This window comes from Xenopus laevis, chromosome 1S, assembly GCF_017654675.1.
Source record: "Xenopus laevis strain J_2021 chromosome 1S, Xenopus_laevis_v10.1, whole genome shotgun sequence".
NCBI lineage: Eukaryota > Metazoa > Chordata > Amphibia > Anura > Pipidae > Xenopus > Xenopus laevis.
In genome coordinates, this window is record NC_054372.1 from 47,694,248 (window position 1) to 47,749,781 (window position 55,534).

Below are 55,534 nucleotides of genomic sequence, written 5' to 3' on the forward strand. Positions count from 1 at the left end.
GTAGTCCATGCAATCATAGTTCATACAGTATAATTGTACAGAGTATGTTAAAGCCTTCTGGAGGTCATATATGAAGGGGCTACAGCTTTACATACTAGTATTTCCTCTTTGCATACTGCATTCTCTTTACATTCCCTCTCTTGGTGACCTCATCACATCCTTTAGTTTCTCCCATCACCTTTAAGCACAGATCTGTCTTCCTGCCCCTATCTCAGCCCTGCTATACAGGCAAAGACTGAACTGCTAATATTCCCACCTTAACCCTGCCCCCTCCTTCCACTTAACATTACAGTCCACAACATCACCCTACATCCAGTCTCCCAAGGAGGTGTCTGGATGTCACTTTACACCTGTCTCTTACTTTCTCAGCCCACACTGTATCCCTCACCAGAAAAGTGACTTCTTTACATGTAACAGTGGTGTATCTATAGAGGAAGCAGACCCAGTGGTCATGGGGGGGGGGGGCTGCAAGGGCATTCCTCTTTGGTATAAGGCAACATGACCTCTTCAAGTATGTTGATGTATTGAAACGGTTCCATGATCCCTGGTATTCAATAAATAATATAGTATGAGAAACATCCCCATATCATGATGCTTACACCACCAGCTTCACTGTCTTCACACTGTACTGTGACTTGAATTCAGTGTTTCGGGATTGTGTGGCCCATAGACCCAAAAAGAACAATCTTGCTTTCATCAGTCCACAAAATGTTGCACCATTTCTCTTTAGGTCAATGTGTTGTTTGGCAAATTGTAACCTCTTCGGCATGTCTTCTTTTTTCAACAATGGGTCTTTGCGGGGGCTTTTTGCCAATAGCTTGGCTTCACATAGGCGTCTTCTAATTCTAACAGTATCACAGGTAACTTTACATCTTCTTTTATTTTCCTGGAGCTGAACATTGGCTGAGTCTTTGCCATTTTGGTTATTCTTCTATCCATCCGAGTGATCGTTTTCCATTTTCTTCCACATCTTTCAGGTTTTGGTTGCCATTTTAAATCATTTGAGATCATTTTAGCTCAGCAGCCTTTCCTTTTCTGCACTTCTTTATATGTTTTCCCCTCTCCAATTAACTTTTTAATCAAAGTACGTTGTTCTTCTGAACAATGTCTGGAACTACCCAATTTCCTCAGATTTTCAGAGAGAAATGCACTATAATCAGCATGCACAACATTTGCTGCCTTCCTTCCTTAAATTAGGGCCATAATTGACACTGTTTTTCACAGAATGAATTCCCTCACACGCGGAGAATAGTCACCAGCGACAAATCTTCTCTACTGTAGGTGACTAATCTCCCCCCGAAATGGCATATGTATCGCTTCGGTTTTCCGAAGTTGCCCGAAGTTTCCTCACGATTCGTATTCTTGACGGCGGAAGGCATTTGGGGAAATTAGTTGCTGGGCAACTAATCTCCCCATGTGCCACCACCCTTAAAATGGAGAAAAGGCACAAGATACACAGCAGACAACAGATAAGCTCTGTAGAACAGAATGGTGGTTATCTGTTATCTGATTCCAGTGTGGAGTTCGATTAGTGAGGTAATTCACCCTAAAGGAACAGTTTAATGTAAATATAAAAACTGGGTAAATAGGCTTTGTAAAATAAAAAATGTTTCTAATATAGTTAGTTAGCCAAAAATGTAATGTATAAAGGCTGGAGTGACTGGATGTGTAACAGAACAGAACAGAATCCAACTTCCTGCTTTTCAGCTCTATAACTCTGAGTTAGTCAGCGACTATAAGGGGGGCCACATGGGACATAACTGTTCGGTGAGTTTGCAATTGATCCTCAGCATTCAGCTCAGATTCAAAAGCAACAGTTATGACCCATGTGCCCCCCTCAAGTTACTGCCTGGTAACCAATCAGTGGAATCCAAGAGAGCTGCAAAAGAGGAAGCTGTTAGACATCCAGTCACTCCAGCCTTTATACATTACATTTTTGTCTAACTATATTGAAAACATTTCTTCTATTTAACCAGATTTTATTTTTATACTGAGCAATTTCTTTAACTGGCTGTTCTCATGGCTACACAACAGCTCATTTATATAAAATATAGTAGTATTTTTGAAGCAAACACAGAACTTTTTACCATTTGCATCTTATTCGCTTGGAGCAAGTCTGGTGTGCCTATTAGTACAAGCCACTGAGAGAACCCTAGAGCTTCCACTAGATCCAGGTTGGCCCTTAAAGGCCCAGGGAAGCCATATTGAAAAATAAAACTTTCGTTAACTAGATTAGCTGTTGATCTTTGGCAGGTTGACTCAATATATTTTCAGAACCCACAAAGTTAGGACAGGCTAATAAACTAACATTTTGATCAGTAGCATTGCTGATTTTTCCTTTCTGCTAGTAAAAGATTCAGCAGATGTTTCCACATTTTCAAAACAACATTTAAACCACTGCAAATAATTAAATATTAAAATACTCACTGGCTATTGTTTCTGGCATGAGAAACGAGGGGCTCTACATTTTCCTTAAATGTATTATGCATCTGTTTTACCATTTTAACTGCAGATTGTGTGTACAACTAAGGCGATTTGTTTAGAGAGGTTGGGAATATAATTCTCGGTTACCTTAAAATGAAAAATAGAATTAAATAATTATGCATAGAGCAGATTTATAATCTTGGTGCACCCTTCTTGGATCAAATGTTCTCCAACTCAGATTTCACAACTCCCCAACACTTGGTTTAATATGATCCCCAACTTAGTACAAATGGTTTAATATTTCTCTAGCACTGATTGATCTGCCTGGGTGCATTTTATCATATACTTAAAACAGAGTTCTTGAACACTGCAATCTTTCCAAGCATCACAGGCAAGCTTTCCCCTTTATTAAAGACAATCCTTTTCCTTCCCACGCTACCAAAAACCGCCCAATTTAAAACTAGCTTACACGTCCTTCACTTGTGCTATTTCTGTATCATTTTCTGTAGCTATAGAACTAGTCAGTCTACAAAGTGAGGTTTTTTTTGTTCTGCAGCTCACAGGTTGGGAATTTAGACATGGTTGCTAGAGTTTATTAGCCCTAGTAACCAGACAGCAGCTTGGAAATCAGAATGAAAGACGAATAGGGCCCAAACAGGAAGTTAAGTAATAAACATGATAATATAGTTGAAGCCTCTCTGTCATTTGTTTATTGTCCCTGGGGGTCAGTGACCTTGACTAGCAAAATGGTCATCCTCTCATTTGAAAAGTAGGTCTCTCTTTTACATACTTAATTTAAAGGCCAACTCACCCTTTTTCTCCTCCTTCTCCGTAAATGACAGTTGATGATAACAAGCAGAATTCAAGTTCTTCTTCCTGGTTTTCCATTATTATGAAATATCATATAAGACGTTCATCAGAAATGTCAGAGATTATACCATGTGGCAAGCATTGATCACATCTCACCTATATAACGGTTACAGTTATGTTTTTTGGTCTGTATATGTGTGTACACATATACAGCACTGTATAGTAACAGAACAGGCTTTAATACAATATTACAATATAAATATATACAACAATTTTAATTTAACATTATATGTTAAAGGAACAGTTCAGTGTAAAAATAAAAACTGGGTAAATAGATAGTATGTACAACATAAAAAATGTTTCTAATATAGTTAGTTAGCCAAAAGTTTAATGTATAAAGGCAGAGTGACTGGATGTGTAACAGAACAGAACACAACTTCCTGCTTTTCAGCTCTCTAACTCTGAGTTAGTCAAAGACTTGAAGGAGGGGGGGCACATGGGACATAACTGTTCAGTGAGTTTGTAGTTGATCCTCAGCATTCAGCTCAGATTCAAAAGCAAATAGTTATGACCCATGTGCCCCCCCCCCCTCACTGATTGGTTACTGCCTGGTAAACAACCTGTGGAAACCAAGAGAGCTGCAAAGCAAGAAGTAGTGTTCTGGCTATTATGTTACTAATCAGCCTTATATTGTGACATTTATATTCTATGTGTACTGTATATTGTGAGTGGGTCCCTAAGCTCAGTAAGTGAATCAGCAGAAAAGAAGATGGGGAGCTACTGGGGCATCTTTGGAGACACAGATCTTTACTACTAAAGGGCCTTGTTGTCTTGGGCTGGTACAGAAGCCCAAAACATAATGTACAACATTTCTACCCCACTTCTTTAGTTGAGCTGTAGTTCTCCTTTAAGATCTAAGTGGTGGGTGACTTTCATACAAGTATAGCTATGTGACCGGTTATCCAAAATGCATGGGAACTGGGGTTTTCCAGATAACTGATCGTTCCGTTATTTGGATCTTCATACCTTATGTCTACTAGAAAATCATGTAAACATAAAACCCAAATAGGCTGGTTTTGCTTCCAATAAGGATTAATTGTATCTTAGTTTGGATCAAGTACAAGGTACTGACTTATTATAACAGAGAAAAGGGAAATCATTTGCAAACATTTGTATTATTTCGTTATAATGGGAGATGGCCATTTCGTAACTCAGAGCTTTCTGAATAACGGGTTGCCGGATCCCATACCTGTAGAACGATAACAAGTGCTTCACTTTACAGTGTTTGAGGTATTGCTGCCTAAGTGGCAAAATACTTTGTGGATGGCACTAAACATGTGAGGCGTAGCAAGAGAGAACGGGTAAAAGCAGGATTCAGGAGTGTTAGTGGGTGGGGGGATCAGGCAGTGGCTCTGAAAGGAACGGAGGAGGATGTATAGAGACGTATTGAGGTGCAAAATAATTAAAAGCTTGGACAGCAACGAGGCTGGGGTTCTATTTTTAGAGGTTTCAGTGTAGTAGATGGTTTCTGATCAATATATGCAATCAGCAGTCAAAGGAAGGCTTTAGCTGAGAAGTTGAATTTGTACTGCAAAGACCAGTTTTCAGGGAGAAATGTGTATTAACTGCCATTAGTGAGTGAGGACTCTGTATGCTTCCCTCCATGGGCCTCCTAAAAAACCCTGGAAATGTGGACTATAGTGATGCAGACAGATCCATATCTTTTGATGTATGATTAATAATTATCACTGAATAAACTTGCTTCTACAACTAGAGTAGCACTCTTAACTTTGTTTTAGTTTTCAAGGTATAAATCAGTCCATTTTTATTATAACTGGAGCTACAAACATTGCATAGAGCAGACTCTTTTAATCACTCATATTCCAACACACAAAACATGTTGATTATAATGCATTTGTGGTAATTACGGTATGGGGATCTCAATACAATGTTTCCTGGCTTTTAGTATGAAGTAGAGAGTGATATTCTGAATTTGAAATTAGTGTTCATTTAACTTTTTATTCAGCAGCTCTCCAGTTTGCCAGTTCAGTTGCTAAGGTCCAAATTACCCTAGCAACCATGCATTGATTTGAATAAGAGACAGGAATATGAAAGGCCTGAATAGAATGATGAGTAATAAAAAGTAGCAATAACTATATAATTGTAGCCGTACAGAGCATTTATTTTTAGATGGGGTCAGTGACCCTCATTTGAAAGCTGGAAAGATTTAGAAGAAGGCAAATAACATGAAAACTATAAAAAACGAAGACCGATTGAAAAGTTGCTAAGAACTGGCCATTCTATAACATACTAAAAGTTAACAGAAAAGTGAACCACCCCTTTAAAGAAAAACCCCTGAAACTGAAACATTGTTCTTAAATCCCAATAAATAACACAGATAAAAACACACTGCTCTTGTGTCCCATCGGTATTAATAGAAAAATGAATATTGCAAGATCAAAGCCTTCTTTAAAGACACCAGGAAATATCAGATAAATCCATCAGAGTAAAGGCAATAAATTCATAAATTGTGAAATGGAACAAACTTCAATAGGAAGAGAAATGCTTGTGATGGAACTACACATCTTTGAAAATTTAAATATTTAACTTTTATTTAAAAAAATATGTTAAAACATTTATGAAACATGAACATAACATTAAAGTGTGGGCTGAGATAAAATACACATAATTATCACATTCACCATTAATATTTCTTAACAGGTAACTGTGAAGTTAAGCATTAAAAATAACAGCTAATAACAAATTAAAATATTTCTTAAATAAAAAAACAAAAACCTAAAAGTGTTCACATTTGAACAAATGATACAGAAGCCTTTTATTGATCCTGATAAGGCTTCAATCACCTGATGAAGCGATGCATCATAAAATCAATGGTTGTACATCGGGGAAACCGGCCAATTGAGCTTTCTTCTACTGGTGTAAACACTTTGATTTGCCTCATGTGAGTGTCTCTCCCATTCTGATGGTTGGCCAAAACAGCAATCTGAATCATAAAGGTCCGAATTGGTTTTTTATGGGCATCAGTTAAAGGAACATGTAGCCATCCACTAGGTTCCACCAGTTCAAGTTGCTGGAGAGTAAAAGAGGGTAAATAAATTAAGAAGAAAAATATACAAATAAAATATAGATTATTGCACAGAGGTGGCTTCGTTTTGGACGAAAGTCTGCGAGAAACTTTCCCATATAATTGAAATACATATACCTGTGAACCCAAAAGTGTGCCTGCTAGGAGTTATTACATATCTCTCTAAGTCCCCCTATGTGTTAGTATCCCTGAGAGAATCGCTCTTCCTGGCACGCAAATGTATAGCTCTTAAGTGGTTATCGGGTGACTCCCCCACTATACGGATGTGGAAAAACCTTTTGCAGGAACATATTACGCTGGCACGGTTAGTCTACATCCAAAGAGGCACACCAAATAAGTTTGACTTGGTCTGGACGGGACGGGATGGGTGGAAGCTTTGCGGCCTGGGGCTGATCCTACCTGAGTCATTGTACCTGTAAGATTTGTCTCCGTATCATTATTATGATGTATGTGATGTACTGCGTAATTGTGTACCAGGTCATGTGTACGGATATGCATATGTACTGCACTGAATGTCAAGTACTGTGACTTGTTTCTCCACCAACCTTTCTTTTTTTGTCTTTTTTTTTTTATTATTTGTATTTTGTTTTGAAAAGCAATAAAAATGATTATAAAAAAAAAATAGATTATTATCTTAAAAGACGTCAGCTCAAAAAATAGTTATGTGCCTAATAAAAGAAAACACAATTAATAGCTTATTTACATTATTAATTTATTAAAAATGATTAGTGCTTCAAAAGTTATTTGTAAATGTAATTACTACTGAAAGTTGTTGCAAAAGTCTTCGTTCCCCAACAAAGACATGTCTGTTAATCAGCGGTTACATTGGATCAACAGTCTGAGCCACCAGTGCAGAAAATAGAAAAGGACAAACACTGCTTTCATTAGCAATACATCGACAAATATCTTAAAATCCATAGAACATTTGTAATGAATGTATACTGTTATGTTTTCTTTTTAGTCAAAAAAAAATTATTTTTTTTTGGGTTGACAGGTCCTTTATGTTCAAACATGCAAAAATCAGAATGAGACCTTTTCACTGAAGAAGGGGATTCTAGTCTGTGACTTCCCCTTCTACATTAACCCATACACCATAATAGTTGCTGTATCATAGAACTTAACTAGAGCTACATATATAGATTTTATTTTAGTTGGGCACCAGTTGTGTAAATGCATTGTCAGATTTATCAAAATGGGTAATCCTGAAAGAATCATAACCATTCAATGGGTTGATCAAATTGGCCTACATATTTGATCAAAGTCATTATTTGTCATTGTCCAAGCCTTAATGGAAACATACTGTCAAATACAAGAATGTGCCCCTGCATTCTAGTCTTTTGTATACAGTCATATGAAAAAGTTTGGGAACACCTCTTAATTCTTTGGAGTTTTGTTTATCAAAAGTAGCATCTTCCTTAAATTACCTTATGGAAACAGTAGTATTTCAGCAGTGACTTAAATCTATTGGATTAACAGAAAATATGCAATATGGATCATAACAAAATTAGACAGGTGCATACATTTGGGCACACCAACAGAGATATTACATGAATACTTAGTTGAGCCTCCTTTTGCAAATGTAACAGCCTCTAGATGCCTCCTATAACCTTTGATGGATTCTGGATGTCGGTATTTACATACAAAATCTCTCCAGTTCAGTTAAATTTGATGGCTGCCGAGCATGGACAGCCTGCTTCAAATCATCCCTTAAGTTTTCCATGATATTCAAGTCGGGGGACTGTGACTGTGAATATTGTACTTCTCGCTCTGCATAAATGCCTTTGTAGATTTCGAAATGTAGGGTCATTGTCTTGTTGGAATATCCAACCCCTGCGTAACTTCAACTTTGTGACTGATGCTTGAACATTATCCTGAATAATTTGTTGATATTGGGTTGAATTCATCCGACCCTCAACTTTAACAAGGGCCCCAGTACCTGAACTAGCCACACAGTCCCACAGCATGATGGAACATGCACCAAATTTGACATTAGGTAGCAGGTGTTTTTCTTGGAATGCGGTGTTGTTCTTCTTCCGACCATGCAAATCGCTTTTTGTTATGACCAAATAACTCATGATGTCTCATCAGTCCAAAGCACTTTGTTTCAAAATGACCGTGGCTGGTCTAAATGATCTTTTGCATACAACAAGCAACTCTGTTTGTGGCGTGAGTGCTGAAAGGGCTTCTTTCTCATCACCCTGCCATACAGATGTTCTTTGTGCAAATTGTGCTGAATTGTAGAACGATGTACAGATACACCATCTGCAGCAAGATGTCCTTGAAGGTCTTTGGAGGTGATCTTTGGGTTGTCTGTAACAATCCAATTCTCACAATCCTCTGCATTTGCCGTTCCTGTATTTTTCTTGGCCTGCCAGACCTGGGTTTCACAGCAACTGTGCCTATGGCCTTCCATTTCCTGATTATATTCCTTACAGTTGAAACTGACAGTTTAAACCTATGAGATAGCTTTTTGTAGCCTTCCCCTAAACCATTATGCTGAACAATCTTTGTTGTCAGATCTTTTGAGAGTTGCTTTGAGGATCCCATGCTGTCACTCTTCAGAGGAGAGTCAAACAGAAGCACAACTTGCAATTGGTAACCTTAAATACCTTTTCCTCATGATTGTACACACCTGCCTATGAAGCTCAAGCCTTAACAAGCTAATCCAACCAATTTGGTGTTGCCAGTAATCAGTATAGAGCAGTTACATGCATTCAACTTAGCAAAATTACAAGGGTGCCCAAATATTTGCACAGCCAGTTTTTCACATTTGATTTAATTTCATACAACTGAATACTGCTTCACTAATAATCTTTGTTCAGAAAACACCCCAGTACTCAGATGTTCCTGGGAAATGAAAGATATACCACTGTTGTCTTTTTTGTTGAAAGTGGAGTAAATTATTATGCAGGCTGAGAGGGGTTCCCAAACGTTTTCATATGACTGTATATAAGGAAAGTTGTGAAAAAAAGTAGTGTTTTGGGTTGTTTTATTGGAAATTTCTTCAAAAACCCTAATTGTTCCACCCATCTATTTCACATCCTGTTGCCTCGTTTCCCAACCTTTGCAGCTGAGACGGTGGTACTCAGCACACTGCGCTGTATGATAGGATCCACCTGATAGGGAACTTAATTCTGTTAAATGTGTAACTGCAGGGCTATGATTGGCTATCACCCTCCTACTTTGCTTCTGGCAGGGACTGTTCAGTTACGTCAACCCTTGATTTAAACCCTGTCAGAGATTGTAGCAGATTAATAGGGAGCTCTAATAAAGGAATAATATTTATTTTTAGCCAAAGTAAAACCAATACCATATATAATACATTGTTGCCTCCAATATGGGGGGGGGGTCACTTATCCTATATGTTTCCTTTAAGGGATTAATTATCTCAGGCCTCCAGAACACTGAGTGGTCTGTGGTTCAGAATTTTATAGAAAGCTATGGTCAATGTAAATGTTTCAAGGGGGCTAATTAATATCAATACTGATTGAATCTGATTTTCTAGATGTGCTTTTCTAGAGAATGATAATGAATAAAACGAGACTCATTCTGAGGGTCATTCTGAAACAACATTTAGGATGATAAATTTCAACTTTTGTTATGGACTGATCAAATTTGATCATTTATAAATGTGGCCCATGGTAAAATATTAATGGCGGAAAAAATGTTTATTAAAACAACAATTTAAAAATGATTAGCTATAGTTATTAATTGCACATAAAGCTTTGCAAATGAGCATCAATACCATTCCAAAATCTACTGTACCCTTGAAAAGAAAAGTATAAAATCAGTGGTGTCATTTGCAGCATAGGAGAAGCTATTTTAACAAAGTATATCTTAGCTTGGATCAAGTATAAAGTACTGTTTTATTATTACAGAGAAGAAGGAAATGTGGATTATTTGGATAGAATGGAGTCTATGGGAGACGGGCTTTCTGTAATTTGGAGCTTTCTGGATAATAGATACCATACCTGTAGCCATGTACCGATTGACAAGTGTATGTATTAAAATATGACCTCCTCAATAAGTACATTAATTTAATGGGTTATACAAGAGGTGATTATCAATAATCATATGCAAACACTAAGGGATTCTAAGCTATAAGCACTATAATGTGACAGTGCTTGAAGGCAAAATAACAGGTTTTTCCCATCCACTAAAGTGAACAATGTGATACTACATTATAACCCAATAAGAGCAAAAACCTGAATTTGCTGCTGGGAAAGCCGAAAGAAACTTTTATTTCACTTTTAGGGAATGTCATTTTATTGGCAAAGATTCAAAAAATCTAATTTCACATTGGTTTTAGTCAAATGGAAAAGTAACAGTTTATATCAGTTAAAACCATTAAAATCTGCAAATGAAAAAGTACCTTTATGTGGAAAAATCGGAGAGAAAAGGTTAGTTTAGGAAAAACCGAATCACCATGCCAGAAGATCTACATGTACGTTTTCCTGTCTGGAAGCTGCTCAGTCTAACAAGTGTCTAAGACACACAAACGCATGAAAAATAAAGTGAAACAAACATCACAGGTTAAATCTAGTGACTTGTCCTTTAACAGATAAAGTGGCGGAGTCATCGAACTATACCTGTCAACACTTAAAGTGTTACAGTCTGGCCAGCAGCCATTTTTTTATGTAGGAGAAGACAAACTTGCAGAAGTGAGGCAGCAGTTCTAAAAAAAGGGAGATGATATTTGATCCAAAAGAAACTTCCAAAGTTCCAGGCAAGTTAAAAGGAGAGCCCCTACAAGAGACGCTTTAAGGAAAAACCCAAACAAAAACAAGCAGAATGGGTTCTACTGAAAGAGTCAATTGTAGGAAGAAAGCGCTCAAACAGTTATGAGGCATTAAGACCACCAAGTAAGAAGATGACTTGTGCATCTTTGGTAGTTTCCTGTAACAGATCAAAGCTTTGATTCTCACTTGAAATAGCTGTAGAAGGTAAAGTGAAGAAGGATGTGTAACACTGACTTAAGCTTGGTGGCAGACGTGAGGTAAACAAGAGCTCCATGAAAAGCAAGTGATATAATAAAACTTGAAGGTAGAGGCACAGAAAGCTTTTGAATAAATGGTATTTTGGGTCTCCTATATTGACCTATTGTCTAGATTATTTGTGGAATAAATTGAAAAGTAAGTAGAGATGGTACTACTTCCATATTTCTAAGCTTGTGTGTATTATATTTGGTATTATGAAATCACCATCAGTTGTTTACCAAGAAGGGGCAGCAAGATGCAAAGTGCAACAAGCAGTTAAAGGGCAGTGTTTTTACACACAATTCACTCTGGAACCCCCAAGCTGCCCTCTACACACCCAGAATGGAGCACAATCCCAGAGTGGAGTGCAAAATAAAGCTACATATTGGAGAGGGAAAGGCCTGGGCATTGCCTACGTTGCCTATTGGGACAAAAAGGCAGGGAAACCAGTACTTAAAGGGGAACTATTGCGAAAATGAAAATTGATTTAAAGCATCATCATGCTGTAATAAGAAACTTTCTAAATACAATCAATTAAATATTCTGCATAGTTTCTGAAAAAAATCAAGTTTATCTTCACTATTCCTCTCCCAGCATCTGCTTCTTTTATTCTTTCTTAATGCAGCAGTTGGGTATCAGATGAATGATCCAATATATCTTATAGGGGGCTCCCTTTCCTAGCAGATGAATTAGAGCTCAAATAACTGATTCCAGTACTAACAAAATCTAACAAAATAACTGCCTTTTGCACAAATCCTGCATAGAGAGAAACATGATGTTTGGTGATTTTAAAAGAGCTAAAATACATCTTCTAGGCAAAAGGGGCCCCCCTATAAGATATATTGGATTATTCATCTGACACCCAACTCCTGCATGAAGACAGGAATGAAGAGAAACAGATGCCGAGAGAGGAATAGTGAAGATGAACTTGATTATTTCAGAAACAGCACAGAATTTTAAATTGATTGTATTTAGTTTCTTATTTCAGTGTGCTGAAGCTAATATTATACTTTCATTTTCCCCTTTAAAGAAGGAAAGCTACCGAGGCAGATTATTGGCAATAGATTAGCCGCTATAGTGCAAGCTAGAACCCTATATTTATTCTGTAGAATGCTTTACCATAACGGAGTAATCAGCTCTTGAAGCTCTATCTGGTTGTGACATCACTTCCTGCTTGAGTCTCTCCCTGCTCACTCACAGCTCTGGGCTCAGATTACATCAGGGAGGAGAGGAGCAAACTGAGCATGCTCAAGCCCTACCCTGGAGGTTTAAGATGAAAGAAGGAAGTCTGATACAGAAGCCCATGTGTTCACAATAGAAGGAAAGAAATGTGGAATTTCTTTTGACAGAAGACTCAAAACAGCATCACCTTGAGCAGCTGTTCACAACCTGTGGGTCTTGACCCTTTCACAGGGGTCGCCAGAGTAGGCGCCCGCCTAGGGCGCACTTTTAAAGGGAAATAATTTTTTTCCTGTTTTTGTTAAATTTATTTATGTTTGAAGGTTCTCGCATGCTCCAGCAGAGTTCTGCTCTGCTCCCCACTTCCCTCTTACTTTCCAACTGCAAAGTGTTTGATATGCCAGTTACTGGTGACCTAGGAGCAGTCAGGTCAAAATCAGAGACCACTGTATTCTGGTTAATCTGATTAGGTCTTCTGAATGACCCACCCACACACTTTCCTGCTAACCTTTAATCGAATTATGATTTCAAGACACAGATGAGAGATTTCACGACAAAGATAAACATTTGCAAATGTAAATTGTGCAATTATGGTTGGTAAAATTAAACAATAGTTTGGGACATACTTGCTATTCTGTATGAGTTCATATAAAATGATGGAAGTATAAAGGATAAAAAGGAAAGGCCAATTTATTGGGTGTTGACCATGCCTTTAAATGGATTGTTCCGTATAAAAATAAAAACTGGGTAAATAGTGCAAAATAAAAAACTCTCTAATATAGTTAGCCAAAAATGTAATGTATAAAGGCTGGAATGACTAGATGTCTAACTTAATAGCCAGAACACTACTTCTTTTCAACTCTCTTGGTTTCCACTAATTGGTTACCAGGCAGTAACCAATCTGACTTTTGATTTTGAGCTGAATGCTAAGAATCAATTGCAAACTCACTGAACAGTTATGTCCCATGTGGTCCCCCTTTAAGTCGCTGACTAACACAGAGTTAGAGAGCTGAAAAGCAGGAAGTAGTGTTCTGGCTATTTAGTTGGACATCCAGTCAATCCAGCCTTTATACATTACATTTTTGCCTAACTAACTATATATGAAACATTTTTTATTTTGCACAGCCTATTTACCCAGTTTTTATTTTTAAACTAACCGTTCCTTTAATATCATGCCATGCTTCTTTGAAAGTTAGGCTTGTTTTAATGGGATTCTAAACCGTTGCCTTGTGTTGCCAGCCTGACTCCCCTGCCTGTTTAGGCAGAACTAAAACTGCAAATATTACTGCAGAAATTCTTCAAAAATAAAGCAAATAGAAAATAAATACACACCCAGCATTTAATCCGTAAAAATAAATGTAGCTATACCCCTTTAAAATATAAAGTAGGTGACTGTGGAAGACATTGCAGCATTCTGTACTTACTGTACAAATTACGGATTCATTTCACTCAATAATTTAGATCTATAACAGATTCCTTCTAACACCTTCCTTTTACATTTATTAGAAACTGTAGAGAAAAATGGAACACCAAAGCAGACTAGACATCAACCTAGAATTGCAAATCATTATGTTGACATTTTCCTTCTAAGCTGGTCCTAGCCTCTGTCTTACATGAAAAACACGACTTTCCAAAGTAATATAGCAGTTGATTCATAAGACATCACTGATGTCAACATAAGAAGTAATTAAGGAAACTGCCCTTTTGGCTGTATTGCAAGTACCACACACAATGATACATGAAGTGTCTGTGTCTGCAGACACATTAAACTTATCTTCATGGTAGACTGTAAAATGCATATGGGAAGACTGTCAGGCAATAGTGCTCGCATTTTCTTTTACGGCTGTTGGCATATTGTCTTTATACTTGGCTGTGAACAACAAGCTTAATTGACAAGTACTGGTGTCATGCTTGGACTTCATGGTCCATTTACTTGATTTCTACTACAGCAAAGTTACTGCTAAGAAAAAAAGCAACACAAAAATTAGAGGTGTAAAAAAATAAAATTATGAAACTTTTAGCGCACTTGTCAAAACTGCATAGTGATTTATGGGATACGCAAATGATTGTCCTTGATTTTATTGCAGTTGCTTTTTCCTACTATGAGGGACATATGCACTAATATATATATACTATATATACACATACATACGGGGAGAAAATAAATAATGAACACGTCAACGTTTTTCTCACGGGGCTATTGACTTGAAATTTATTCCAAGTGTCGATAACAACCCAAGTAGTGATCCACACATACAAAGAACTCAAAACAAATAAATCCATGAATTAAGTTATGTATAATAAAGTGGAATGACACAGGGAATACGTATTGAACAAATGAAGAAAGGAGGTGCAAAAAGGCATGGAAAGCCAAGAAACCTGCTGAAATCTGTCAGTATTTAGAAAACAATCCTGCCCCTATCAGTGCATGAATAGCAGATGGTTTAATCCTAATTGATGGCCTATAAAAAGGTTTCTCATTACCATGCTATCATACAGAAAGCATCTTGTGATGGGTAAAAGCAAAGAGCTCTCTCAACACCTTCACAACCTTATTGTTGAAGAAATATATTTACCGAGAAAAAGGTTGACGTGTTAATTTTTTCCGAATTGTATATAAAACGTGAATACATGGTAGGTTGGATTCACTAGGGTTCTTTGGTTTGGTGCTTGTTCGGCTGATTTCATATTATCATGTCAAACGCTGAAAGAACATATATAAGATTAATTGCCCATAGCAAACAAAGAGCATTTAGCATTAATGAACACCTGTTAAAAGCAAACAGCCTATTGGTTGCGATGGATTACTGCACTTGGCTTAAAGATACAAACAGGCACACCAGGCCTCTCCTCTGTAGCTAACCCCATTGCTTCAGAGTTTAGGAGGATGGCGCCTCCACCGTGTATAGATTACAAAGAAAACTCCAGCAAATGGGTAGAACGCTTAACAGGGATTTACCCTGTGTTTAACCATGCCAAGCCAACAACAAAGTTTCAGAGGGCGGGCCCAATTGTAAGGTGACAAATGACGTTGTAGTTGTTGGTTTGGCACGACTGAACACAGGGTAAATCCAGGCTAAGCAGTCTACCCATGTGAGTTTTCTTTGTTCTCTATACATGGTGGAGGTGTCATCTATTTACTGCACCTGCCCAAACATTGGCCTTTCATTATATATGGGGGGAAAAGGAGGGGGTTTGAGTGTTGATTAAAAGGATTTCCAGCAGTTTGATCTATTGTACAAATTTGCAAAACATGCCTGACTGTCAGGAACATTTCTCTTACAGACTAGATTTAGTCTGATAAATATGTTTGTTTTAATAAATTATAAAATTAAATAAAAATGTTACCTGTGCTAATTTATCAGAATGGGTTGTTTGACAGCTTGAACACCAATTAAATGTAGAATGGTAGTACTCAGCAGCAGTGCTGTAAATATTTGTTTCGAAATTGGCATAAGCAAAGCCAAACTCATGACCTGTAGTATATAGTGTTCTTTAAGCTTTAGCTAACACATATCCATGACCTTCTCCCAAAACTACTGCAGAAAGCAACTACTCATAGTTTTAAATACAAATTTAATTTGTTTTCTATAAATCTTCAAAGTGTATCCAAAATGATTATTATCATCATCATCATCATCATCAATGCAAAAGCTGCATTCACTGACCATCAGGGGATAAATTCATAATTGCATGATGTGCCTTATATTAGCACATGAAGGGTGGAAGCTGCATCAACATCCCAAAATAAGCAACTGGAGGGCACTTCTGGTTAAGGTTTATTGCAGCAGACAGCTGGTACTTCATTCTGTCTCCATGCAGCAGTTGGGTGTCAGATGAATGATCCATTATATCTTTATAAGGGGCTTCCTTTCCAAGCAGATGAATTAGAGCTCACTCAAATAACTGATTCCAGTACAAACAAAATCTAACAAAATAACTGCCTTTTGCACACATTCTGCATGTAGAGAGACAGGATTTCTGGTGATTTTAATAGAGTGAACTCTAATACATCTTCTAGGCAAAATGACCCCCCTATAAAATATATTGGATCTAACTGGCAATGAATATCTGACACCCAACTGCTGCATGAAGACAGAATGAAGAGAAACAGATGCTGAGAGAGGAATAGTGAACATAAACTTGATTATTTCAGAAATGATGCAGAATGTTTAATTGATTGTTTCTTTTTTCTGTATGCTGAAGCTTATTTTAAATTGTCAATTTTGCAAAAGTTCCCTTTAAGGTAGCCACCCTAATAGTCTCCTTCCTGACACAAAAATTTGAAAAAAACGTTGATCAGTTGCTACTGAGTAGCATCTAATACCCAGTAACTCTGTATACCCCTTGTACTTCAGCACAGACCTATTATAACGTATGAGACATATGCACAGTGTACCAATAACCTCATAATGTTCAGTTATTTTCAATAAATTATGATTTCAGAAACAGTACAGAATTTTTAATTTAATTTCTAGAAAGTTTCTTATTTGAGTTTGCTAAAGCTTATATTAAATTCTCATTTTCGCAATAGTTCCCCTTTAAATATATGGGTTTAGCAAAGGCTTTAAGGGGTTTTTCAACCTCACTAAGTATTAGGATGGGCAGTGCGGGACATCCTAAGGGGGCTGGGTGTGCAATTGTGCCACATAGAGCACATTTACCTCATTATTAATAAAGGTGGAAGGGACCTGGTGTACCCAGGCCTGTAGGGCTATTGTTATGTTACTGGCAACAATGCAGTTTGATTCATTAAAAAAAAATCTATACAAACCAGTAATATTGCTCCTTGCTTCCTATACACCGCCATAATACACCAAAGCAAGCTATGGACAGGTTCACAATGAAGGGCCATCATGGAAGAGAATTTCCCATGTTTTGGAATTTTTTGATTCATGACTAAAACGTTGAACAGAAAATCATCTTTAAAAAAATCTTAATTCATTGTAAACTTTGAAATAAAAATGTGTAAGAACAAAACAAAACCTGACTTTTCTTTAAAAATTGTATATTGACACACAAGCAGTGGATTTAGGTAGGGTTCCTAAACTAGAGGCCAACAGTGAAGGCAAGATTTCAGCTAATAAGAAGCAATTACAATGAAAAGTGAAATGTAGAAAAAAAAAAAATGAAACCGCTGCCTTCACAATCACAGAACAACAAGTGTCCCACTGCCCTTCAGTAACACAGAGCCTTTATTCCAAGAGGAACATTCTGTGAAAAATTGTGTGAACAGCAAGTACCGATGTTCACACAAGCGTTCAGCATACAGCCCAGCAGGCAAGATTTTTGGACTGTGCCCTTGAGATGCTGGCACAATGGAATTTAAATACTATAATTGCTCGTTTCTGTGGATGCCAGTCTCTGAAATAGCAGGTTAAAAAATGATGACCATGGCAAAATAAAATGCATTCAGCTGTTCCGTTCAGAAGATGTAATTTTTAATCACAACACATCAAGGACAGAAATAAAATAAAGAAGGGCAGAGAAACACAACCTTCCAGAGGTTCATTTTACAAGGACCTCACACAAAGTGTTTTTTTTCCCCTTCTTCTTCGTCTTACACAACTCTTACTAGAAACAGCATTATTTGCTAAAAATGTTATTGCTGCCAAAAACTAAAATCCATCAAAAGAAAAAAGCACTTTTGAGATGAAAACAGAATGAGAAATTGAGAATTATATGCCCCCCCCCAAATGTAAGTACTGAATTAAAGCACTTTCTATAGTCCTCCCTTTACAGTGGCCTTACTAGTATCTGGTATGTGGGCATTTTTTGAATTGTTGAGAAAATGTACTATATTTTCAAGTTATTTTAATACTTTCTAATTAAACTCTTCTCATGGGGTTTTGCAGCACCTTAAAAAAAAAAAGACTTTGGTTCACATAGAACAATGGGAAAATGTTAGGAATGGCTACACACTAACTCTGACAAGTGTGCAGAGCCAACTACAATACATTATATAGTAGCAGGAGCAGCCACCCAAGTTGCTGAGAGAACAGCTTTCGAGGACATGCACTGAGCTGTAAAACCACACAATCCCTTGTTACACATTGTATTTTTCAGTTTAGGTAAAGTGCACCATTTTTTTCCCATTGGCAAATTGATGTTCATTTTTAGTTTGCATAATTTCAGGGTTAATTCAAAAAAGGAAAGCAATTTGCCATTTTAGCCTTTATTTTAGACAGGTTTTTTTTCCAAACAAAGAAAACAATATGTTTCTGCAAGGAGAGAGACACTATTGTGGTTTGACATCTGCTTCCTCTCTCTTCTGATTTACTGTTACTCTCTGTCACTTGCTCCATTTCTTACCAGTCAGTATAAACAGGTAACATTTCACTCAATCAATGCTCTGTTCATTTTGAACTAAAGCTTCACATTGCTAGACAACAAATGCAGAAAAAGCTTTCTGTATATGTATCCTTTGCACTACAAACACCAAGTGCAGGAAATAGGCAAGAGAAATATTGCATTTTGGACAAAGTTTAACCATAGCACAAGCATGGACTCTATGGGACAAACTCCCTAACCGCGAAAATTCGCTAGTGATGGCTTCGCAGCCATCGCAATACTTCGCGTAATTTCGCTAAGACACTTAAGTGCAAAGTTGGCTAACTTTCACTAGTGTTACTACGGCAATTTACGTTACATGGACGTAAATGTTGCAGCAAATACATTACATTACACAAGTCCAGGAAATCTTAATAAAGAAAATAGAGTTGTTATATTGCCCTACACATGAGCCCACTGTATAGTTAATGTTCCATATGTTAGAAAATGGAGCGGGGAACCCGGTTACCCCAAAAAAACTATTACCAACCGTTGCAGGCTATCACTTGGGAAAAAGGAAAAGACGCCAGCATTTTTTGGGACTTAGAAAATTTTGCACTAAAGTCCTTGAGGAAGTCCTATGCACGCCATTGCACTTTGCCTGGTCTGAGCTGGCGAAGGCAAGTATGGCGAATCAGGTAACGTTCAGTAAAATCCAAATCTTAGTGAATTTGCGGTGTCACGTCCATTCAACAGAGCGAGAATTCGCCTGGCACTAGAGTGCGAAGCAACGCTAGCATCTATCTGCTTCGCTAGCGAAGTGATGACTGTGCCCGTTAGGAAATCGACTAAGTTCAGAAATAATGTTGCGCTGGTGAATTTTCGCTAGCTTTAGTCACTTCGCCCTTTAGGGAATCTGCCCCTATGTCTGTTGCATGTAAATATCTACACAGAACATGCTGTTTTGCAAGGATGAAAAGGTGCTTTTATTTTGGTCAAAGATCAGGTGGCATTTGGGCCCTCTCAAGCCAGGCTTGAGAAAGTGCAAGAAAGGGCCCAAAATGTCACATAATCGGTTACCAAAATATAAGCATGTTTTTATCTTTGCCAATGGAAGTGCCCCACTACCCCCACCACTGAGTACATTATTAATTACCCCTGGCAAGGGTTTAAGCTGCTTGAGCATCCATCCAATGAGGATTGATGCTCTCCTGACTTATAAAAGACTCCAAAAATCTCCTGTAACACATATAAGGACAGAAGCTGCAGATTTTGATCAATTCAGTGTTTCCTCTTTGCCTGTGGTCGAGCAGAAGTGTGTTCCCAGCATTCATTTAAGCCCTATATTCTTCACACAAAATGTGGTGTACACACTGTGTAAATGTACCTCACCTTGGGTGGGATCTAAAAAAAACCCATAACATACAACCCCTAAATTATATTAATATAATTTGATTTTGAATCAACACACATTTCACTACAGAATTCTATACACAAGAAAAATGAAAACTTAAAGGAGAACTAAACCCCTTTAGCCAAAAGTCCCCATTGGCCCCCATCCCTGTCTCCCCCTGAACCTTCTTACCCCTAAATTGTGTCCCCTCTAGAAATACTGACCGCACATGCAGTGTCAGAGCAGTGGAGCTCACTGAGGGCGCCATCTTCCGTCGCTTGGGTATTCTTCGGGTCCTTTTGGCAGTTTCCGTTACTTTCGGCGCATGCGAAGTTGTCGCAAACTGGAAGATTGCTCCAACCGTGCATACGCCAATATGGCGCTCAAATTACGAAGAATACTGAAATGCCGAAGATGGCCCCCATGAGCTCTGCTGCGCTGACTCTGCATGTGAGGTCAATATATCTAGAGGGGACACAATTCAAGGGTAACACTGTGCAGGGGGAGGCAGGGAGGGGGCCAGTGGGGACTTTTGGCTAACGGGGGTTAATTCTCCTTTAAAGGGGCGGTCAACCTGTATTACAGTTTTTAAAATAAAAAAAATAATGTAATTTTTACATGATATGTCATTTGGTTTAATTAAAAAACAAACAAACACCTGCAGTGGTAGTGCATAAAGTATCTTTGCTCTGCAAGCCAGGGGACTCACATCATAGGGAGGTGCCCAGAGCACTCACTTCTGTGATCCAATTGACTGTATAATGTCAGCCAATCAGATCATAAATATGCAAATGAAGGGCACATGTGCAGTAGAGATCAATGCCTGCGCTTCCTTCAGGCTGCTGGGAACATCAGAATGATGTAGACAAGACCTTAGTCAGCCCACTGGCTTGACCAGAGAGGAAAGTCCTAAGCATCTGTGCAGCACTACTTTTATATGATAAGATAGATATGAAAATGACCAAAAAAATTACACAAAACTGCTAATATCATATAAATGACTACATATCCTTATTTTTTAAAACTGTAATAAAGGTGAATCGTCCTTTATGTGTGTCTACATACTGTGCATTAGATATTCTTACCCAGCCAACAGAAAACACTTAACGGGATACTGTCACGGGAAAACATATTTCTCAAAACTCATTAGTAAACAGTGCTGATCCATTCGAATTCTGCACTGAAATCCATTTTTCAAAAGAGCAAACAGATTTATATTTAATTTTGAAATCTGACATGGAGCTAGACATATTGTCAGTTTCCCAGGTGCCCCCTGTCATGTGTATTCTGATAAACTTCAGTCACTCTTTACTGCAAGTTGGAGTGATATCACCCCCTTCTTTCTGTACCCAGCAGCCTAACAACAGGACAATGGGAAGGTAACCAGTAAACAGCTCCCTGACACACGATTACAGCTCCTAGGTAGATACTACTCAGTAGTAAAAATCCAAGTCCTACTGCAACTGAGTAAAGCTGGCCATAGATGTTGAGATTTTTAAAAGATCAGATCCTGATCGTGAGACCACGATCTTCTCAGAACGATCGTACGATCGTACGAATCTACCATCAACTAAAAAGACCAATTTGGCAGGAAAACAAAGGGGAGCTGCCTGCTTGGCCCTGCAAACATAGAGAGATTGCACTGGGACCGACAAAGATTTTTTGACCTGGCCGATCAATTTCCCGACAGATGTCGGCCGAAAAATCGTAAGATGTACTATCGTTCGAATACCACTAACCGCACGATAATTTCGAAGGATTGGTCGGGCTTCCCTAAAATCGGTCGTTCGGCAAGAAGAATCGTCGCGTCTATGGGGACCTTAAGAGAAACAATGGCCTGCTTGAAAGCCGTTCCACCATGAAGTGCTGGACTCTTTCTAAAGCACAGGATCAGGCAAGATTATTTAAGATGGCTGCCTACACACCAATAATAACAAGTACAAAAAATACACTTGTTTTTTCAGGAATAAAATTGTATATGGTAGAGTGAATTATTTGCAATGTAAATTTAAAATAAAAACTACACCATAAAAATCATGACAGTATCCCTATTAGTGTGATACGTACTACACATACCACAATTTATCCAGAGACTGGCTGTTGTGGAGAAGGATCAGCCATCATCTTTATTTACCAAGTACAGGTATGGAACCTGTTATCCAGAATTCCCGGGACCTGGGGTTTTCCAGATAATGGATCTTTCCGTATTTTGGATCTTCATACCTTATGTCTTCTAGAAAATCATGTAAACATTAAATAAACCCAATATGCTAGATTTGCTTCCAATAAGGATTAATTATATCTTAGTTTGGATCAAGTACAAGCTACTGTTTTATTATTACAGAGAAAAAGGAAATCATTTTTAAATATTTAAAATTATTTGTATAAAATTGAGACTATGGGAGACTTTCTGGATAACGGATCCTATACTTGTACTTAACTTTATATAAGCAGAACACATCCCCAGTGCCCACTACTAGACATCATAAACAATTAAAGCAATAATATATCTTTATATATATCTGTTCAGGCACTGATAAAACAATATACTTACCGAAGACCAGTGGTTTTCAAACAAAACTACATCTAGTATGCAGCCAGTTAATCAAATTACCTTACCTAGATAGATACATTGGCCACTTAACTTATGTAGCCAGTTATTAAGCTATATATAGGGTATTCCCACGTCATTTATTTTAAAGATCTACAATTTCTTTAAAGACAATCTTGCTAAGGAAATTAAACAGTGTGTATGTCAGAAGACACTGTGCTCCTCCCACAATATACCATATGGATAATCAGCTGTGCTATCTTGGACATCTAAAAAGGTAACTTGAGAATGTGAAAATGATGTAAAATTTGGATAAGTATGTATATATAAATAATGATAAAATATGTTTCAAGTTCACCAACTGTATATATACACTAAATTCTAACTAAATAAACAGATATGGGGGTAAATGTATTAGCCAATTCATAAACCTATAACTTAATATCATATAGCTTAACAAATGGTTCAGTAATTGGCTTGTTTTTATACATTTGTCACCATGCAGATTTAACAGTTCAAGTATCAAAACATAGATCAAACGTCTATGTCTTGCAAACAAGATACTTGTTTTGTGCATAGAAAACTGCTGTGCTGAGCAATACTGGTTATGGAGCTGTGTTGGAACTAAAATAAATGTTCTAGATGCATCCCAAATGACTCTGTGATGGCATGGGGCAAAGAAGCACCAAAAAGGACAATGAGCTGATGATATTGAGATGTAAAGATTTACATTTGCTTGAAAATGGAACTGAATGTGTTTTCCATGAAGATAAGCCTCTAGTGGTAAAGTCTCCTTGAAAACAAAATTATATCTGTATTAAAAAAAAGTAATAGAAGAAAAGTTTAAAAAAAAAAAAGTTTATGTTTTCCAAGAAATGGCTGATGAAAATGAGTTTTCCCACAAATGTTATCACAAGACAGAACAACTCTTCCTGTAAAAAGGAAACAAAGAATTCTTTTGCGGTCTTAAAAAACCCCCAACATGGCCAGACATATTTTGCACGGTCTACATTTGTATTATGCTTTCTGGGGCAATTTGCTTACTCTTCAGACTGACACAATAATAAACTTTAAAAGCTTTATGGCCAATTTCTGAATGTACATCTGGAAGTTAATATTTATATATCAGCTTCTCATTTCTTACACATTGCACTCAAACAAAATTAATAAAAGCAGGCCAGCCATAAATATATGTAAGGTTTTATTTTTTTAAACCATAAACATTTTATTCCAAAAATGGGGACCTCTCCTATTTAAAGTTTGGTTTTTTTCATGCAACATATTCCGATTTGTGGAATTATTAAACCCCAGAATGAGATTTACTCTCTAGATTCATTTCGGAGAACATGGTACATTCGCATTACAAACTTACTGTAAATGTCCTGAGATAAAACATGCATTTAAGAGGAATACATTGCTTTTGGAAAAAAAGAATAGAATGACTACTACTTTATGTCAGACAGACTAGGGCAACCCAAAGCAATCCTGACATCTAGTGGAACTATCAGGACAGGTCACTGTTTCGCAGAACACAAGCTGTTGTTGGAAACCGGTTACCATTATGGATCATTTCATCTGCAGTAATATGTAAACATTAAATATAATATCAACACAACAGAATCTTTGTTCCATTAGAATAGCCAATTCCATAACTTCTATGAGCGTCATACAATATAGGCATTGCATACCAGTGAAATAGCCCTGAGCCTTGACAAGCACACACAACTAAAATAATAAAACTTCCCACACATAAATTCTGAATTCTGTGCTCTTGTAAAGGTTGGTGACGCACACACACACAAAATCATGAATGTATGGATCTACCCAAGGCCATTTACAATCCACAGAGTCAGTTGTTACAGATGCCTTTCCCAGGCACCAGCACACAGACCACTGGACATACAATTGCAAAAGAGGTGGTTCATATGCTTGTAAACTGTATTTCAGTCCATTTTAGTGGCAATATCCATCCCATTGCAAAATACGTATGAATATTAAAAGAAATTAACATTAACAAGCTGGACCTTGTTTATGTGTAGAGACACAGCTGTGTGTACCAAGCTTCAGCTTTACAATTTATTTTCCTATTCAACTTACTCAGTAAAAGTCCATGCCACCAAAGGAAACTTGATAAATAAATGCTTAGTGATAAAAAACAAAATCACAGAGAATTAAGCAGCTGATATGTCTGCAAACCAAAAAGCAATTCCTTTGCTAACCTTAAGCAAATTTTAGTCAAAAAAAAAAAAAATCAAAGCTTCTTAATTTTAGTAAGCTGAATGCAAAATATTCCATGCCCCTTTGACATAATATATCAGCAGGGCTAATTTTACACTTTTCAGGGCACCAGAAAAAAAATTATGTTAAATCCGGGAAAATATAAAATCAGGGAAATGTGTGCAAGTAACTTTTTCTTCAAGTACTGAAAGGATATAAGCACAGGAGTCCGGTTTACTTTGAGATACAATATTTACTGTGTTGATAAGGGTTAAGCATTGAAGCATTAATGTTACACTATGGGGGGCATGTGCAAGGTCTCTCTGTCAGTCACATACACAACCTAAAGCAATAAGTGATTGTACAGTACTGTATAAGGGACAGACTAATTGGAAATGACCATTTACAGATAGAACCATGGCAAAATATACATCTGGTTAGCATTTTACCTCTTTATTTCACAAATAATAACATTCATAGAGGAAAAAATTAGGGATGCACTGAATCCACTATTTTGGATTTTTGCCATAACCCCTGAATCCTTCGCGAACGATTCGGCTGAATACCGAACCAAATCTGAATTTGCCTATGCAAATTAGGGGTGGGAATGGGAATTAGGATTCGGATTGGCCAGATAGAAGGATTTGCCCGAATCCTGTTGAAAAAGGCTGAATCCCGAACCGGATCCTGGGTTCGGTGCATCCCTAGAAAAAAAAGCACTTTTTGGGTACATCAGGACAACACTTTTATGTAAAATCTGGGAAATGCATCCATTGAAATGCATTATAAATTGGTGGAACCACATGTGCCTTTGGCGGACTGTGTATTTTTGCACTGATGGCAATGACACTAACAATAATAGAACTGGAGGCTATGCCAATGCAAAATGGCTAATGTACTCATTGGCTGAATATTGGCAAGCCATCCATTAATGAAAAGCTAGACAGTGAATATCCCAGCAAGTGGGACTACATCATTGTATCTACTGGCTGAACTCAGTCTGTAACACTGCTCGTAAACTAAATTTCTCTTAAGGCCCCCATACACGGGCCGATAAAAGCTGCCGACAGACCGAGTCGGCAGCTTATAGGCCTGTGTTTAGAGCCCTCTGGATTTCCTGATCGATATCTGCCCAAAAGTCGGCCAGATGCCGATCAGCAGGGTAAAAAACCACGTCGGATCGCAGCCACATCTTTTCGTTGATGCGGTCCCGTGATCCGACTGCCCGTTTGGCCTCCATTCTGATCCGATCGTTGGGCCCTAGATCATATCAGCCCGATACTACCCATTTCAATGTGGGCATATCGGGGAGAGATCCGCTCATTTGATGATTTCCCCATGTATGGCCACCTTTAGTTGGTTATTTATCAAAATCCCAAATTTTCTCACTATTTTCTGAAAACCACTACGAACAAATCTGCACGGACTGTTTCCCATATTTATTCATAAATTTTTACAAATTTTTCTTGTGCGGAAAAAGGAACGATAAAGTTGTAAAAAAATATCTGAATCCTACGATTTTTTTCAGATTCTGCGCCCTAAAGCTATGATTGTTTTAGGAAACCAGAGCAACTCAATAAATCTTTCACTTGTTAACTGTACATTTGCCATTGACTTTTACATGTTCTTGGCAGGTCTGAGTTGGAGTACTTTTTTCAGACTTTTAAGACCCCGAATCCAGAAGGGTTTTTTGTTTTCACCGAAAAAAAGTATTATCCCCTTTAAAAGTCCGACTAGAAAAATTTGGAGTTTAATATATAATTCCCTTAGTGTCCATCCTCAGTATGGACTCCTTAAGTATCACTACATTAAAGTTTTACTTTTTACATAATTTATATAGTCAATGTCAGCCTTCAGTCAGGTGTGCTGGTTTTAAAGGCGTTTTTCATAAACATTTCAGTGGTGATTAGCTGAGCAGTGATAATGGAGATTTATCCTTTGGCCTACACTGTAACTTATATTATTATAAATTAGGCAGTTCACTAGGACTACTTGGAATAATACAACCCTGCTCAGCATTGGATAGATGGGGGTTAAAATCGATACAAAGAAAGATTGTGACTTCAAACAGACCATGCTTCTCTTTTAATTAGAACTTTAATTAGAACAGGTAAAAATCAACCTACCCGAATCTCTTGGAGGTTGTGAAAGTTGTTTCCCACTCTAACGGATATTTTACTTGGAGTATAACTCTCATCTGATTTGTAATCAGCATAAATGCACAAAGCCTTAACAGTTGTCTTCCTTCTACAAGACAAACAATATAAAAAAGCATAACTAACAGCTTTTATTGCATATTTCGCACAGTTTAGCTAATCACTATTTATCAGTAGAGAAGATCATTGATAGGAATGTGCCAGTAATATAGTATAATTATTAAGCTAAGACATCCACAACAAACTAAAGCTAAACTGTATCTTTTTATAATACACAAATGCCACAAATATCCTGTAAATGATATCCTTATAAATGGCTCTTAATGATGTCATCAGTTATAAACTTAGCTTAGTGATGTCATTTTTGTCACATGACTCAATAAAACTTGTGTATTATAATCTATATGGTCATGGAACTCATTGGTAACATAATATCCTTATATTTTACCATAAGGGCTACTTTATTCACTATATAAAGCAAAATAACACACAAAAAAAAAGTGGTGCATTGTCCCAAAACCTAAACCCTCTAAAGGCTCATTCATATTCAAAAGTGCAGTTGTGTTCTCACACTTTTTCCCACATTGAGTTGCATGTTAAACAACTTTTATTAAAGGTACTTGTGTCTAAACGCACTCCTTGCACTTCTAAATAGTTGCACTCTGTGCAGCTCAGTCCCTCCTGATCTGAGCACTGCTGTACTTATTGATGCAGGGGAATCCTGGAGCTATCAAGGTCAAATATGGCATTTTTAATATATTAATTTTTAGAGTTTAATTGTCCTTTAAGAGATGCACAATTTACTGTTGTTAATCCAGCTGGTGGCCATCAAAGGATTTCTGCAGGTATCTTTGAGAGCAATAGGAAATGAGCTGCAAAAGATTGGCTTATTTTGGGTGGAGACCAGGAAAAAGGATCATTATAATTTGCCTTCACAACCCCTTTAAGGGTTTGCACAGAAACATATCCAGAAACTTGCTATCAAGAAAGTTCTGTACTTGTATAACAACCTTATATCATGCATTTACCGAAACTGTATGTTGACTAAATGAGGCTGCGATCCATCTGACTGCCAGTAGGTTTCTAAATTGTCATCTCGCAGCTGATCAACTCCAAACCCTTGAAAAATTAAAAGAATAAGAATTTAAATAAATGGATTGCAATATACTCTTTAACAGTTAAATATTAATGACACCTTACAAGCTCTTTAATGTACATCAATGTAGCTTCACATCCAATAATATCTATAAGCACCTAACCAAACACAAAATGTAACTGTAGAAGAGTCTTTGTCTAGATCCATGGAAGCTTAAGTGCTAACAATTACCATAACCAAATTATGTGGTTTACCATCTTTAAACCCCTTACTTTTTAGTTTAAAAATATTTGTTCTGATGTGAACAACTTCCCTTAGTCTATTAAACCTGAAAATCAATAGGCAGATGACTAACTGACTGGACCCTTGCTAAGGGCATATTGAATTGACAAATTATTGGTCATTGATTATCAATGCTGAACAAAGGTGCACTACTTTGGAATCTGAAAGAAAAAGAGAAACATGCTGCAGATGTTGGTCTGTTGGGCAATTAAATGTGTTTTCAATAGTTATTACTTTTCTGCCTCGTGAAAACCCTGAAAAATCATAGATAGAGGCACCTGGTTTACAGGATGACAAAGACCAAACCGCTTGTGATCCTATTTCTCGAACCGTGCCAGTCCTTTTCAGCTGGTTAGGATCAGCGCCTGGGGGAGTTTTGTTGGGTGTTGTCATTTCCTGCAAGCAGAAAAAAGAGAGGCATGAGCAGAAGGAAACAATTTTACCAGAATTGGATAACGTGGCATAGAATGCATAACTATACATCTATGGACTGCTTCTAAAATATTTAAGACTAGCTGAATACAGAATATCAACTAAATTCATCCAAATATTGCAGTAATACTGAAACAAAATGTCCATATTCAAATCTGAGCAAAGTCAACAAATCTGCATCACCTGCAACCATCACCTTAAGTTGCCTATAACTTTATATGGTATGACATTCAGTTGAACTGAAGAAGCTGCTCGGATGAGTAGTGAAACATCTTCAATGATCACTCAGCAAGTCCAGTTGCTCCAGAATTACTTACACTAGATATCCATAAATAGATGTAGTATTATATTTGTATAGGCATATCCAATACAAAATGTAGAAAAAAATTAGACATATACAGACTCATATAGTCTCAAACAGTGTTAAAGGGATTCTGTCATGATTTTTAGGGTGTATTTTTTTCTAAATTACACTGTTTACACTGCAAATAATTCACTCTACAATATAAAATTTCATTCCTGAACCAGTTGTAATATTGGTATGTAAGGCAGCCATTTCAGGTCATTTTGCCTGGTCATGTGCTTTCAGAAAGAGCCAGCACTTTAGGATGGAACTTCTTTCTGGCAGGCTGTTGTTTCTCCTACTCAATGTAACTGAATGTGTCACAGTGGGACCTGGATTTTACTGAGTGCTGTTCTTGGATCTACAAGGCAGCTGTTATCTTGTGTCAGGGAGCTGGTAACTGGTTACCTTCCCATTGTTCTGTTTGGCTGCTGGAGGGGAAAGGGAGGGGGCGATTTCCCTCCAACTTGCAGTACAGCAGTAAAGAGTGAATGAATTTTATCAGAGCATAGGTCACATGACTGGAAGCAGTTGGGAAACTGACAATATGTCTAGCCCCATGTCAGATTTCATAATTAAATATAAAAAAAATCTGTTTGCTCTTTTGAGAAATGGATTTCAGTGCAAAATTCTGCTGGAGCAGCACTATTAACTGATGCATTTTGGGAAAAAAAACATTTTTTCCCCATGACAGTATCCCTTTAAGAATAAGGATATTGTTATGTAAATGGTTATAATATTAAAATCCCAAACCTGGTTTCCTTTTCGAAAAAAATCAGTCAGATGTAGCCTTAAAGCTTTGAGTTGTTCCTGAAAACCTGAAAAAGGAATATAATCATAACATACTTATTTAAAACAGCAGTTCAATCTATTAAATCTCTTTCCCTATTAATGGAGTACATTCTAAGCTAAGCAGAACCCAGCTATGCAGCCTTGTGCCTAACTCAGAATTGTCTATTTAGGACAGTTACAGAACAAAGAAAAATTGAAAGACAAACAAAGGCATAAACTAAATAATTCCCAAAAAAGCAAAAGTGGAGTGGCTGCATACTGAGTAAAGCTAAACTCAATACAAGACAGCCATTAGAATGTGAATAAATCAGATGATAGGGTGATGCATCTGTATACCCTTCCCATAAGTGCAATGGTAGCAATAAAACATTGTGCTCTTCTACCACATTGCTCTCTTGAGGTAGGTGTGAAAAATATATTTTTTTAATCTACATGTATGGGACCTGTTATCCAGAATGTTCGGGACCTGGGTTTTTTCAGATAACGGACATGAAGGGGGTACAACAGCATCAGGTTTTTATCAGGTGCTGCCCTAGGCATGGGCCTTTGCCCAAACCCTCCTCTACCTGATTTATGCAAAGACAGTCTTTCTACGTTTGCAAATTGTGAAGAAGAGGGGTACCTCACTCGGTCTCAGTTCTCCAATGTGATTGAACTGCAGTTGGCTAGGGGTTATTTAATTTTAAAATTCTGCTGTTGTTTGATGGCAATTTCTTACATCAGGTATTAACATGTACAATTTCAGTGCCACACTGCCAACCCTGCTGTTAGTGCAAAAGATGTAATTTTGCTTAAAGAAGGAAAATATCATTCTGAGCACTACTGTGCATCATTCCAATATACATTACCTAAACTTAAGGGGTTTAAAGGACATTTAAAGCCTACATTTAGCTACTATGTATATAAGTTGGACATATCTTCCCCACCCAAGACACATCATTTGTACTGCATATACATCCTCCATTTGCCATCGACATCACATTTTCCTAAAACAAATAGCAGCTTTCACCCGGCGGCCATTTTCCCTCTGACGCATTATCAGTACTATTGATACGTGCAAACAGGACATGTATGCTGTAAAGTTCATGTAATGGAGCATGCAGGTTTACACAGGCACAACATAAAAAGTTCTGAGCACTGTAATAGTTAAGCTGAGCTCAGGAGAGGTGGTTAGGAGGAAAAATAGGATCAGGCAGCAAGAGTTTATATGGGAACCAGCAATGCTTTCTCTTCATTGGCTGTTAAACTGGAGTGTATGTTTAATAATCTGAGCTGAGAAGAACTGAGCATGCTCATGAACCAACAGCCAAAGTCAATTCCTGAGGGAGGGGGCAGAGTGAGTTAGAGGAGGAGAAGTAATTCTAAGTGATTAAGGGGATGCTGCAGCTTTACTGTTACCCTTTTAACAACCAGAGTGGCAGGTATCTAAAGATTTCAAAGAGGCTGTTGACTGATTACATTTGTGTGTGTGTGTGTGGGGGGGGGTGTTACATGTCCTTTAAGTTATTTGTAAAAACAAATACTATTGAAAGCATTAGTATTGTCCCTGGCTATGTTGTGCCACACTGCCGGTGCAGAAAGAAACAGCTTTAATTATCATTAGCTAGGGATTGTATAATGGAGAGTTGCTTATAATTAGATTTTCTTTCATTGGATTAAATAGAATTTTTAGGTTTAAATCTCCTTGAAAGCATAGCAAACATTGCGAGCACAAACCCCCATCAGACTCGCACTTCATTTATCAACACTGGGCAAATTTGCCCATGGGCAGTATCCCATGACAACCAATTAGATTGCTGCATTGATGGTTCTGCTAGCAGCTTGTTTCACTGATTGGTTGCTATGGGCAAATTTGCCCAGTGTTGATAAATGAGCCCCAGTGTGAGCAATGTAAGGTTAGGTGCGCAGCAAGCACTGACAGAAACTGAACTGGACCTTATTGTGACAGGTGTCCCAGGGTGAACAGTTGTGGGAAGCAATAGCCACGCTAGAGTAAAAACAATGCAACCAAGCTGACATAAAAGGCATTAGAACTAACATAACAAGCATGAAGATTGACTAGAGCGCTTCTCGTCATGTCCTTGACAATATCAACAGCGCACAAGCTGAATTCAAACACGAATCAAAAATTCTACCAGACCGCTAGTCCTCTAGTCCTCTGTTCTTTCCGCGCTTCGCAATGACGTAAGCTCAGCGATTTTAAAAGTCGCGTCATGCGTTGCACAGTGACACGCAACGCTTCGTACGCCGCGAGAAGGAAAGGGGCGCCGGCCATATTGACCGGTTTCTCATCGTGTGGATTCTACGCTGCTGCTCGGGGAGAAGAGGAGAAGTGGTAGTAGGACGCCTTGATCACCCTCCTTCCCCCTCCCCAGTCTTAAGCACTTTCATCGTCACCCACAAGTCAACATCTGTTCCTGGGGTAAGTGGCCTTACAGTAAAGGGTTACTTGTCTAAGTGAGACGTCTAGAGACTCAACACGAGGCCGCAGTTCAGGCTGTATTGTATGAAAAGGTTCAGTTCTCATGGATTTCAAGGGGTTGTTCACCTTTGTAACAAATTGACAAATCTAACAGTTCACATTAATAAAACAAACTTTTCCATAGAAATAATTAACAGAAAAAGTACAGTTCAAGAGATATTCACCTCAGAAGTTTCCCTGTACTAATCCTTCAGTTCCACACTGACCCTGTGCCGGGAGGGGGTCACTGACCCCCAAAAACACTACAGTGTTCACTTCCTCTTCCTTATATGACAGCTGCCAGTACAATGTGTGATAACTTAACTCCTATTGGCTGTGTCTGCTGTCAATCTGCCACTGCTTCCTGTGCTGGGGAATTTGAGCAGCATTCAGGTACTGAAGAGAAACTGTTACAAATTTGTGAGTGAGCGGGAATGCTGCAGAGACCCATAAAAAAATAATTATTTAGCAACTGACGTGACTCCCAGGACTATTTGTTTGAGCTTGAGGCTTTCCAAATGATCTCTGTATATCGCCGATCAGCGCTGGCCCAATCTCCCCTCAGGAATCGCTACACAATTTCTTTTGAAAAGCGGCTTTTATTTTGGCTTAATAAGTGGTAACAGGCAGTGGGTAAGTGGTACCACTTACCCACTGCCTGTTACCACTTACTGAGCCAAAATAAAAGCCACTTTTCAAATGAAATTGTGTAGCGATTCCTGAGGGGAGATTGGGCCAGCGCTGATCGGCGATATACAGAGACTGTTTGCAGATTCAGGCTGGGAGCTGCGGCCGACACGCTACAGCAAGGGTGAGCTCCGCTAATCTCTCATTACCCGTCTCTTAACTCTGGACTTTCCAAATGAGTTGAATTTTTGTGCATAAAGTAAAATATTTTTCTGGTATAAATCCCTATATCATGAAAAATTATAACTTTTTCATTTTTTTTTTTGGTATTTAGAGCTCTAAACCTTGTTCCAGAAGTGGAACACTTAAACACTCAGGTTCTCCTGAAAAAAAGGTATAGTTTTTCCTAGGTAAATTACAGGCAGGTTTGTTTATATGCTGCGTCTATTAACCTCTGCCATTACAATTGAGTAATCAACCAATGACCATTCAAATTGTGTGACCGGTTACAGTTCACCAGCAACCAATGAATCACTAGGAGGAGGGCAGTATCGACATCCAATAGGAAACAAGTAAGGGCAAAGCCTGGGCATGGTGATGTCATCATATAGGAGGTTTTTGGTGTGTCAGGTTCAAAATAGGCCACTCCCATCACTTCAGAAGACTGGTCCGAGAGACAGGAGAAGGACTGAGTTCATAGGTATAAAAATTAGCTTTTACAATGGCATTTTTACTTTTTGTTATATATTTATCTTTATCATGTATATATCAGTATCTTCCTTACCCAGCACTGCCATGCTGAATAGGGCCATGTTTGCATGAATGGTGTTTGGGGAATGACAGCTGTGAGTAAGAGAAGTGTGTGCTGACATCAGCATGTGTGTCTCTGACAGATAAGGGTACACAACAGTATAGCTTAGTCCTGGCAAATGAATAGATACCTCAGTGGAACTCTGTATCCAACCCACTTTATGTAGGGAAACGATAAACTCTATTCTTTTTAAAATTATTATTGTTTGTCAGAAAACACACTTGCGTTTTAATAGAACGGCACTAAAATGCTCCCTGCCATATGTCTGAATTCTATAGTATGTCTGAGTTCTATAGTAGGGTTAATAGCTATCATATATATTGGTAATTGTAACAGGCCTCTTTATAGGAACACTTGTGTTGTGAGGCTGGCTTGTCAGATCACTTTTTTTTGGCACCACTTGTTGATCATGTATCATTCAGTGGCCAGAGAAAGCTTTGCAGCTGATAGAGAGTGGCAGATAAATCAGAAAGGGACTAGTTTTAAGGCCCCCATACCACAGACCCGGATTTGTGGAAAGGCCACCAAGGCCTAGGGTGCCAGGATTTTAGGGGGGTGGCATGCTACCCGACCATACCAACATTGGTTTAGAACACTGGGGATGCTCAGGAGATGCAATAGTTTCTTATTTCCAGATCTCTACGTCTATGGCCACCTTTAGCGAAGCAGGTAAGGCAGATAACCGGTGAAGAAGCACAATGCCTTGGTAATTGTGGTTGTCGGTATATTTAGATGGCCCAGTGTTAAAATCCATCAAGCAGGCTGTTGTCTGCAACGATATTTGCTTTAGCGTTGGCCTGGATGCATGGAGAAGATATTAACAAGGAAAAAAAAAAGCAGAATTCTGAAAATTGATGTTGACTTTTGAACAAACTAAGATCAAACATTTCATGGCAACGAAATGTAATCTAAATGCATTTGTCTGACCCCATGTTTAACTTTATTGTTTTCTTAGGTGTTAACGTTGGTGTCCATTGAAAAAGCAAAACTTCTACAGACAACATGGCAGACAAACTTACCAGAATAGCTATAGTTAGTCATGACAAATGCAAGCCAAAGAAATGCCGCCAAGAATGCAAAAAGAGTTGTCCTGTTGTGAGGATGGGTAAGTGACTTTTTGGTTAAGGTGTGACTTGTGATCTGCACTTGAACAAGAATTTCATAAAATCTACTTTTAGGTGCAGCTCATTGAGAAATAGCAGCTCCCTTTATTCTTCTGTGAAATCCTTGTGGGTAAAGTCAGTGGTCCTGCCTTTTTTTTTTGCCATAAAACCGCACAGGATTTGTAGGAGTCATATAAGTACTTGGATATATACAATACTGCTTTTATGTTTTGAAAGCCGAGTTTTTAAGTAGCCTAAAATGCAGCACAGAAGTGCACAAAACTGCCCCTCTGTAGACTTAAATGAAAAATTTTGCCTCCGTTCCTGGCATCTATTCCCTGACGTGATGTCCAGTTATTAGTGGGAAATCCTAAGATACATTTCATATGTTTGATTTCTGTGTGCTCTTTTGCTATAACATCACTATGGCCTTATGGAGGAAGTTTTTGAAGCTTGAAGTTTTGATATGTTTTTATGATAGGCTTCAGTACCTGGGTTAATTGATGAAATGTGCACCTTATTACTGAGGAACAGTTTTCTTATTTTTTTTTCTTTTTATAGGAAAATTGTGCATTGAAGTGACACCACAAAGTAAAATTGCATGGATTTCTGAAACCTTGTGCATTGGATGTGGTATTTGTGTCAAGGTAATTTCTTAATTTTAACATTTGCTATGGCTAGGGCAAGCTGTATGGCAGCAGATGCTTATTCAGTTAAGTTCAATTCGGTGCAAACATTTGAACTAGTTTTGTAATTTATTATTCTTATTCTCTTACAGAAATGTCCTTTTGTGGCATTGTCAATTGTCAACTTGCCGAGCAATCTGGAGAAAGAGACAACGCACAGATATTGTGCCAATGCCTTTAAGCTTCACAGGTGAGCGATTCTTAGATGCAAATTACAGAATTGAAATAAGGTGGAAAAATAGATGCGCCTTAGTGCACATTGTGCTTCGTAAAGGGGAATACCACTCTGTGGATGCCATTGGCAATTTTAAAGAGCTTTAATTACCTATGCTATACCTGGTGTTTGACATTATATACGCTTTTGGATGATCACTGCACCAGTAAAGTTGCACCTTTAGCCAGGCCCAACTCTTTTCCTGCATCCCATCCTGTTTTCTGTGTTAAGTTTTGCATTGGAACCCTTCACCACCACCACTGAGCAGCTGTATGAGGGCCCTCACTAATGTGTTTGTGGCTGAATAGTAACAGTTTTTCAAAATCGAATGTAAAGGCTTCCCAAAAGATTATAGGCCAAGCGAGAGCCAAATTCATATTACTAACCCTTGGTTTTGGAGAGAGATTATGAACAGGCAATTGTCAGTATTTATTAAAGCATTCATCAGTGGTGAACTTCTAACTCCCTGTTCACTTATATAGATTTTATCAAAGCCTTCAATATAAAAAGCATTTTCACCCTTTGGTAGTTTGCCCCTAAATCAAGTGAGTAGAGAACAGAGACCTTTCCCCTCTGATATTTTGAAGAGCTGTATTTCGACCTTTTGAAAATGTGCCCCATATTTACAGTTTAACAGTGTTTTTCGGCAAGAGGCTCCTTCTACTTCGATAGCTTGATAAGACAGCTGCAGATTGCAACAGACAGATGCACCTTGTGGGAACAGCCCACGTAATCCCTGTATGGCTTGACATACAAAACTCTTTATGCAGCCCAGAAATTCCTCTGACTTCTTTATGCAGTAGTGACGTCTAAAGAGGTTTATTTCTTCTACAGTCCTGTCCAGTTGGCAACTTCTCCTCATTCTAACACTGTTGACTTTTTTGGCATTGTAGTTCAGCAGTCGAGTTCCTTCTGTAGAACCTGCTAAATCAACAGTGACTGGGCGGTAGATGAGCAGCAGTATGGAATTAAAAAGCCACATGCTTTGATTTTTACTGTTCTAAGGAATGACTGTGGGCTTGGTGTGCCCACCAAGGTGTTTTTATAGCTTTCTCTATGGGATCTATGAATTGTGCTTATAATCTGGCCCATGAACAATGTAGAATGTCACTAGATGATATTGAAAGACATGAAAAATAACTGTAGCCACAAAGAGGATTGCAAACTGTACATATTGTAATATATTTTTTGGTTGTACTAAGGTTGCCTATTCCCCGACCTGGAGAAGTACTTGGATTGGTTGGTACCAATGGTATCGGAAAATCTACAGCATTGAAAATTTTGGCTGGAAAGCAAAAGCCAAACCTTGGAAAGTATGATGTAAGTATAGGCTGTAAAATGTCAATAGTAACAGCTGAACGGCCCAACTGTTTTTTGGGTGTTCCACAGTATTAGACCCGCTGCATGACTAATACAAGGGGAGAGTTTCTATTCCAGGGCTGTCTAACTGGAAGTCGTTAAGGTCATATTTGACCCTGTAGTACATTTGTTTCTAATTGATACAAACTTTATTACAGTATTCAGAATTTCGTAACTTGCCAGTAAATGTTACAGTACATTGTAATTTTCATATACATTTATTTTTGATTGTTGTGAACCAGTTTCTGAATAGCATTTTAATTGTAAAAATAAACTGCCAAGTTGTTTTGCTTATTATTTTGTTTAACTTCTCAAGGACCCTCCAGATTGGCAGGAGATCTTGACCTATTTCAGGGGTTCAGAGTTGCAGAACTACTTCACCAAGATTTTGGAGGATGACCTGAAGGCCATCATTAAACCTCAGTATGTGGACCAAATTCCAAAAGCTGCAAAGGTAATCTCACTCTAATCTTTATTTTCTATTATCTTTCAACTACATTCCAGTTTGGTATGAATCGCTTGCTTGATTATTCCTTTAGCACAATCGGTGTAGAATGCACGGTTATTTTCATGAAAAATTTTTTTTATTTGTCTTTTAACTGTGTACACAGGGACCCGTGGGTACCATATTGGATAGAAAAGATGAAACAAAGACACAGATTACTGTCTGTGACCAACTAGGTGCGTATAAGAGATTCACTGTATGTTCCAATATATATGGAGATGGATGGTAAAATCCAGGTCCCACTGCGACACATTCAGTTATATTGAGTAGGAGAAATAATAGCCTGTCAGAAAGCAGTTCCATCCTAAAGTGCTGGCTCTTTCTGAAAGTACATGATCAGGCAAAATGACCTGAGGTGGCTGCCTACACAACGTTATTACAACTAAAAAAAATACACTTGCTGGTTTAGGAATTAAATTTTATATTGTAGAGTGAATTATTTGCATTTAAACAGAGTAATTTGGAAATAAAAACGACATCATAATATCCTGACAGAATCCCTTTTACCTTGTAAATCCACCATAAATCATGGACTCCTAACTGGTAGTAAGGTAGCTAATTGCCCTTTACTATGGGTGTTTACAGATGTAGTGTATAAGAGCCACTTTGGACACTTGTGACAGCAGGCTTAACGACAGAGCAGCCTTTGGTATTGTGTATTCGTATTGTCACATACCTTCTTAGTGATTGCTTTATTTATGGGCAATTCCTAACCTTTTTAGGCACTTGTTCTTTTGTTGGAAGCTACTGTATGCACAGGAGATGAGTGCTAATAAACACTTTTTTTGCAGACCTTACTCATCTGAGAGACAGAAACGTGGAGGATCTTTCTGGGGGAGAGCTGCAGAGGTTTGCTTGTGCTGTTGTCTGTATCCAGAGAGCCGACATGTAAGATTTATTCTTTTGATTTGTTTGACTTGTATTAATAAAAGAAGAAATAGCTATAATGCGATTAACATTTTTGTCAGGTAATGCCAACGATATTAAAATTTTAATTGGAAGTGGTTCACTAGTGTTAACTAAAACAAAATTCTTTGTATTAACTTTTAGAATCAATGATTATCCCTTTTTGCTTATGGAATATTTTAAACAACCTCTTAAGAATTAAAGGTCATACATACAGGTATAGGACCTGGGGTTTTCCAGATAACGGATCTTTCTGCAATTTGGATCTTCATACCTTGTCTACTAGAAAATCATGTAAACAAATAAACCCAAAAGGCTGGTTCTGCTTCCAATAAGGATTAATTATATCTTAGTTGGGATCAAGTACAAGCTACTGTTTTATTATTACAGAGAAAAAGGATCATTTTTAAAGATTTGGATTATTTGATTTTAATGGATTTTATGGGAGACAGCTTTTCCGTAATTCGGAACTTTCTGGATAACGGGTTTCCGGATGACGGATCCCATACCTGTATATGATTTGGTGTTAATGTCATTTCTGGGTTTTTCCCCCTGCTATTATAGATTTATGTTTGATGAGCCATCTAGTTATTTAGATGTCAAGCAACGCCTTAAGGCTGCCATTACCATCAGATCTCTGATTAATCCAGATAGGTAAGACTATTTTCTGCTTTGCGTTTATTTTTTTTTTCAAGTTATTCTAAACCATTTACACACAAAGTTTTGTTATTTAGAAGAGCATCTGCACACTTTTTTCAGTTCAGGTTGTTCCCCAGAAATAAAGTATTTTTTTCAAATACTTTCCATTATTTATTTTTTGCTGTTTTTCCAAAATCTAAGTGTAAAGTTGAATGTTCGTGTCTCTGGTGTTTGAGTCCTGTTGACAGCTCAGTAATTCAGGTGCAGACTCTAAACTGTTACAATTTTACAACATTGAGTTGATACATTTCTCAGCAGCATTTCTGGAGTATTAGCAACTATTGTAACAATTCTATCAGCTGCCTGTAATGAAACTCAGATTCAGCTCAGCAGGGACAAAAATCAAAAATGTATCAACTAAATGTATCAATTTAGAACAGTTTACAGGGTCGTTGAGCTGTTTTAGAAAGTGAAAAATTACACTTTACTCTTCAATATTAGAAAAATGGCAACACGTAGAAAATAGAAAGTAATTGCAAAAAGTCGTTATTTCTGGTGATCTATCTGAAAACAACTAGTTGTTTGAAAGTGAACAAACCCTTTAATCTTCTGAGATATCACCAACATTCTCATTCACACATTTTCGGTGTAGGTGATCACTTGAGAGAATATTAAGGGGTGTATTTATTAACATTGGAGACAAATTAGATTGAACAGTCACCTACAAGTTATAAAACAAAATCAAAGATCTGACTAGTTGCTGTTACTAATTACTACATTTAATACTTTGCTTTCTTTAAAGGGGTTACTACTATAGGGATTTCCTCATGATCACAATATTGTGCTGGGCCAGTAGCTATCTAGAGTCCCAGCACTATAGACAAATACAATTTGCGTGTTACTTGTCAGTTTGAGTGCCTGAAGCCTCTGCAAATATCATGTAGTTGTGAGATGAGGTAAAAGCTACATCAGAGAAGCCTAATGAAACCTGAGTAACAAAGGCTTAGAGTAGGATGTATAAACAATTGGATTGCACTCCCTTACCTTCATTTTTTCCACTTTCTTAAGCTACATCATTGTTGTGGAGCATGATCTCAGTGTGTTGGATTATCTCTCCGACTTCATTTGCTGCTTGTATGGTGTCCCAAGTGTATATGGTGTGGTAACTATGCCTTTCAGCGTCCGAGAAGGTAATTTTTTTAAATCCTTTTTAACATAAAAAGTGCTCAATAAATGTACCTTGGAAGTAAATACTTAGTATTGAAGCTTACATTGGTAAAGAACCCTCTTATGGGCAACTTAAGCCAAATACCCAATTAAAAAATGGGGTAGAAATCACTTTTAAATCACATGGCTTCAGTTGCAGCACTCAATAACAACACCATACTTAAAGGAACAGTAACATCAAATAATGAGTGTCTTTTAGTAATGAAAAATGTAGTGTTGCCCTGCACTAGTAAAACTGGTGTGTTTGCTTCAGAAAGATGATTATAGTTTCTATTAACAAACTGCTGTGTAGCCATGGGGGCAGCCATTCAAGCTCAAGACAAATAGTAGATAACAGATAAACTATGTAGAATCACATTGTATGCTACAGAGCTTATCTGTGTATCCTGTGCCTTTTCTCCTTTTTCGGCTTTTAATGACTGCCCCACAACTACCCAGCACCTTGTTTCTATATAATTATAATAGAGTTGCTGAAGCAAACAAGCCACTTTTACTAGTGCCGGCCAACAGTGCATTATATTTCAATTAAATGAATACACTTTCATGTGTTGGTGTTACTGTTCCTTTAAAGTCTTGTTTGGATTAGTGGAATGGATGTCGCCATTGGATTCTCAGGCAGTGGAAACGAGATTTCTATTTGAGCAAGTCCCACCGATAATTGCGTTTATATGTGTTTCCTAACAGGCATAAACATTTTCTTGGATGGCTACGTTCCTACTGAAAACTTAAGGTTTAGAGACACCTCTCTGGTTTTTAAAGTGGCCGAGACTGCCAATGAAGAAGATATTAAAAAAATGTGCATGTATAAGTACCCCTGCATGAGGAAATTGCTGGGAGATTTCCAACTGCGGATTGTTGCTGGGGAGTTTACAGACTCTGAAATCATGGTCATGCTTGGAGAGAATGGTAGGTCATTTTAAATTAGCACAATACAATTGAATTATTGCTCTATTTCTACTGTATGTGTATGTATAAAATAAAGTTTTATTTCAAGCCTTGGTATAAACTATATGTGCGTGACAGTAACCCAGGAGTTGAATTTTATTTCTAGGGACTGGAAAAACCACCTTTATCCGAATGCTTGCTGGAAGGCTAAAACCCGATGAAGGAGGTAAGGAGGAATACAATTACTGATTGCTGCTCCAATGTGTGTTAGAACTCCTTTAACCCTTACATTTACAATTTTCAGGTGACGTTCCTGTTCTTAATGTGAGTTATAAGCCACAGAAGATCAGCCCCAAAGCATCAGTAAGTTCTATCTTCTATATTGCTTTTGAATTGGTTAAAATAACAGGGGCAGTTCATGTTGGTGTCTGTCAAATATACCTGCAGCAGGCTGTGAACTTGATCATTATGGTACAGAAGTTATTCATTTGAACCCAAGCTTCAGTTTACATTTCTTTTTGATTAGGGAAGTGTTCGCCAATTGCTGCATGAAAAGATCAGAGACGCCTACACTCATCCACAGTTTGTGACAGATGTGATGAAGCCAATGCAGATTGAAAGTATAATTGATCAGGAGGTAATTTGTTGTACATTGCTTCTGTTATCATTATACGGTAGGTATTCAAAAAAATTTAATATTTTTAGGCTCTGCCTGCCAAAAAAGGCTTCTATTAACAAGAGGGAACATGTTGTCAGACCTGTGTGATGCAATGTTTAATAAGAGCATGTATGATAAATGCAGTTCTAAGACAAATCAAACTGGTTAGTCAGCTTTAGGACTGAATCACTAGGGATTCTTTCTTATTGACTTGCAGCAGTAAATTTTAATTGCATGCTTTATTCAGACTAAACGCACAAATTGCTGCTCCAGTGGAAATTTGCACTTGTAAAGAAACAAATTCTAAAGTTCCTGGAGTATTCCTGGAGTATTGAAGAATCAGTGCATATACCAGTATATTTACCAGTATGTTTAATGATTAGTCCCATGCTAAAATCATATCCTTTCCTGAATAGGTGCAATCTTTGTCCGGTGGTGAGTTACAGAGGGTGGCCTTAACTCTGTGTTTAGGTAAAGCTGCGGATGTCTACCTAATTGACGAGCCATCGGCGTATCTGGATTCTGAACAGCGTCTCACAGCTGCCAGAGTAATCAAAAGGTAATGTTTTTGCTTAAAGAGATACTGTCATGGGAAAAAATGTTTTGTATCAAAATGCAACAGTTAATAGTGCTGCACTAGCAGAATTCTACACTGAAGAAGAGCAAACAGATTTTTTTTTTATATCTAATTTTGAAATCTGAAATGGGGCTAGACATATTGTAGGTTTCCCAGCTTTCCCCAGTCGTGTGACTTATGTTTCTTCAGTCACTCTTTACTGCTGTACTGCAAGTTGGAGTGATATCACCCCCCTCGATTCAATTCATGTGTGCTTCAAGAGAAGGAAATGGCTCTGTGTAGTCCCAGGTGCACGCTGTACCCCCTGCTAGGGCAATTAGATAGAGATCAACAAAAACAGCAGCACTCCGGTAATTTTGTTGATCAATATCACCCCCCTTCCTCCCCCCCCCCAGAATCTTAACAACAGAACAATGGGAAGGTAACCTAACACAAGATAACAGCTGCCTGGTAGATCTAAGAACAACACTCAATAGTAAAAATCCATGTCCCACTGAGACACATTCAGTTACATTGAGAAGGAAAAACAGCAGCTTGCCAGAAAGCGGTTCCATCCTAAAGTGCTGGCTCTTTCTGAAAGCACATGACCAGGCAAAATGACCTGAGATGGCTGCCTACACACCAATATTACAACTAAAAGAAAATACACTTGCTGGTTCAGGAATGAAACGTTATATTGTAGAGTGAATTATTTGCAGTGTAAACAGTGTAATTTAGAAATAAAACTAAATCATAAAAATCATGACAGAATCCCTTGAAATGTTTTGTTTTTTTTGTATATGGCCACATTACTGTTCTTATCAGTAACACCCCATTTCATTTCAGATTTATACTCCACGCCAAGAGGACTGCCTTTATTGTGGAGCACGATTTTATAATGGCCACATATCTTGCTGACAGAGTCATTGTATTTGATGGTATCCCTTCCAAAGATACTGTTGCTAACCGGTAATACTCAGATGCCTGTGCTCTAATCTTGTATGTTTCTCTGCATCTCATATGGGTAGCACATGTGTGAATTCAGTCTTTGCTTCTATTGGCTAAATGATACTCTTAGTAAAATAGAATATAACTTGCATAAAAACCTCAGTGCATTTAAAGGGGTTGTTCACCTTCTGAACACTTTTTTCAATTCAGTTGTTTTTAGATTGCTCCCCAGAAATAAAGACTTTTTTCAATTACCTTCCATTATTTATTTTTTTAGTTTGTTCCAACATCTAAGTGTAAAGTTGAATGTTTGTGTCTTTGGTGTTTGAGTCTGGCAGTTCAGTAATTCAGGTGCAGACTCTGAACTGTTAAAAATTTTGCAACATTGAGTTGATTCATTTCTCAGCAGCATCTCTGGAGTATCAGCAACTATTGTATCAGTTCTAACAGCTGCCTGTAATGAAACCTAGAGATTCTGCTCAGCAGGGACAAAGATAAGAAATGTATCAATTAAGAACAGTTTACAGGGTCGACGACCCCCTCCCAGAGCTGCTTCAGAAGGAGAGAAATGACACTTTACACTTCAATATTCGAAAAACCGTCACACATAGAAAATAGAAAGTCATTGGAAAAAGTCATTATTTCTGGTGATCTATCTGAAACTAACTAGTTGTTTGAAGGTGAACAACCCCTTTAAAGGTTAAGTGCCATATTTATGGGAAGAAATCTTTTAAAAGGATTAATTTCAAAATATTTTGTCTTCTCTGTCGAGCGTTTGGCAGCTACATTATAGGAATTTAATGATCATCTGTTTTAAAAACATTTATAGAAATATGTATTGTGTATTTCCTTTAATATAGTTTTTTATGCCATAGCCGTTATGAGTGTTTAGCTGCAACTGACTATCCCAATGGGGCTTAATTATGCGTTGTCTCTCAGGTTGTACTCATTGGAAATGTTAAACCATTGAAAGCATAATGCATCATGCGGAAATTATACCTTTTGGCCACATCCAATAACATTCCTGAACAGGACTCAGAGCAGCATTACTTTGAGGGTTTACTGGTGTATTTAGGTGGACCTTTCTGATAAGGCTTACCTTTCCTTCTCCTTTAACATACTTTATACGTCTGTTTTTATTTAATAGCTCCACATCTTTGTAGTAATAATTATTAACAAACTACCACAAGCAAGTTATTTATTAAAGGGGGCCTGTCACCCTAAGAAATAATTCTAAATCCTCTATTATCATGTTAATCAAGCAAGATAAACTTTACTTGCACTACATAAAAATTTCAGTCTTGTTCCCTTTAGGCATGAAATGAACAAGCACAGCAAGCAGGCAGGCACATTTTATAAGGTGCAAGCTTTGCATTATTTTAAAATATTGTTTATGTGCCAGAATGGGGGACCTTATGCACATGCACTGGTTACTAAATGAGATGTAAGGAAGGAGTGGGAATGTGGTGAGTACAGAGACATCGAGGAAGTACAGAATAGAAAGTGAAAGTAATTACCTGCCTCTATGCAAGCAATAAATGATTGACAGCTGAGATTTTTAAATGCATTTATAACAGGTGTTGATGCTTTAATAAAAAAAATGAATTTGGGTTTCATTTTATTTGAAAGGGACTTATTATACAGCTTATGTCTGGGTGACAGGTCCACTTTTACTTCTTTATAACCCACTGATTTGCTGCACAGAGTTAGTTTGAACCTCGTATTGCTGAAAAGTTTTTTTTAATCAGTTAGTGCAACGGTGTGATTTTCCTTTTTACAGCCCTCAAACACTATTGGCTGGCATGAACAAGTTCTTGTCACAGCTGGAAATCACATTTAGGAGAGATCCCAACAACTACAGACCAAGAATAAACAAAATGAATTCTATTAAGGTAAAAAAAAAAAAAATTGCTCAAGTATATTTTATACATACATTTTTTAATGTGAATTAATCAGATTTTTAAAATATGTTTGCCAGTTGAACTTCAGCCGACCTCACGATGTGTAGGTTAGGATTTACCACCAGCGATTTCAGTTCTTTCCAGTGGAGAATACTGTACAGTGTGTTTTGTGTTGCTCCTGAACTATCAGACCTATAAGACCCAGCAGAGCAGTTACTCTGAAGTTCATGAGTGATCTTGACAGTTTTTTTTTAATCTAACTTCTTTCATTACAAGAATATAGAAGATGTCGTAGCCTAGTGACCGTGAAGACATAATTTGCTTGCATTGGAGATGATATTGAAGTATTTATGGCACAAACTGTAATGCAGCCCCTATAGTGCATTTTGGTTGATTTCATGTGAAAGGTGTTCTCACTTATGTTTTTCTTTTTAGGATGTGGATCAGAAGAAGAGTGGCAACTACTTTTTCTTAGATGACTAAGCGGAGACCCACACCTTTCTACCACTGAAGAAATCAAGCCTCTTTGTATGAAACATTGTGTTTCATAAAGCAAATCCAATTGCCTTGCAAATCTTCTGCATTCTGTTGCATTGTAAAGGTACAATAAAACTATCCAAGAGCTGTTGTGATTGGCAAACTAAGAAAAGTCCACAAAAAGTCCACATTTATTATAAGGATTAAGAAACTGGCAATCTAATTTATTCACTTTTCAATATTCCAATTAATTGTCCACAATTTTAAACCTTAGTAAACTGTATTTCTTTTATGGTTTACATAAAATGCTGCCATAAAGTACATAATATTATTTTAAAGAAAGCGTAAACCTCAAGGGTTTGAATAATAAACATCACCTAGTGATTGTGTTGTTGAGCCTTTATTTTCATTTTAGGTGCAGTCAATTGTAAGTTATGTTTATCAAGCAGCATCTTAAACATTCGGATGACAACGTTTACACTTGGGGCCCATTATGTCTTTGAAAACAAATGAAGCTGCAACAAGACTGGTTCAAAAGATCTTTAAAGGACAAGAAAAAAAAATCCCATTTTTACTTTAATGAAAAAGAACCCTATCTCCAATATACTTTGATTAAAAAATATGTACCGTTTTTATAAGAAACCTGACTGTATGCAGTGAAATTCTCCCTTCATTTACTGCTGTGGATAGGAATTGTCAGATGGTCCCTAACTGCTGAGCAGGGAAACAATCCTAATTATGAACAGCAGGGTGAGCCCCCGCCTTACTTCCCAGCCATGCAGAACTCAAGCAGCTTTGTTTATGACGATCCCTAAGCAGCCCAGACCACACTGAGCATGTGCAGGGTCAGGCAAAGATAACAAAGTTACAAGATGACAGCCCCCTGTGGCCAACTTTAAAAGCATAAAACATTTGTTTGATTAGGCTTTCTGGTGCAGTAAGTTGATGCTTATGTTTAGTGTACAAAATACAGCATTTCTAGCCTTATTCTATTTTAGACTTTCCTTGTCCTTTAATAGGTACAAACTAAGTGTCGTTGCTCAGTTTAGAAAGGCTTGATTAAGCTCAGCCTTAGACAAATGGGTCCACACAATAGTTTTTTTAGGATACAGAATACATTTTTAAGCACCTTTCCACGCAGGTTCCTGGTGTCCAATATTTCCACTCTTTTTCAGGAAAAAAAAATTGCATTCAGAAAAGCAACAAGAGACGTGCTCACCCCCACGTCTGTGTTTCCAAGAAAAAACAAAGGGTTTCATTCAAACCTAATTCTAGTATCCAAAAAGGATGTAATTTCAGCTAGTATTTGTCCAAAAAGCCCTAAAGAAATTCAATACTTTCTGTATGTTACTGTAGTAGGTGGTAATGCATTTGGTCCACATTCTCGTGGCTTTGTCTATAGATGTATTCTTCCTTGTCCTATTTCACTTGCAACCTGTTCAGCTAGAATTCAACACAAATTGGGAAGAGATCCATCACCACTTCATTTACTGATGGTAGCTTGTAAAAAGGACAATAAATAGAAGGTCAAGGAGGTGGTCGCAGCAAAGTATCTAGGAAAAAAGTTCCCTGCTTTAGCTTATAAGTCAGTTTACACTGGTCTGTAGGATCACAAATGAGCCTGGAGCTTTACAAGAGGATCTCCTATGTTAAATTACTAAATAGAGGTTATCCAGATAGTGAGGTTCCGAAAAATAAACAGGATGGCCCATGAAAGGGAATCCGTTAGAAATATTTGAAAAAAACACACATAGGCTTAACTTTTTTTTGTAAATTTAATTCTTGTAGTGACCAATTTCAAAGGATTCTCAATAAACATTGGCATTTACTGAGGGATGCGTATCCGTCCATTCCGGTTTTCCAAAATGCTCCGATGTCTTATCTGGCTGATGTGCCATCATCTCTGAAAAAGCAAACCTTCCTGGGACCAAAAAGGCTGGGTATATTTAGATGTTAGGGATGTGCACAGTGCCGATATGTCCTGGTTGGCCCAGAATTTAAAAACTTACTGATACATCTTTTAAAATTTGGGGAGGTTATACATGTGATAAAATAGTTGATACAATATATGTTATGTCCATGTAATCTGATTTATGTAAGAGAGACCACCCAAAAAATGAGGGGCAGATTTTCACAACATAGGTCAACTATTCATGCAGGCAATAGAACCCTCCCAACGTCGAGACATTGTTTAGAAGTGCGAAATAAATCAGAGGATTTGAGGTTTCAGATCATCCAACTTGTCCCACCATTGAAAAGGGAGGTGATCGTATGTTGTCTCTTTAAAAGGCTGTGGTACAATGGATTCATACGTTAGATACATTAGCCCCAAAGGCATTAAATAGAGATTTTGGTCTACATCTGTTTTTATGAAGTGGGAGGATAAAATATATTGATCTGGGCTATAAGAGTTTTTTTAGGTTACGTACCATTAATCATAATATTGTAAATAAATTTCGAATTTAAATATATGGGAATTAAGAGTTGTAGTTGCACTACGTATGGAGCAAATATGCGAATAACATTGGTAGTGTTGGTCGGTGTGTTGGCTTCCATGTAGACGTAACTCTGTATGCGTCGCGTCTCCACTGCAACTGACACCACTTCCGATTACGTAGCAAAAGCAACTGAAATCTGTACTTTGAGATGTGCTTTGTATTAGCAAGTTAAAGCGATACTGACATGTTCCTATAAAAACCATAGGAACGTGTCAGTATTAAGTAGTTGCTGCACCTGGAATAGTTCCCCTCAAAGCTGCCCCCAGCCCTGAGAACCTGCATTAACCCAACCCTTCGACACTGCTAAAAGATCTTCTGTACAGTTTCAGTGATGTTGGGCTGGGAGCAGTGTGATCCTTCCATAGTCTAATTACGAATGAAAACAGGGCTTCAGCCTATGGAAGGATCTCTCCGGCCCCAGCCCAGCATCACTGAAGCAACACGAAAGATCCGTTAGTAGTGACAGCCGGTCTGCTGCACACAGGTTTGTGGGGCTGGGGGAGGCTTTGAGGGGGGCTATTGTGGGTGCAGCACATACTTGATACTGACAAGTTCCTTTGATTTTTATAGGAACGTATAGGAGATGTGCTGGGATTTTTTCAGATTTGCTTGAAAAAGGGAGCAGGGTGCCCCCAAAAACGTCACATTGATTGGAACGCTACAGATAACTTTGATGTTAAATCTGATTTTTAGACTGTGATACTTTTAAACGATGTGCGACCCAGTTGGATTATACAGTTGGGTCCATAAATCTTTGGACAAAGACAACTTTTTTCTAATTTTGGTTCTCTACATTACCACAATGAATTTTAAATGAAACAACTCAGATGCAGTTGAACTGCAGACTTTCATCTTTAATTCAGTGGATTGAACATAAAGATTACATAAAAATGTGAAGAACTAAAGCCTTTTTTCAACACAATCACTTCATTTCAGGGGCTCAAAAGCAATTGGACAAATTAAAAAACTGACACACACCAGTAAATCAACAACATTCAACCTTCATCGTCTTGTTGAAACAACCAGTGTACTGTGAAACATAAACTGTGTACTGTGCCTTGAATTCAGTGTTTGGGGGTCATCTGACAAACTGCATGTGTCAATTACTGCCCTTATTTAAGGAAGGAAGGCAGCAAATGTTGTGCATGCTGGTTATATAGTGAATAAAGTACCCCCTCTTGTAAAATATAAGGATATTATAAGTTACGGAGGAGTTTCATGATTGGATAGAGAAAAAGATAAAAAGAAATGCAGAAAATCATAGGCTGCTCAGCTAAAATGAAAACAGTAAACTACCAGTCGAATGGATAGAAGAATAGCCAAAATGGCAAAGACTCCGTCAATGATCAGCTCCAGGAATATCAAAGAAGATGTAAAGTTCCCTGTGATACTGTTACAATTAGAAGATGCCTATGTAAAGCCAAGCTATGGGTGACCTCAAATCTAGACATTGACTGTGGTAATGGGGTTGCCAAATCAGACTTTTTATTTCAGCTTGTTCAAGAACCTACTAGGAATCAGTCTCTTTTGGACCTGGTAATAACTTATAATACTGAACTCATGTCTAGCATTTATGTGGGTGAGCATTTAGGGAGTAGTGATCATAACATGGTCTCCTTTAGTCATGAAAACTTGAAAGTATAAGGACATCTCTGCAACATATTTACTGGGAAAGGATTTTCACAGGGTTAAACACAGAACAAAAATGGGATGTCTTTAAAATGCTGTTTAATAAATAAATGTCAGTATATTCCCCTTGTGAGCAAGGAACATTGTCACAAAGCAAAACCTTTGTGGTTTGAGAGAAGTGTTGGTGTTGAGGTTGGTAAGAAAGGATGTGCTTTTAAGGCTTTCAAGATAGTCGGGACAGCTGAAAAGTTTGTCACATTTAAAGGAGAAGTAAAGCTTAACTAAAGAAGTAGATAGATATGCTGTACATTAAGAGCTTCTGTACCAGCCCAAGGCAACCACAGCCCTTTAACGTGGAAAAACTGTCTCCAAAGATGCCCCAGTAGTTCCCCATCTTCTTTTCTGCTGATTCACTGCACATGCTCTGTGCTGATGTCACTTACTGAGCTTAGGGACCAACTCACAATACACAGTACACATTTTGGCATTTTTAGGGTTTAGTTCTCCTTTAAGGAGGCCAATAACAAAGGCTATCCAACAAGCTAAAATTGATATGGAAAAGAGTATTGCAACAAGGAGAAAAATGAATCCAAGATTATTTTTTAAATATGTAAATAGTAAATAAATGAAGCAGGATGGGATGGGACCCTTGTAATCAATGGGAAGGTTTCTTTCTAAATAGTCCCAATTCTATTAATACATCAAATGATGCATGGTTCACACAAGGGGAAATTCGAAAGACTAGAACATTTGAACAAGGGTCCAGGACCGGATGGTTTTCATCCCAGGGTACTAAACAAGCATAGCTCTGTGATTGCCAAACCTCTCTAAATTTTTCAGGATTCATTGAGCTGAGAGACTAGCAAATTGCTAATGTGGTACTGCTATTCAAAAAGTGGTCCCAATCTCAGCCTCAAAACTATAGGCCGGTTAGCCTGACATCAGTAGTAGGAAGGCTTTTCAAAGGGATACTAAGAAATTAAATACTTGACTTTTTTTATTGCAAATCATAATACTATGAGTTTGTGCCAGCATGGTTTTATGCGTAACCAATATTACCAAATCAATTTAATTACCTTTTATAAGGAGGTGAGCAGGAACATCGACTCTGCAATGGATGTAATCTACTCGGACTTTGCCAAAGCTTTTCATACAGTACCACACAGAAGGTTAATGGTTAAATTAAGGAATGTTGGCCTGGAACATAGTATTTGTACCTGGATAGAGAACTGGCTAAAAGATAGACTACAAAGAGTGGTGGTAAATGGAACATTTTCTAATTGGACTGGTGTTGTACCGCAGGGCTCTGTACTAGGTCTTTTGCTTTTCAACTTGTTTTTTTTTTTTTAAATCATTTTTATTGTTTTCAACAAACATGTCAAATACAGAAATAAAAAGCAATAAAAAAAAGCAAAACAAAAAAATACATATCAAGCAGTCGTGGGTAGCTTTTCAACTTGTTTATTAATGACCTGGAGGTGGGCATTGAAAGTACTGTTTCTATTTTTTCTGATGATACTAAATTGTGCAGAACTATAGGTTCCATGCAGGATGCTGCAGAGTGATTTGACTAGATTAGATAACTAGGCAGCAAAGTGATACTGTTAAATCTGTAGTCGATAGGGGGACACAGGGACGCTAGGGGTTAAGCTCCATCCTCCAGGAGGCAGGACACTTATGAAATATTTAAAGGGCGTCTGGATAGCCAGCTTGACCCCACACACTTACTGTACCAAAGATACTGCTATATTTAACTTCATAAAAACGAATAAACCAAATGGCAGAAAGAAAACAGGAAGAATATTCCCATTAGACAAATGTGGTCAACAATTCCTCATGAGGGCGAAAAGCCCTGTGTCCCCCTATCGACTACTGAGAAACAGATTTAACGGTGACTATCAAAAATCCTGTTTTCTCTGTCATCTCTGGGGCACACAGGGACGCTAGGAGACTTAACAAAGCAGCCCCAGAACTGCTTGAGGAATTGAACTGGATTGAATGAATTGTCACTTTTTACTGCACCACAGAGTGAAGTACTTTGCGGCCAAACGCAGCTTCAGCTGTGGAGTATGTGTCAATATTGTAAAATTTGAAAATGTGTGTACGGAGGACCAGGTGGCCGCTCTGCAGATCTGCTCCGCTGAGGCAGAACTGCACCATGCCCATGAAGCTCCGACTGCCCTTTTCGAGTGAGCTCGAACATTCAGTGGTGGAACCTTCCCTTTGGAGAGATAGGCTTGTCGTATTGTTTCTTCGATCCATCTTGCTAGTGTAGCTTTCAAAGCTGCCTGGCCTTTTTTAGGTCCCCCTGGCAGTAGAAACAGTGAATTAGACCGTCAAAAGTGTTTTGATCGTTCCACATACCAACGGAGTGCTCTAACTACATCCAGTTTGTGTAACCATCGTTATTCGTCATTTTTGGGATCAGGACATAATGTTGGCCCTACGATTTCTTGGGTAACGTGAAACTGAGATACTACCTTTGGTAGACATGAAGGTAATGTTAGTAGGACAGCCTTTCCCCTTCCGACTGGGATGAGTCTTGATCTGCTGATGAGGCATCAGATATGTTATGTAAGGTGGCAAGGGTCTTACGGCTGTCTGCTCTCTTGCGCTTGGCTAAGTGTTTGTGGGTTAGTTTGGATAGTACTTTTCCCAAATTATCAGCAATAGCTGGAAGTCCCTGCACGGATGCCAAGGATTGTGAGAGACGTACAGCCCAAAGTGGCGCTACTGCCTCTTGTGTGGTATTTTCTCCTGTGTTTTGTGAAGTCCCCTGTGATTCATCACTTGCCATCTGAGGTTGCAAGTAAGAGAGTACCTGGGTGGGATGTGTAGTCTGTCCCCCAGAGCAGGTTCTGCACAGCAGTTCATTATGGCCCCCAAAAAATTGTGTCTGACATTTTGTGCAGGCAAAGTGAGACCTGCGCCGCTGCTGGGGCTTTCCCCCCTGCTCTAAGGAATAACCCCCCTGCCTTACCTTCTGCCATCCTTTTAGAAGGAACTGTTGAAACAGGTAGGTGTGTGGGGTAACACTGCCAGTTCAGACTTGTTGCCCTCCCTTGGTAGGGAAAGGGTTAATCAATTGGCCAGGAGTATGAGCAGGGAACAATGTACCCGTGCGTGCTGTTAGGTGTGCTGACAGTGCGGGTTTGTGCTGCTCTAATGAGTAGTAGCGTTCTGATAGCCTAAGATGGCGCCCGCGCCATTTTCAAGGTTGGGGTTGTTTTCTCTGGAGGAAAGATGCTTGGAGGGGACATGATTACTCAAGTACATTGGAGAGCATTATAGACCACTAGTGGGAGAGGCCATCCCTTTAGGTTAGCGTAGAAGAACTTTTATTTGCAGCAATATAGGTGGTTCTTCACAGTGAAGTTATATTTATATATATTTGTCTGGATGTCAGCACAACTTGCGTAGAAGTGTAAATTGCCTGGGTGCAAATAAAGCCCAGGATAAGTATATACCAGAAGGAGGCTCACACTCACAGGTCTACAAAGAAATAACGGTGTTTATTAGTCAAAAATAAGAACTAACATTTCAGGTATGCACTCTAGCCTTTCTCAAATTGCACTTTGAGAAAGGCTAGAGTGCTAGCGGAAACGATAGTTCTTATTTTTGACTAATAAACACCGTTATTTCTGAGTGCGATCTTCTTCCGGCTTCTTCTTTCTTCTAGTGGCGCATGCACATTACAGTAAAGAGCCAAACTTTAACTAAAAAGTCGACTATTTCATTCTACTGCGCATGCGTCTGCCCCGGGAAATTTGAAGAAAGAAGCAGCCAGAAGAGGATCACTACGTGTTGCTCGCTGGAATAACACAGGGCTGGTGCAGTTTTCTGTTGATAGGAGCACTGGCCTGGGGTTTCAGTTAAGTAAATACATTCACTTGGGAGCGCCTAACATTTTGCACCCCCCAAGTGTGAAACAACTTTAAATGCCCTGCCCTACAGTAATCGTAGAGATACTGATTGAGATATTTCTCAGAACCAATTAGACATTAATTGGGAAGAAGATTATTTGGGTCCTGAAAAATCAGTTGCCAATTCAGTCAAGAAAAATAATGTATGCCCGTGTGCTGAATTGCAGCGCCATCTCACCTTGTTTAACAGGTTCCCCATCAGACTTCAGATTTGCACAAGCAGTAGATAAAAGTGAATAGGGCTTTTCTTATCCTTTAATACAAAGCTAAGAGCACTGAGGAATTTTTTAAATTAAAATAAAAAGGACACATGATGGGCTCATGATGAACATGTGTATATTGGTCACTTGTTCTTCCAATTACTGTAAGCGCCTGTGGCCAGTGCCTTCCTTTACCTCTTGTATCAGTAATAAGCTGCTTTATAATGTATATCTGTATACTCACTGTATATTTCGATTTATTGTATAGGCCTGCAGAATTTGCTGGAGCTTTATAAATACGTGATGATAGCCTTGGGTTCTGTCTTTGCATAGGCTATACAGCGGGGCTTGAAAGTGTGTGAACCCTTTAAATTTTTCTATATATGTGAACTAAAAGAATAAATGTAGTCCTAAAAGAAAACCTATTCAAACAAATAAAAACAATTATTATTATTATTATATTTGGTCACATATTTATTGAAAAACAAAAATCAATAAAATCTGTGTGTGAGGCAAAAGTAAGTGAATCCTTAGGATTCTCATACAATTGGACTGTGAAATAAGTCTGGTATTTTCGGTCAATAGGATGACAATCAGGTGTGAACGAGAGACCCTGTTTTATTAGAATCTAAAGAATATGGACTCCACCAATCAGCTTGTGTACAAACAGAGGAAACTCAAGACCGTTGTCACCCAACCCAGAAGTGGTCAACCATCAAAGAACTCCAACTGCAAGGCATCTAATAGTATGAGAGGTTACAAAGGAACCCGTGGTAACTTCTAAGCAACAGAAGTTACCATTGGTGAATGTCCTCCATCAGGAGGACACTGAACAACAATAGTGTGTATGGCAGAGTAGCAAGGAGAAAGCCACTACTCTTGCCCAAAAACTATTGTTGATCGCCTACAGTTTGCTAAAGATCACGAGGATAATCCAGAAGGATACTAGAATAATGTTTTGTGAACAGATGAAGCCAAAATAGAACTTTTAGGCTTAAATGAAGCCAAAAGAGAACTTTTAGGCTTAAATGAGGAGCGTTACATTTGGTGGTGGGAGTGTCCTGGTTTGGGACTGTTTTGCTGCATATGGGTCTGGACAGTTGCCATCATTGATGGAACATGAATGAATTCTGAACTATACCTGAGGATTCTAAAGGAAAATGTCAAGACATCTGTGAACTGAATCTCAAGAGTCAGTGGGTCATGCAGGAAGACAATGATCCTAAACACACAAGTAGTTCTACAAAAGAACAACATTTGGTTGCCGTTCTTGCTGCATATGCGGGTCACACCA

General features: G+C 38.0%; 2 protein-coding genes across 2 annotated transcripts; one reads left to right on the forward strand and one right to left on the reverse strand.

Annotated features, from left to right (window-relative positions):
- Window positions 1–5,820: 5,820 nt before the first annotated feature.
- On the reverse strand, window positions 5,821–32,188 carry anapc10.S (anaphase promoting complex subunit 10 S homeolog; the record flags this gene model as incomplete). The annotated part of the gene is given in 6 exon segments (NM_001095802.1): window positions 5,821–6,325; window positions 27,053–27,173; window positions 28,111–28,201; window positions 28,739–28,856; window positions 29,989–30,053; window positions 32,163–32,188. Coding segments are annotated over 4 exon segments (558 nt in total). The 3' UTR covers window positions 5,821–6,094.
- A 171-nt stretch (window positions 32,189–32,359) lies between these two features.
- Window positions 32,360–46,374, forward strand: abce1.S (ATP binding cassette subfamily E member 1 S homeolog). The gene is given in 18 exon segments (NM_001087292.1): window positions 32,360–32,449; window positions 34,882–35,031; window positions 35,591–35,676; window positions 35,808–35,905; window positions 37,132–37,249; window positions 37,605–37,742; window positions 37,900–37,969; window positions 38,585–38,681; window positions 39,264–39,353; window positions 40,407–40,528; window positions 41,250–41,471; window positions 41,617–41,676; window positions 41,755–41,813; window positions 41,977–42,087; window positions 42,525–42,667; window positions 43,511–43,633; window positions 45,393–45,504; window positions 45,949–46,374. Coding segments are annotated over 17 exon segments (1,800 nt in total). The 5' UTR covers window positions 32,360–32,449; window positions 34,882–34,928; the 3' UTR covers window positions 45,997–46,374.
- Window positions 46,375–55,534: the final 9,160 nt, after the last annotated feature.